Genomic DNA, 72,089 nt, shown 5'->3' on the forward strand with positions numbered 1-72,089 from the left:
AATGTACTGTGGGGGTAACAACTAAATCTTTTGCTTTTTTGGGTGGTAAAGTCGAAGATGGCGCTAACGGTAAACTATGCATTTAGGGGGCTTCTGTTTCATGGTATCTTATATTATCGAGAGAAAGAAATGTCATTTTATTATTTGGTTGACAGACATTCTTGATTTTCGGTAATAAGTTATTCTGAACAGTGGTATTTTGGAGGTATATTACCGAGAATGTGAATATCTCTTTCTTTTAGGGGCTGTTTGGATCGAGGAATGTAGGATTCCTATGAGAATAGAATCCACATTCTCATGTTTGGTTGGCCGGAAATCTCATTTCCGGTAATGTTTTATTACCAATAGTAGATTTTTTGAGGTATATTACTGAGAATGTCATTACATCCATTTATTTAGGTATTGTTGGATTACCGGCATTTTGGACTAAAATGCCCTTAAATTTTTTTCTCAAAAATATCATTCTTCTATCATTGAATAATAAAAATTCTACGAAGGTTAAATTACAAATTTATCCTTAAACTATTTTAGATTTACAAAAAAAAGTCTATAATTAAAATTTTATATGAAATTTAGGGGTTAAAATAAAATTTTACCTTTTCATTAAATCTTTTTATATTGTCAATTTTGAAAAAAATATATATATAAATTTTATGAATTTAAATTTTTTAAAGAAAATATATAAATATTTTTCAACTTGTTAAAAAACAAATATATAATAAGGACAATTTAGTCAAATATACATTCCAATAATCTTTTATTCCTTTAACCAAACACGGTAATCTTACATTCCTGCTAAATTAACCAAACACAAAATACAACATTCCCAGTAATCCTATTACTTGGTAATCTTACATTCTCACTGGTAATCTTACATTCCGTGAACCAAACGCACCCTTAGGTATTGTTACATTCCCGACATTTTGGACTAAAATGTATTTAATTTTTTTTCAAAATTTTTTTCTTCTGTCATTGAATAAAAAAGTATATGAAGATTAAATTATAAATTTATCTAACGTTTTCATTTAATACCCTACAATTTTAATGGCAGAGCTGACGTGATATTTTTCAATTATTTTTAAAATTTTTAAATTATTATTTATAATTTTATTTAATTAATTTTATTTAAAAATAGACGGTGACACGTAATTAAATAGAACAAACGAAAATATAGTTTAAGTGAGGCTCCTGGGATTCTTCGAAAACCAGTAGGCTAAGACACTCAACCATCTGAGATAGGCCAGCAATTGGTATGATTTTGCCAAAATAATATTTAACGTATATTACATTTTTGATATTATTTATAATAGAATATAAATTTTAAACAATTTACAATTTTAAAAATAATTATTATAAAAAATTATTATATCATAAATATTTTAAAATTATATTTATTTAATTATTTATTTTAAAAAATACAGTTTATATTTATTTAATTACTCAAATTTAAATATAAATTTCTAATATACAATTATTGATGAAATAAAAAAAAAATTATATTTCAAATAATTTAAATAATTTTAAGGATAGAATATCAATTTTAATTTAACATTTTAATTGATTATTTAAATAAGTAAATAATAAATTTAAATAGTTGTTTAACTATTTTCTTATTTCAAAATAAAATGAAAATTTATTTTATTTTAATATTTTTATAAGTTAAATAATAATTTTAGTATATATTAAATCAACTCTTAATCTAATTCAGTGGCTAAATATTTGACTATTTTTGTGAAATGTTCTATGTTTGATTCATAGATCTAATAATTTTTTTTTATTTTATAGTGGTAGTTAAATATAAATTAAATAGACACTTTGGTAATATAAGGCAAATGTTCCGTTTAGCTCAAAATGGTTGAGCGCTCTATCTCCCCTGCAGTTGTGCTAGGATTGAATCATCCCCTAAATTTCATTAATTTTCAATCGTTAAATTTAACGGCGGGTACTAAAATGAAACAAAAATTAAACATTAGGTATGATTTTGTAAAAATGAAAAGTTCAAATACTAAAACGTACAAAAAGTGAAACTAAATGAAACAAAAACTAAACATTAGGTATGATTTTGTAAAAATGAAAAGTTCAAATACTAAAACGTACAACAATTGAAACTTTAAGAACTAAATGTGTAGTTTATCGTAAATTTTATGCAAAGAGGGGTATTTGTGTACATAGGCCAATTTATATATTTATTTATTCTTTTCGTCGATCCAACTTGATTGATTGGTCAATTGTTCATCATAATTCTCTCATTTTCTCTTATATCATGAGTTTTAGACTCACTAGTATCACTTTCAGAGACAGTGCACGTTATAGGTGGGAGGAGCAAGGCAATTGTCCCTCCCAACTTTGATGGTTTAATTATATTTTAGGTCATTAATAATTTTAAATCATTACAAATATGATGTTCATCTTAATTCTCTCATATTCTCTTATATCATGAATTTTAGACTCACTAGCATCACCTTCAGAGACATATGCACGTTCTAGGTGGGAGGGGCAAGGCAATTGTCCCTCCCAACTTTAATGGTTTAATTATATTTTAGGTCATTAATAGTTTTAAACCATTACAAATAAGTTATTCATCTTAATTCTCTCATATTATCCTATATCATGAGTTTTAGACTCACTAGCATCGCCTTCATAGACAGATGCACGTTATAGGTGAGAGGGGCAAGGCAATTGTCCTTTCCAACTTTGATGGTTTAATTATATTTTAGGTCATTAATAGTTTTAAACCATTACAAATAAGCCATCATATCTCCTATTTTATTTTTTGTATAATTTTTTAAAGAAAGTATTTGTTTTAAAATTAATAAAATTAAGCATTTATCCAAATTTATATGGTTTTATTATTTTTTAAGATATTACCGGTTTTAAAAGCAACAACAACAACAACAAAACTCAATTCCCATATGCAATGGGGTAAGGGGGAGGTAGGGTAGTAGGCTGCCCCCAACGCCAGGTTGAGAGTAGCTTCCGTGGAAGACCTCCGGCAGTCAAAAAATTAAAAATATAGATAAAATGCAAAACATGTATAAATAAATACATAGTTGAACATATTCATATGCAGTCATAAATATCATTAATATCATATGAGCCTTTGAAATGGGAAGTAATCCCTGCAAATAAATCCCTGCGAAAAAATCTCTGCATATAGACAGAAACGTAAGACCCGACTAAATTTAAAAGTGAAGAGAATATTACACAGAAGTCCACGATAGCAAGCCCAGTTCTAAGCCCTCATAAATACCAATAACAGAAACGTATAAAAAGTAGAATTCATGGAAATTACTACAAAGGCATTAAAAGAAGACAGAGATGATACACCCTAGAGATGTGACCCACACTACTCGACTACCCTAGTCTTTAGTCTCCATACTTTCCTATCAGAGGTCATGTCCTCGGTAAGGGCTAAATCCATCAAATCAGATCTCAAGCAGTCTTCCCACTTCCGCCTTGGTCGTCCTCTCCTTCTAGCACCGTCGACTGTAATCGACTCTACCCTCCTGACCGCATCCGACGGTAGTCGCCTAAGGACATGCCCAAACCACCGTAGTCTTCCCTCCCTCAATTTTTCAGAAACAGGCACCACCCCCAAGGACATCCTAATAGTAGAGTTTGTTGTCATATCCCACAGAGTCCTACCGCATGTCCATCGAAGCATTCTCATTTCTGCAGCCTCTATCCTCCTTACATGATCCTTCTTGGTTGCCCAACATTCTGATCCATACAACAACGCTGGTCTTATTGCCATTCTATAAAATTTTCCCTTAAGTTTTAGAGGAACCTTCTTGTCACACAAAACTCCAGTAGCAGCCCTCCACATTAGCCATCCCGCCTTTATACGGTGTGTTATATCATCATCTACACCCCCATCTTTATGTATCATAGACCCTAGGTACTTGAAACAATCCTTTGAGGGGAGAACGTGTCCTTCTATGCATACTTCTACATCTTCACCGTTTTGGTCCCCACTGAAGTTTGAACATAAATACTCGGTTTTAAAAGCCTTTATCTCAAATTTTTGTGGTTTAATTATTTTTAAGACCTTTAAATTTTAAAATTGGTGAAGCTAAATACTTTATCTCTTAATATTTATTGTTTAATTACTTATTAGGATCTTATTTACTTTAAAGTTAAACAAATAATGTCCTCATGATTCAATCCTTGTCTCATTCTCGACTCTCCTCCCTTCTTCTAGAATTACGATTATATTTAGAATTTATCAAAAAAAATAACTGTTTGACGTGAAGAAAATGTTCCATAATTCTTTTCCACATAATTAAAGTGTGTTTTGGTTAATCTAGGATGATTACAAGGTAGCATCTATTTTAAAGATTTACAACCATTTGACAATGAAAGCTCAAACACCCTTGCAATCTCTTGTGTTAGAACTTGAGACCTCTAAAAAAAACCATCCTTTAAACCACTAAAATGACTTGGTTCAAACATAATTAATAATAAGTAATTTGATTTGGTATTTCTTTCATTTTTTTTGTAATATTTGATGTTGATTTAATGTATAAAGTAATTTGCACGTCTAGTCATATTCATATTGTATCTCGGTTATCTTAGTTTGTATAATTTGTTATAAATATTTAAGTACTTTTTTCACAATAATTTTTCATAGGTTTAAATAAACTTAAATAGTTTTTACTAGTTAATTTTTCTTATATGTATAGTTTGTTTAAGGCCTATCTTGATTTTTTTTATTAATATGGATTAGGTACAATGTAATATTTGTTTAAAGATAATTTATAATCACATGACATTAAACGTTCGTATCCCTAACATTCTTTGTATTCGAACTTAAGACCTCAAAGAATGACAACAATTCATTTGCTACTAAAATTATCGCCCCTATCTTGATATTTTTTTATTAATATGGATTAGATACAATATAATATTTGTTTAAAGATAACTTATAATCACTTGACATTAAACGTTCATACCCCTAACATTCTTTGTATTCGAACTTAAGACCTCAAAGAATGACAACAATTCATTTGCCACTAAAAATATCCGGGGCGATCTTAATATCTAATATCAACCAAGATTACTATGCATAATGATATTATATTTCATGTTTATATTTTAATTATTTTTATTTATAAAAATATAATTCAATTTTATAAAATTTAGTGAGTATATTTCTAGTTTCTAACAAATTATATTGTTAATTTGTAATATTAACTACAAATTAACTCAATTATACACTTATATGATATGACCAAAATTATTAAACACAAAGAAACCGCCAAAGTGGTCTATTTGTTCCGCGACTGAAGTTGCAAAGGAGGTAAATACAAGCCCATGTGTCGGCGACGAGGCCCTCTCTCGAAGAGCGTTGTTTCGACGCTGGCAGCAGCACCGGATACAAACATACGCCAGGGCCTAAGCCATGACCCACCCACCTGATTTAGCACATAATCTTTTCTTCAGACCCACCATAACCGCTTGGTCTCGGTCCCCATCTTCACACTTGACAAATTGGGTTCCCCCAGCTGTGTATGGTGATTGCTCATCAGTTCAATAACCAATTTGAAAAGAAAAGAATAAAAAGCTTAATTATTGAGAATTTTCAAGTTTTGGATGTAATCAAAAGGGCGATTAAGAGGAGATTGTATTACAAGCAGATTGGTTCCCACTGGTTTACATCAACCGATACAGAAGTAAAACAAGGTCTAAAGCTGAATATATCAGATCAAAGAACAAGCTTTTACATGTCACCGGTGAGTTTTGAAGCAACTTTTGATTTCAATACAAGAACATCTCTCCAGTTAAAAACTGAGGATGATAAGAGTTGTGCAAAATTACAATGGTACAGATTCACATTTTTTTTGGGTACATACAAATTCACATAGATGTTAAATGCAGACTTGGCCTTTTTCTTTCCCTTTACTTTCTTCTTTCAACTTTGATGATTCTGAGTAAATTATTCTTACACACAAACAAATGAATAACTTACGGGTCGGTAGGGTGATCTTCCACCTCCTTGTCTGAAGCAAAGCCGACTCCTTTAATACAAAAAAAAAAACACACACACACACACACACAAGGTGAGAAAATGAATATAATTTAAGGCAAAATGATACTCAGCTATCAACAGCATTTGCCACAGAGGGTGGTCGCATCTGCTGAGCCTGAGCCTGAGACTGAGACAGGGACTGCTGTGCTTGGGCCTCAGAGTGGGCATGTGCCTGCTTTTTCTGCTCAACATACCTACTCAACCGCTGAAGAAGTTGATCTGCCTTTCGCTTGGCCCTGTCCGTACCATTTTGTGCCAAGTCCACCAAATGATCCATCACTCCTAGTTCCACTGCCTCTCCTGGATGTTGGTCTCTGGCACAAAGGTGCACCAAAATCGCAGCTGCATTCTCCTTGTTCCTCGGGGATCCATTTCCAATAAAATCTAACAAAAGTGGCATAGCCTTGGCCGCTCCGATGGCTGACTTCCCTTCAGGATGGCTAGCAAGTATTGCAAGTATGGCCAACGACTCATCCACCATTCCGCCTCCAGGTTCTATCAGTAAACGCATTAATGTAGGTATAACTCCAGCTCTAACTGCTTTTCCCTTGTTCCCTTGGTAAATGCACAAGTTGAAGAGTGTCGTAGCTGCATCCTTCTTGCCCCTCGGTGTGCCTGTTGAAAGTCAAGGTTGGCACCGAATGGTGCTTAATTTCAATGGGTTGGCACCGAATGGTGCATAATTCAATGAATTGGTAATTTTTTTATTGAAATAAAAATAGGGTTAATTATAAGATTAGTCCCGAAGCTTCAACTATAAATACCCTAACTCATTTAGCTTCAAAATCATCCCAAATCATTTCTTTCTCCCAATATTAGAGAGATTTCTTGTGAGTAGTGAGTGTTTTGTAAACACCTGCAAATTTTCTCTCTTAGTAAAAGATCTGCAGCAGTCCGGAGACGTAGGCATAATTGGCTGAACTCCGTTATCAATTTCGGGTATTATATTTCTGCCTTTATTTCGCATTCTCACTAATCTGGTTATAGGGAAATTACTCGTTTATTTCCCAACAACTGGTAATCATAGCTTTTGGTTGTGAATTTTGTCAATTTTTTGCGAGGTTACGAATTGTCAGCGATACGAATTTGTCGACGGAGATGTTCTAATACACGGTGGTTTGCTAGAATTGTCAAAAATGATCCAAACGAAGCCATATTCGAGTGGGAGCGATGGCTGTAGACGAAGGGAATGTGAAAATTAAAAAGTTCGATGGTACGGACTTTGGCTTTTAGAAGATGCAGATTGAAGATTTTCTGTACCAGAAAAATCTATATCAACCTCTCTTAGGAAAATAACAAGAGGGCATGAAGAATGAAGACTGGGCTCTTCTCGACAGACAAGCCCTCGGAGTTATCCGACCGACGTTATCCCGCAATGTTGCTTTCAACATAGCAAAGGAAAAGACCACGACGGGTCTTATGACAGCTCTCTCCAGTATGTATGAGAAGCCATCGACCTCAAACAAAGTTCATTTGATGAGGCGATTATTTAATTTGCGGATGGCGGAAGGGGCATCAGTGGCTCAACACCTAAATGAACTCAACACAATCACAACCCAGTTGAGTTCCGTGGAAATCGAATTAGATGATGAAGTTCGAGCTTTAATTCTCTTATCATCTCTACCAGACAGTTGGAATGCTACTGTTACAGCAGCCAGTAGCTCGTCGAGAAATAGAAAATTAAAATTTGACAATGTTCGGGATCTGGTATTGAGTGAAGAAATTTGATGGAGAGAATCGGGTGAAGCATCAAGCTCCTCATCATTGCACACATAGTCTAGAGGGAGAACTTCAGAAAAAAATTCAAATTGTGGCAGATCGAAATCCAGAAGGGCAAAATCAAGAATGGGAAAGAAAGATTTTACCTGTTATAATTGTGGCAAGAAGGGTCACTTTAAAAGAGATTACCGAGCACTGAAGAAAGATATCGGTGCACAGGAATCTACCAACATGACAGAGGAGACAGGTGATGCCATGATTCTAAGCGTCAACAGTCCGATTGAATCATGGATCTTGGATTCAGGGGCATATTTCCACTCCACCCCATGCCAAAAAATATGAAGAACTATGTCAGTGGTGATTTTGGGAAGGTTCATCTAGCTGATGATGAAACCTTGAAGATTGTCAGAAAAGGAGACATCCAATTAAAGTTGCCAACCAGACCACCTGGAAGCTGAAAGGAGTGAGACATATTCCTGGCCTCAAAAGAAATTTGATTTCTATAGGACAGCTTGATGAAGAAGGTTATAGTACAATCTTTTCAGGCTGTGAATGGAAGATTACCAAAGGAGCACTCGTCATTTCTCGTGGTAAGAAGACTGGTACTCTCTATGTAACCTCAAACTTAGAGAATATCATTGCAGTAGCAGATGCTGATGGAAAATCAAACCTATGACACCAAAGGCTTGGCCATATGAACGAGAAAGGGATGAAGACACTTTTGTCAAAAGGAAAGTTGTCGGATCTAAAGAATGTAGATGTCGGATCTAAAGAATGTAGATGTCGGACTATGTGAGGATTGCATCTTTGGCAAACAAAAGAAAGTCAGCTTTGCAAAGATTGGCAAGACACCCAAGGCTGAAAAGTTAGAGTTAGTTCATACTGATGTATGGGGACCATCTCCAGTTCCATCTCTTGCAGGCTCATTATATTATGTCACCTTCATCGATGATTCTACGAGGAAGGTATGGGTTTATTTTCTGAAGAAGAAATCAGAAGTCTTTGATACCTTCAGAAAATGGAAGGTCATGGTGGAAAATGATACTGATTTGAAAGTCAAGTGGTTGAGGTCTGACAATGGAGGAGAGTACAAAAACAGTAGATTCAGAGATTTTTGCGCAAACAATGGGATCAAGATAGAGATAACAGTTCCCATGACACCGCAGCAGAATATCATAGCAGAGCGCATGAACAGAACTCTGAATGAACGTGCCAGAAACATGAGGATACATGCCGGATTGCCCAAATTTCTATGGGCTGAAGCTATCAACACTGCAACTTACCTGATCATCCGTGGGCTCTCAGTTCCTTTGGATGGCAGAATACCAGAGGAAGTTTGGAGCAAAAAAGAAATAAATCTTTCACACTGAAGAGTGTTTGGTTGTATTTCTTATGTACACAATATTCTGCTGAAAAAAGTGAACTTGATGCCAAGTCCAACAAATGTGTCTTTGTTGGTTATTGTGGTGATGAGTTCGGTTACCGGTTTTGGGACTATGAAAATGGAAAGATCATCAGAAACAAAGACGTCATTTTCAATGAGAATGTGATGTACAAAGACAGGTCAACCATAGAATCAAGTAGGTCCAATACCAAAGCTGAAACAAAGGAATTTGCTGAGTTCGAGGAGATTTCTAGAAATGATTTTCTGATCAATCCTGAAGCAGTTCAAGAAGAACCACGTACACCAGAACTGAGACGCTCCTCAAGAATTCCTAAACCAACCCATCGTTATTCGCCTTCTTTGCACTACTTGTTGCTGACTGACAATGGTGAACCAGAGTGTTATGATGAAGCAATGCAGGTGGAGGATTCAGTCAAATGGGAGTCTTCCATAAAAGATGAGATGGACTCGCTTATATCAAATCAGACGTGGGAATTAGCTGAATTACCACCAGACAAGAAAGCGCTTCATAAAAAGTGGATTTACATGATCAAAGAAGAGGACGAGATTGGTTGTCAATGGTTTTTAGCAAAAAGAAGGTATTGACTACAATGAAATTTTCTCTCCAGTCGTAAAACTGTTTACAATCAGACTGGTGTTGAAAATTGTAACTGTAGAAAATTTACATCTTGAGAAATTAGATGTAAAGACAACTTTTCTTCATGGTGATTTGGAGGAAGAAATCTATATGAGGCAGCCAGAAGGCTTCATAGAGGCAGGAAAGAAAAACTTGGTATGCAGGTTGAAGAAGAGTTTGTATGGTTTAAAACAAGCTCCTAGACAGTGGTACAAGAAGTTCGATAGCTTCATGAGTAGCAGTGGTTTTACCATATGCCAAGCAGATCATTGTTGCTACATCAAAAAGTTCGACAACAACTTCATTATTTTATTGTTGTATATTGATGACATGCTTGTTGCAGGTTCAGACATGCAAGCGATTATAAATTTGAAGAAAAATTTGTCGAAGCAGTTTGCAATGAAAGATTTGGGCGTTGTAAAAAGTAGATTCTTGGGATTAGGATCAAGAGAGACACAAAGTCGGAGACTTTGATGTCGTCACAGGCTGATTACATCAACAAAGTACTCTCCAGGTTCAACATGCAAGATGCTAAACCATTAAGTACACCTTTAGGTGTTCATTTTAGACTCTCCAAAAAACAGTCACAAAAGACGGAGGAATAACGTGCATACATGGTGAAGGTGGCGTATGCCTCAGCAATTGGAAGTCTGATGTATGCCATGATTTATACTAGACCAGATATTGCTCATGCAGTGGGTGCTGTTACTAGGAGCATGAATAATCCAGGCAAGGTACACTGAGAAGCAGTCAAATGGATCATCAGATATCTGCGGGGTACCATAAACAAAGCACTTTGTTTCAAAGGTGAAGATATGATACTGACAGGCTGTGTAGATACTGACTTAGCTAGAAATGTTGACATCAGAAGAAGCACTACAGGGTATATCTATACTCTAGGAGGAACCGCAGTGAGTTGGGTTTCTCAACTACAGAAGATAGTTACTCTCTCCACAACTGAAGCAGAATATGTCGTTGTTACGGAAGCCAACAAGGAGATGGTTTGGCTCCAAAGTTTCTTGGAAGAGTTAGGCAAGAAACAAGAAAACAATGTATTGTATTGCGACAGTCAAAGTGCTATCCATCTAGCAAAGAATATGTCTTTTCATTCCAGGACGAAGCACATACAATTGTGATATCATTTTATCCGATCTCTTCTGGAAGATAGGATTTTGAAACTTGAAAAGATTAGTGGAGCTCAAAATCTGGCAAACATGTTGACAAAGACGGTGACCACGGACAAACTGAAGTTGTGTTCAGCTTTAGTTGGCATGCTAGAATAACAAGACTAGAAATGCTGCTGCATTGATTGAGGTGTGAAGACAGATTAAAATCAGTCTTCAAGTGGGAGATTGTTGAAAGTCAAGGTTGGCACCGAATGGTGCATAATTCAATGGGTTGGTAATTTTTTATTGAAATAAAAATAGGGTTAATTACAAGATTAGTTCCTAAGCTTCAACTATAAATACCCTAACTCATTTATCTTCAAAATCATCCCAAATCATTTATTTCTCCCAATACTAGAGAGTTTTTCTTGTGAGTAGTGAGTGTTTTGTAAACACTTGTAAATTTTCTCTCTTAGTAAAAGATCTACAACAGTCCAGAGACGTAGGCATAATTGGCTGAACTCCGTTATCAATTTCGGGTATTATTTTTCCGCTTTTATTTCGCATTCTCACTAATCTGGTTATAGGTAAATTACCCGTTTATTTCCCAACAGTGCCTTCACTTAACATTGTCACTAGTGGAGGGATTGCTCCCGAGGCACCAATTGCCACCTTATTTTCATCCACTATCGAGAGGCTGAAGAGGGTGGCTGTTGCGTTCTCTCTAGCTTCCATGCTCCCCTTCTTAAGCACTTGGACAATACCAGGATTCGCTCCAGAGGTTACGATACATCCTTTGTTAACTTCACAAATGGAAAGATTAAGAAGTGCTGTTACAACATGTTCTTGGGTGTGTGGGTCAGTTGTTGAAAGGAGGCTCACAAGGAGAGGTATAGCCCCAGCTTCAGCAATTGATACACGGTTATCTGCATTGCGTTTAGTAAAAAGACGTATTTCACCTGCAGCCATTCTTTGGTCTTCAAGATTACTGGATGTGAGCTTACGGAGGAGAATTTCAATCATAGCACGTTCAGCGGGTGAGAAAGCAGATGTGGTTTCAATGGGTCGGGAACTACCGGGTCTTTTGGGTGGTTCAATGCCATTTGCCTCACACCATTGATCTATTAGACTACGCAAAGCATAATTGGGAGTAAGGGCAGTGTTACTAAGAGTCTGTTGCGCCTTCAGACATGTTCCATGCCTTTGCTCCAGCCATTTCTCAATGCAAGATCGTTCATAAGTATACAGAAGAGCAGTTTTACATAATCAAATGCAAATAAACATCTTGCATTTAGCACCCAAATCGAATAATGACTAGGACCATTTTAGAATGAGCTTTTGGTCAAATGGAATAATGACATAACAATGTGATTTGATGAAAAAAGCGAGGTCAATAACCAAGTAAAATTGAACACTCAAAGCAGTTTAACGACAGGACGGACATGTGGTTTTCAAGACTGAAGTTGGAATTAAAAACAGAAGAAATCTAAAATAAATATACCTGCCCTGTTGAAACAATGACAGGATCCTTCATCAGCTCAAGGTATATTGGACAGCGGAAATCATCTGGTATAACCGGGGTCTTGTGATTTCGGTCAGTGGTTGTTTGCCCACTGCTGCTACTATAGGAAGATTTTTTCTCTTGCCGAAGCTTCCAAGTTGGGATTTTCTGTCTTTACAAAATCCTTGATTTTCTTTAGTAAATTTGACATCTTCTCAAATATTGCCCCGGGGTCTCCACCACTCATAGAAACCATCTCATGCAGTGCTAGTGATTCTCGTGTGAGTTCAGCTATTCCCTAATTGTAACTTCTCAGCCAATCTCCTTAGTACATCTGGATCTGCTGCTGAATCATTGCTCTTGTTGAGAGTGACAACAGATCACCATATAGCTTAAAATCAGGTGTGTCAACTCTCCCTTTAGCTCTTCTGAACTGAGCTAGAACAAGCTCAACCTGAACATAAAAATGTTACACAGGTAAACTCTCACTAGATTATGTTGAGAAACGAATCAATATAGACTTCGCTTGCTTTGTTCAGTGTCTCTGTGCTTATTTATGTCAGTACCCGAGTACTGTCATTGGTATTTCAAATAATATGAAACTCAAAAAAAAATTAATTAAACATTTTCTGTGATTGACTAACGATACTATATTCAATCTTGAAGATACAACAACAACAAAACCCAATTCTCATATGCAATGGGGTAAGGGGGAGGTAGGGTAGTAGGCTGCCCCCAACGCTAGGTTGAGAGTAGCTTCCGTGGAAGACCTCCGGCAGTCAGAAAATTAAAAATATAGATAAAATGCAAAACATGTATAAATAAATACATAAATACATAGTTGAACAGTATTCATATGCAGTCATAAATATAATTAATTCTTCCAAACATATGTCCAGTGATAGATCTCAACCTGTTCCTTAACTTCATCTAACATGTCAAGATTCTCATATGAAATTGAACTCAATGCCTGCTCCAACCGAGCAGTCACTTCATGAAATTTGGGCATAATCTGCTCCCTTTCTAGAACCTTCAAGTAGAACAAAAATAGTTTATCAGTCAGCAGCAAAGAAACCATACCATAAATAATGACATTCATGGCTTAAAACCGCTAGGAGCCCTTCTTTACTGCCACGTTCAAAATGAGTGGCATAAGGCGAACTTTGTTTGTTAACCTCAACATTAGAACACCAAAGCTGATTTCTGTGGCAAACAAACACGGTTGTTGACACAGAAATGCACATGGATTATAAAGAAACAACCTTGAATAAGAAAGGCCATATATAGGGATCCCAAGCAAAATTGATCTTCCCTCACCTCAAGTTGTAATAAAGGAAACAAATCATTATTGTAAACACTAATTTTCATTTTACTTTAATTATTATTTTATTATTATTTATAATATCTATTATATCTATTATATATTATTATTATTAAATAAATAATAAAAGGCCCAAAATTAGGGCCCGATTACAGTTACAATCGGCCCAGTTTTGGCACAATAATAGAACCCTAAACCAGATTAGGGTTTGTGCCTCATTCCAGCAACCGCCTTCTCTATCAACCGTTGGAATCAGATCTAACGGTCCCAGGGGTTCCAGATGAAACCCTAGGGTATCATCACCCTAGGGACACTTCGCCACCTCCCTTGCTGCCACCACTCCGCCGCCTCAGAAAGCCGACCCACTTCAACACCCTACTGCCATAACGAAGCTTCCAGAAGACCCAACGGCCGTCCACGTTGCAGCTATGGGGTGAGTAGCCACATAGCTCGGTGACTCACCGACCCTTACTCTTGAGACCGGACCGAAGGGAGTTTCGATGAGGCCTATAAATGGCCACCCTTCCCTATAAAACAAAAAAAAAGGGGCGAAGCGACAGAGAGTAAGAGATCGAAGACAAAGACCAACAACCATACGACAACGAACAACAGCAACCCAGCGAACCCACAGCACCGCAACCAGAAACAAAAATAAAAGAGAAGAGAGAGGAAGAACTTACTGTCGTCGAAAAACCTCAAACGCCATCGAAGAACCGAAAAGCCGAAGGAGAAAATTGTAGATTTACGATGCATTATAGGGTTTTAGGTTAAAATAATCTTAGATTGGGTTTTAGGACTTATATATCTATGTTTTAGGGATAGGGTCGTAATTTCCAGCCACCATGAGCAGTGGCCGACGGTCGAGATCGGTGCCGGAGCACGGCGGCCGGTCAGTGCCGGGCTTTCTCCGAGCAGAGCCTTTTAGAGAGAAGGGAAAGGGTTCTCTCGTTAGAGAGAGAACCCAAAGAAAGAAATGAGAGAAAATAGCCCTCTTGGGCTGGTTAAAGGGTTTATATACCCTCTCCCAAACGACATTATTTTGGGGGGAGGGTATTTGTGTAATTTCCCTTTTGGGAAAATCATTTCCACAACACCCATAGATTTGTAACATTGCAATTTAGTCACTGGAATTAATTGCTAATCCTTTTAATTTGGTCTCGTAATTTTATTTTATTTCAATCCTTATCTGTGCATATATATATATATATATATATATATATATATTTAGGGTAAATAGCTAATTTAGTCCCTTACAGTTTAATAATTATTATTTTAACACGAATTAATTAAATAAGGCTAAATTACGTTATTAGCACTCAGACTTTTTATTATTCGAGTTAGAGCCTTTAATTTTAATAATTATTATTCTAATTATTGATTAATAAAGGGATAATTACACTATTATTAATTGTATTTTTATATATTTCGAGTTATGTTCATTAATTTAAATAAATTATTTTAACACTGTAAGTTTTAATTCATGTTATTTTGGTCATTTTATTGCAATTTTATTATATTTTTATCATTTATTTTTTAATATGTTTAAATTAGTAATTTACTTTATTTATTTATTATTTATGTTTTTCACTAAAATTTACGTGAAATACAATATTATAATTTTATAATTTGATTAGATAACAATATTTATTTATTTTTAAAATATTAAGAAAATGACAGTCTTAAAACAACTAGATGTCCTATTCTAGTATTTAAAAAATATTATGCTTAAAAAATTATATATATTTAATATAAATCATGTTTTAATATTTATTTTTCAATATTAAGAAAGGGCAATCTTAAAGCAACTGGATGTCCATTTTCTGATATTTTTAAATAAATAAATATCTTAATTTTTAAATAAATATTGTACTTTTATAAATATTATTTATGTTTTATTATTTATTTCTTAATATTAAGAAATGGGTTGTCTTAAAGCACCTAGAAGTCATTTTCTGATATTTCTAAGTAAATAAATATCTTATTTAAAATATATATATATATATATATATATATATATATATATATATATATTAATATATTTCTTAAAATTACATTAATAAATTTGAAATAGCAGGATTATGAATTAAATATGTTTTTGAATTTTTAAATTTCCAATAATAGAGACAATTGATAATTAATAAGTACCAATTTTGGGCGTTGTGGGGGTGCTAATCCTTCCCCAAACGTAATTGACCACGAATCCCTTTTTATTATTAAAAAGAACAAATTTTTGGTTAAAAACATACCAGTTATCTTTTAACTGATGTTTTCTTAAAAACTCTTTAAAAGATAATTTTTAGGTATTCGACCTAAGTGATCCAAAAGGTCGACTTATGTTTACTTGATGACATTGAAGAGGGAGGCTTGACTTATGTATATTACCCTTATTCCGTTGTTACTGGAGTTATCATTGTCAGACAAGATTAACTGAGTTTTAATCTATAGGGTTTTATCATGCGTTTCATCCACAACAATAAGAATTCCATGAACCTCTTTCTGTACATGGCTCCAATAGTTGATGTGTTTCTACTTCCTAAAACATTCATTATGGAAGAAAACGTGATCGATATCACACTTTCCCTTGCTCAAGATGATATCAAGATCAGTTGGTATCTCTTATTCAATTCGTCACTAGCGTATTTTATGAGTTTAACCAATATTTTGGTCATGAAACACACCAACATCTCACTTGTATTCCCCCTGAGTTTTATTCTCAAATGGTCTTGTGACATCATATAAAAGCTTTGAATACTGTGAAAAGAACTTCATTGATCAGAAATCTGTGTAGAAACCATAGAAAATGATGAATGTGTTATCAAATACTTTACGAACATCTAGGCAAGAGCCACAGTAAAGAATGAATGTATTGTCAAATGTTTTACGAACCAGTTATTCTGATGTTGAACCAATGTTGTGATCATATAGTTTCCATTTATTGTTGCAAGATAAAGTATGTTTTCTTCAACCCTAAGGTCAGAAGTAAGATATGATTGAATATTTCTTTCCACAGAAGGGAAGCTGAAATTTTTAACAACAAAAAACTAGTAGAGCCAACTAAAGTTGAATGACAGGTTGTTGTTAAACATCTCAACATGATATGGTTCAATTTTCCTTGTTCGAGATCTGATTAGATGTGGAGACATGAAAGGAATTAGGATACATCCTCCTTATAATGTGTTGCAAGAGTCAAATCAGAAAAGACGTTGTTATCCTAATTAATTTCTGCTGAGTATGACATATCTACATCTACACTCTTCAAAGATGATAGATTCTCTTCAAAGATGATAGATTCTCATTTTAAAGATGAAAGCTTTATTGGATTTCTACACAAGTCCAGATAAAGAAAGTCGGTTTTATTCAGACCGAATGGGGCATCAAGGTTATAGTTCTGACTACGACAAGAGTTCCATAAAAGAAACATTTCTTATGAGATTTTAATGAAGCAAAGAAGACAAAAAGATACAAGTTGATCAAATGGTTCTTCAGCTTTATGGCATAGGTTGTTACATTGATATCCAAAGAAAGACCAAGTTCACCACTTTGAAGTCAAATGAAGATTGCATCAACATTCATGCATTCATAAGAATATCATTTACACAATATGAAATGCATTACATTGATACATCTGAGTGCATTCAAACATGAAGTTTTACAGATCTTCGTATGAACAAAAAGATTCATGGTGAAAAATACCTTACAAGAAGAAGGTATTCAAAACCGTAAATGCAGGAATCACGCAAACATCTGAAGAATAGATGGACGCAATCCACAAGAATGAGCATTATCTTTATTTTAAGGAATGTTACCTAATCAACAAGTTATTTCAATGAGAAAACAATTTCCAAAATTTCTCATTTAATCTTTTCTAAAAATGAAATTGTTGAATAGTAAGAACGATTTTCATAGTTTCTTACTTAGTAAACTATTTCACACATATGTAAGACCTAAAGTGCATGATGTTTTCAAAAAGCCTTCGGGAGCTTTTTGGTTTTCAAAACCTTTGGGTCATCTGTAAGCCCTTTAGTGCATGATGTTTTCAAAAACCTCCGGGTCATTTGTAAGCCCTTTAGTGCATGCTGTTTTCAAAACCTTCGGGTTATCTGTAAGCCCTTCAGTGCATGATGTTCTCAAAAACTTTCAGGTCATCTGTAAGCCCTTCAGTGCATGATGTTTTCAAAACCTTCGGGTCATCTGTAAGCCCTTCAGTGCATGATGTTTTCAAAAACCTTCAGGTCATCTGTAAGCCCTTCAGTGCATGATGTTTTCAAAACCTTCGAATCATCTGTAAGCCCTTCAGTGCATGATGTTTTCAAAAACCTTCGGGTCATCTGTAAGCCCTTCAGTGCATGATGTTTTCAAAACCTTCGGGTCATCTGTAAGCCCTTCAGTTCATGATGTTCTTAAAAACCTTTGGGTCATCTGTAAGCCCTTCAGTGCATGATGTTTTCAAAACCTTCGGGTCATCTGTAAGCCCTTCAGTGCATGATGTTTTCAAAAACCTTCGGGTCATCTGTAAGCCCTTCAGTACATGATGTTTTCAAACCTTTGGGTCATCTGTAAGCCCTTCAGTGCATGATGTTCTCAAAACCTCCGGGTCATCCATAAGACCTTCAGTGCAGGATGTTTTCAAATGAGATTTTAAGAAACTGATTTTCAAAGGTTTCTTGATCTTAAATCCTCTGGGTCATCTGTAAGACCTACAGTGCAAGATGATAAGACCTCCGGGACATTCATAAGACTTCTAGGCAGAATGTTTCCAACATTTCCATCTTACTCAAAAGAAGTCAAATGAAAATTATTGTTTTTCGTCTTTTCTCTATTTGTTAACACAAGAATGAGCAAAGATGGGCAGTTGTAAATACTAATTTTTTATTTTTACTTTAATTATTTTTATTTTTATTATTATTATTAATAATATCTATTATATTATATATATATTATTATTAAATAAAGAATACAAGGCCCAAAATTGGGGCCTGATTATAGTTACAACGGCCTAGTTTTGGCCTAATAATAGAACCCTAAACCATATTAGGGTTTATGCCTCATTCCAGCAGCCGCCTTCTCTATCAACCATTGGATCTGATTAGATCCAATGGTCCTCAGAGGTTCCAGATGAAACCCTAGGGTATCATCACCCTAGGGACACGTCGACACCTCCCTTGCTGCCACTACTCCGCCGCCTCAGAAAGCCACCCCACGTCAACACCCTATTACCACAACGAAGCTTCTAGAAGACCCAAACGGCCATCCACGTCGCAGCTATGGGGTGAGTCACCACATAGCTCGATGGCTCACCGATCCTCACTCTTGAGACCTGACCGAAGGGAGTTCCGATGAGGCCTATAAATGGCCACCCTTCCCTGTAAAAAAAAGGGGTGGAGCGACAGAGAGTAAGAGACCAAAGAGAGAGACCAGCAACCATACGACAACGAACAACAGAAACCCAGAGAACCCATAACACTGCAACCATAAACAAAAATAAAAGAGAAGAGAGAGGAAGAACTTACTCTATCGTCAAAAAACCTCAAACGCCACCGGAGAATCGAAAAGTCAAAGGTGAAAACTGTAGATTTACGATGCATTATAGGGTTTTAGGTTAAAATAACCTCAGATTGGGTTTTAGGACTTCTAGATCTATGTTTTAGGAATAGGGTCATAATTTATGGCCACCGTGAGTGGTGGTCGACGGTCGTGAGCGACGTCGGAGCACGGCAGCCAGTCGGTGGCGGGCTTCCTCCGAGCAGATCCTTTTAGAGAGAAGTGAGAGGGTTATCTCGTTAGAGAGAGGAAGAGGGTTCTCTCGTTAGAGAGAGAAGGGAGAGGGTTCTCTCGTTAGAGAGAAGAGAGGGTTCTCTCGTTAGAAAGAGAACCCAAAGAAAGAAATGAGAGAAAATAGCCCTTTTGGGCCGATTAAAGGGTTTATATACCCTCTCCCAAACGACGCCATTTTGGGGAAGGGTATTTGTGTAATTTCCCTTTTGGGAAAATCATTTCCGCAAAACCCATAGATTTGTAACATTGCAATTTAGTCACTGGAATTAATTGTTAATCCTTTAATTTGGTATCGTAATTTTATTTTATTTTATTTTAGTCCTTTTCTGTATATATATATATATATATAGGGTAAATACCTAATTTAGTCCCTTACAGTTTAATAATTATTATTTAACACAAATTAATTAAATAAGGCTAAATTACGTTATTAGCACTCAAACTTTTATTGTTCGAGTTAGAGCCTTAATTTTAATAATTATTATTCTAATCATTGATTAATAAAGGGATAATTACACTATTATTAATTGTATTTTTATAATATTTCGAGTTATGTTCATTAATTTAAATAAATTATATTTTAATATTGTAAGTTTTAATTCATGTTATTTTGGTCATTTTATTGCAATTTTATTATATTTTTTATCATTTATTTTTTAATATGTTTAAATAGTAATTTACTTAATTAATTTTATTTATTTATTTATGTTATCACTAATATTTACGTGAAATATAATATTAATAATTTGATTAGATAACAATATTTATTTTATTTTTAAAATATTAAGAAAATGGCAGTCTTAAAACAACTAGATGTTCTATTCTGGTATTTTAAAAAAAAATATTATGCTTAAAAAATTATATATATATTTAATATAAATCATGTTTTAATATTTTTTTCAATATTAAGAAAAGACAATCTTAAAACAAATGGATGTCTATTTTCTGATATTTTTAAATAAATAAATATCTTACATTTATAAATAAATATTGTACTTTTATAAAATTATTTTATGTTTTATTTATTTATTTCTTAATATTAAGAAATGGGTTGTCTTAAAGTACATAGAAATCTTTTTCTAATATTTCTAAGTAAATAAATATCTTATTTATAAAAATAAAAAAATATATATTAATATATTTTCTTAAAATTACATTAATAAATTTGAAATAACAGGATTATGAATTAAATATATTTTTGAATTTTTAAATTTCCAATAATAAAGACAATTTATAATTAATAAGTACCAATTTGGGCGTTGTGGGGTCTAATCCTTCCTCAAACGTAATCGACCACGAATCCCTTCTTATTATTAAAAAGAACGATTTTTTGGTTAAAATGCGGACCAGTTTATCTTTTAACCGATGTTTTCTTAAAATCTCTTTTAAAAGATAATTTTTAGGTATTCGACCTACCTAATCCAAAAGGCCGATGGCGACTCCCAAAACATTTTAAAAACCATTTATTCACATCACTTTTCCCGCCAAGTAAAAATTTCTTGCCCGGACAAAAACTGGTTACGACAATTATCATCAAGAAAACCCACAACAAAACCAATGAACATGGGGACCGAATAAGTATAATAGCTCTAGAAACTACTCGGAAAAATATCATCAAGCCTAGAAGCCTAGGAACCATTCATAGATGATACTACTATGAACTATCCACCCCATCCCGTCCTCATCCCTTCATTCAACTCCTTTAATTCTTACAACAAAAAAGAACCTCCCAAGCCAAGACCATAAACAGAACAACCACAACTCTACGTGCCATGGACACAAAAAACAAAAATCTCCATTATTAGAATGAAAGAACCTATTATATCATCCGGTTATAAAGCGCTGACCTCAGATTTTAAAAGTTCCAATTGCAATTAGGATGACGGCACATTACTTTCAAAACCTTATGTAGAAGAAAATTAACGGATGCATAATGAGCTTGTAAAATATAACAACTGAAAAAGAATGAAAACTACAAAAGAAATTTCATAATATCAAGGTGCAAAATAATATGTCGGCATGCTTCTTTTTTTATTTTCCTAGTGTCGCGACCGTCTTTCGGGTGGCCCGGACTTGGGCTTCGACTTGAAATAAAAGTGTTAGAGCCTTCACCGATCATTTAAAAACAATATTTTGGTTGATCGAACACCATCTTACTTGATCTTCGTTTTACCAAAGATATGTCGGATTCGGGAGTCGGTTACAGTCAAGGAAGGATTAACACCCTTGAACTACCCTTTCGGTACCATTTAATTTTTCGGTTGTCTTAATTTCGAAAATTAAAGTTAAATTGAAATTTAAAAATTCAATTCAAAATAATTACCTTGATCGATTGAAATTACCCCTAAAAGGTCAAAAAATGTTAGATTAAAAATAAATATTAAATAAATCAAAGAGAGGAAAAAATAAATAAATAAATTGAGAAAATAACAATAAAAAATGTTAAGAAGAAAATATAAAAATAAAATGAAGAAAATGTTCAGTCTTTAAGAAAATAAAAGAGTGTATATATATATATATATATATATATAACAATGTAAAGAAATAAAAAAAATTAAATTAAAAGAAATAAAAAATATTAAAATTAAAAGAAAAGAAAAGAAAAGAAATAAATAAATAAATAAAGTGTAAAGGATCAAAATAGCAAAAATAAAAGGTTAAAGGACTAAAATATCAAAAATAGAAATTTAAGGGTCTAAACTGGTATTAACAAAAACTAAAATGACTAAACAGTAATTACAAAATCAGAGCCCAAATCGTAAATATTAATAAATGCACCATAAATGAAATAACCCATAAATAATATTTAGGACTAAGATAAATTAACAAGAAACATAAAGGACCAAACACTAATTAGACCAAATGCCAAACAGTGGCTAAAACAAATGTTTACAAATTTCGAGGACAAATTCAAACATCAATGAAAAATACATTATGCTAAAACATTGCCTTGAAAATTACAATATTACAACCAAAATTAAAATCAACAAAAGTAGAATAACATACAAGATGATGACTGAATATAAACATTGAAAACTAAGAGCCCAAAACAACATAATACAAGACTTATATTAATGACCAAAAAGATATATTACAAAATCAAAAGGACCATAATTGATATTATCCCATGCGTGAAATTACACAAAAGATCCCCACTAAAATGACGTCATTTTGCTTAATGTATATAAGCCCAAAATGAGCTTAGTTGTCTCTCATTGCTTCATTTTTCTTGCGTGAGAGAGGGAAAGAGAGAGAAGGGAGAGAGAGTTTCAGAGAACTCTCAAGAACCGTAAAGCCTCCGCCGTTCGCCGGCACCGGAGGAGTGAGAAAAACATACCACTAAAAGCGCTTTCTCACTCTGGTTATAGATCCGAGGTTAGTTTCGCCTGAAAATGAGTTTATCAACGTAGATCTACAAAGAAAGTTTCGACTTTCTTCGTCTCCGACGATCTTTATCTTCCGACTGGATTCAAACCTTTTAGGTGAGATTTTTCTCTTCTCTCTATTTTTCCTAAGAACCCGAATATTTTCCTTCTATTTTCTCCCTTTTTATCTTTTTGTTCGACTGTCTCGCTTAATTTTTTCTGTTCCAAGACCTCCTCCCCAATGGTTTCGTATATAAGATGGTGGGTTACTGATTTATGTTAGGTAAAAATCCTGAATTTTTCGGGATTTAGGTTTGATTTGTTTTGACTTTGGTGATGGGTGGTTTGTTGATGTAGGTGATGACTTCGAGAAGAATTCGCCACGTTCCGATCTGGAGGAGCTGCTGGTGATGGCGGTTGATGTTATCTATTAGGGTGAAACCCCATTTTCGGGACGATCTGGACCTGATTGGGTCCAGATCCAAAGGCTTGTTAGAGGCGGTTCTGGGAACTCACCAGAAACCCTAAGGGGTTCTGGGTTGGATACTATGCCTGGATCTCGGGTCGGTTCAGCTTTAATCGGGTCGGGCTCCAGTGGGCTTCATTGGGTTGGATCATTGTTGGACTAGACAGCTTGTAATAAATTGGGCTTCAAGGCCTGCAAAGTTTGAATTTAATTTTATTATTAATAATAATAATAAGTATAATATATTTTTCCGGGACAAAAAAAGTGTCTACACCTAGTATTAAATATTAATTAATCAAGAAGGGTAGCCTCTATTCCTTTTATTAAAAGAAAATGCAGCACTAAATATCATAATAAAGTTTTATATTCTATTCATCTTCCGTTAGATTAAACTCAATTCAGTATGATATTTATCAACTAATTTCAGGTAATTTTATTGCAAGAAATATTATGATGTGTCCACGCACTTAAGAAGCTAAGTTTCCAGAAGGGAAAGAGTGAAAAATACTCACATACCAGGTAAATCTTACTGCCTTCACTGCCGAATCTGAGCAACTCCTCAGCCGAAACCAGAGCTTCTTTCAACGATGCCAAAGCCTTAATCGTTTCTTCAGGGATTTTCTCTTTGGTTTCTCTAATCTCCTCGAACATTGGCGTCAACATCTTCAGTCTCCTAGCGAGATTGCAGTATTCCTTTTTCACGGCGCAACTATATTTGCCGATTGAAGCTATTTCATTCACAGCATCGATCAAGCTCCGCACAAGCGCTCCTTTCTCTTCTTCCATTCCGAAACCAGATCTCATTAACGCTGGCGTTTTCAAAAGCGAAAAAGGCTTTGATTTCAATGGAGGTTGAGCATGAGTTTCCGAAAGCTAAAATGATGAAAAAAATCGTCTCCATTAGAGAGGAGTGTATTCGCAGAAAGACTGCTTAGAATTTTTCTTCCACGGGTCGGCTAAGTGTGCGGACTGAACCGGACCGGATAAAAAGAGAAGACTTGTTGACTTCCATTTTGAGCAGGTTAAACCATCCTATGACCTATCAATCTAAATATCTAATACTCCTTGGACAATTTTTTCCAAATAAGGATAAATTACATAATGGTCACTGAATTATAAGTAGGTTTCTTCTTTCAACGTTGAAGTTTAAAAGTAACAAAATAACCATTAATATTATCGTAATAAATCGGTCATTCGGATGTTTAAGTATCGTTGCTTGTATGACAAGAAGGGGCACTAAGTTATCACTGTGAAACCACGTCAAACCATGGTAGCAATGTAGACAACAGTGTCAATGTAGTGACATGAGCATTAAATCCACCCAGAGCTCCGGCATGGCAGAACCAGTAAGGTTCGTAAGCTCCACAAGAGATTCCACACTTGTCTTCAAGACCTCACAACATCACCTTAATAACGGCCTCGCAGACGACAGACTTGCATCGTCCTTCAATCCAATGAAAAAAGATGAAGAACGTGGATAAAAATCCCTTCAAATGAAACTCACCGGAGATGCCAATGACATCCATATCAAGGAAATTAGATTGAAGGCAGGGATGGATCGAGAGGGGCAGGTGGGGCATTCGCTCCTAAAAATTAAAATTACTATAAATTTTAAATTTTTATATATATTTTATATTGAAAATCTGATTCGTCCCCCTTAGTATTTTAGTTTATCCTTGAAATTTTAGTTCTCCCCTTAAGTTTAGGTTCTCACTTAACATAAACTCCTCGTCCGTCCCGGAAATCAAAATCATTTTCAACTCCCTTGGAAACCATGTTCTCATAGCATCACAAGTAAAAGACGACAATCTTAAGAACAGATTATTCATCTCTAGTTCTCTACTCCCGCGATGTAGAACATTAACGCCATCCTCAGTCCGGACTTGATAACCGAATCAAAGTTTCCACCGCCGTAGACTCCATCACCCTCACGGTGCCCGAATCTCAAGAAATTCTCGGCCCAATCATTCGCTTCCTGGTGAACAACCAAGCTTCGTTGCTCGTCAACTTGTACCGGTATTTCAGTTACGATGACAACCCCGTACGTTATCAGTCTAGGCTCTAGATTATGCTCTCTTCAGATCGCAAAAGTCCTGTTGTCTCAGACCTCCGTTGCAGTACCCAGGGACCGATGTACGTTATAGGTGGGACTGGGAGGGCAATTGCCCCTCCCAACTTAATTTGTCTAATTACCATTTAGGTCGCTGATACTTATAAAACTATTATAAATAACCCTTGCCCTCCCAAAACTTTGGTTAATATTTTTTAGGATATTGTCAGATTTAAAGTTGATGAAATTAAGTATTGACCCCAAATTTATGTGATTTAATCATCTTTTAAGACCTTTGAATTTAAAATTTAGTGAAACTAAACCCTTCTTCTCTTAATTTATAGTGTAATTCAGTTTAAGGCCCCTATTTATTTTAAAGTTAAGTAATTTGCCCGCTCATTATTCAATCCCAGCTTTGTCCGTGACTGTGAGGTTCTTTAGAGATAGTTGTATGAGAAATAGGATAGTGAATAGAGATTTAAAGACGGAGTATGTCTCTTAGCTACAAAAGCCTCGTCATCACCAACCAATTAGCAGCTTTGTTGTTGCAACATTCAGGCAGCTGGTAGAGTTTTACATTTAATCTTTCCCTTCTCTAACCAAGAACATTTTCACAGTGCTTGTTTGCTTCCTCGAAAATTTTGAGATTTCCATGTTTCAACAATTTTGGTGTTGTTACCGATAGGCCAGAGAAAGGGTGAAGGTGGAAGAGAAAGAGTGAGTTTTTAGCATGATCAAATGATCTCAAAAAGGTTAACTAAATCGTTACTTTTGAAACATCGATGGGGAAAAAACAAATTACTGAAATATTTGTCCGTTAGTGTAGTTTACGCAAAATTAGTGAAGTTAACTTCCTTTTGTTTGATGTCAACCTATTATTTGCTTTGTTTTTGCAGCAATTTCATGTGTTAGGACATGCATTCAATGGACAGATGATCATGCTCATCATTGGTTTCTATTTGTCTCTTTCTATCTTTTGCAACATACATAACCTGCTTATCACATAAGAAATCTCGTTCTACTAATCTTTGTTGATCATTGATAAAACATGCTATATTATTTCCAATGGCAGGATCATGCTAAAGGATCCTGGTTTTGTGGCACAAGAGTCGTTCTGTATGGATGAACTTGATGAAAATTCTATGTGACTACTAGGTTGTCTGGTTTCATTTTTTGTTGTTCAATGTGATGCAAGTGTAGAAATAGAATAATATTAACATGCACATTGCTGGAAAAAGCTTGAAGTAACTGATTAGGGGTCTCTAATTTCTTGAAGTTTCAAAATGTATTTACCAAGTAAAGTTTGTTTGAAATGTGCTATTTTCCCTTCTATTGAACGCTACCAGTGAATTTAAGACTGAAAGTTTCCATCAACCTCGTTCAAATTTTTTTTTGGTCCCACCATGTCTTGTTTCCTTTCAATTTTTATTGATTTGATTGCTTATTCTCTTCCAGATTTCTCTTTTGCAAATGAGAGTAAGATAATGTAAGAGCTGCCAGACATATGTTCAAGGGTTTGACCACCACTGCCCTGCTTTTGGAAACTGTATTGGTACTAGAAATCAATTTGTTTGAGGCAATACATTTTTAACGATTTTTCTTTGATTTGTCGATACCTTCTTAATCTGTTCTTACCACGTAAATAATCCTTTGTTTATAAGATTGCTTAACTAAATATTATCCTCCTCAGTGGTTGATGATGTTTTTATGTCATCATGCAGGTCGGAAAAATTATGTACTCTTTATGGTTCTTCTGGTTGGATTTGTCAATACTGAAATTTCTTACGTTGTATGCTCATCCCAGTGTAAGTATAAGCTTGGGGAGCCTGAATTCTTATCTACTTGCTTTACCTTTGACTTGCAGAACACTGTGATTCATTTGGATTCGTAGCTTGTGTGCAATGCTTTCTGATATTGAAATTTCTTTTATGTACTTTACTAAAGTCATTTACTTCCTTAAACACATTTATTGGCAGTTGCCTCAGAATTTCGAAAGAAATTAGAGTGGAGGTAAGTCATTCCTTTAATGTTTGTTTCAACAACATCAAAAGGATAATATATTTCCTTCAATTGCCGGTGCTTGTATTGATGTTTCCCCCTTTTCTGGATGTTTTGGATAGACGGGTTCCATTTTAGTAATGGCTAGAAGCACATTGCTGTTTTGTGTTCTCCAAGTGCTATGGCAGGTTTGTATCATTTGACTTCTAAAATTGTTCTTGCTTCCATATCCTCTAGGTGTATCTGTCCATAGTTATTTCTATGTCAAAGTATTTTACTTATGAATTTTATGTCTATACTGGGGCTGTTTCTGATATGGCATGTATATTGCGTATGTTTTTCAATGTCAGAACTAGTGGGTAAGCTCCTTGCTAAACCAAGGAGAAACTGTTTTTTTTTTGTCAAGAAAAAATAGATATATTTTCGAGTGCACTTTGTTAGAAATAGTTTACTTAGTCTGCAATATATGTGATAAGAGAAAAAATGCAAAATGTTGTTCTTTTAACTTTTAATTTATCCTGGTAAACTGGAAGAAGTATCCAGAGTTCCAACTTAATGCTTCATCTTTACCAGGTGATTTATTTTTATAGAAAAAGTTTTATTCCAGGGTATCCATGATTTATAATGTTCTATCATTCTAACTTTTATTCATATGGCTACGTCTAGATCGAGCTGTCATGATTTGAGGTTTAAAAATCCGTATAATAAAGGAATCTAGCAAAATGTCAAGGAGTTCTTAACCATGAAATGATGGAAGTCTTACCGCCCATCTTGCTCCTGGTGCATTCCCTTATTGTTTTGTCTCTCAACTTTAGCTGCAGTTGTTGTTGGCGACAGTCTTCACTTCTCAAACACGGGGGAACAGTTTCGATATTTGGATTTTCAGGACATGCCTTTGGAAGGTCAATTAGAGGCTGCAGATTACGTTCTGTGGCACATTTGGTGCATGGAATGGAAGTACGTCTCTCGGATATTGCAGTTAGGTATTGTCTCTAACCTTGGCCATTGATAGGGAAAAAGTTGAACTGGCAAGTCTAACCACCAATTGAGAAAATATTTATAGTTAGCTGAGAGAAAATGAGTACAGTTAATTAGTCAGTCTTTTCCTCCATAGCTAAGATTAGCATCACAATATGTAATGACAGTAACTGAGTCGCATATATGAATATATGGACAGGAGAATTACATGCGCAGAGTACTGATCCAACTGAAGGAACGAGCTTGGTCAATGTTTATAGCTTCCCTTTTGATCACATAAAACAATGCAGAAACCGAAGTCTCGTTTGAAGTTCCAATGCCACCACGAGAGATCAAGAAAACAAAAGATGTTCCAATTTCACAAGCTGGATCTTAAGTTGACAAACTAAGAAATTAACTATGCATCCAACATCTTACTTAGGTAAGTTTCTAACCAAGTATCAGAAGTTTCAGCATCTTATTCTAATAATTAAATCAAATTGTACTGATGTGTTAGCATATCACTTTAGACAAAATTTTCCTTTTTAGCTACCCAAAATTTCCCATATTTGACTATGGAATAGAAGAATGGTGGCTATGATATTAAGTGATCGAAACTTATCAATTCAAAATTTTGTTTCGATCAATTCGAACACAAATCTCATTCGATATTGTCGTGACCATCCTTCGGTGGGCCAAAATCGGGTTCCGACTTGAATTAATGTGTTAGAGCCGCAATCAGTCATTTAAAATTAGGTTAACCGGACACCTTCACTTACCATTGTCTGATCTTCGTTTTACCATAAATTAATCAGATTCGGGAGTCGATTATAGACAAAGAAGGATTAGTACCCTTGTACTGCCATTTCGGTACCAATTTGATTTCTCGGTTGTCTTAATTGTGAAAATTAAAAATTAAATTAAAAATTAAAAGTTCGATCCAAATTACTTACCTTTGATCAATTAAAAATAAACCTAAAAAGAAATTATTGTTAGATAAGAAGAGATTAAATTTAAATAAGAAATAAATTAAAGTGGTTAAATATTAAAATTAATTGAAATTAAGAAATTCAAGGTCAAATATGTTAGAGTTGCAAAGGAAAATAGAGAGTTAGTGGGTTAAATTGCAAAAATATAAAAGATATAGATAGGGGTTAAATTGAAATAATTCAAAATTCAAGGATAAATTTACAATAGGTGACCAAAATGATTTCGCATCAAAATAACAGAGACTGAGAAAATAATTTAAAAACTTCATAATTGCACTCTGGTCCTTCCTATAAATACCCCCAAATTTTGGGGGAAAATCATTTCTCACATATTTCAACAAAAACAACTCTCCCTCACTCTCAAAATCCTCTCAACTCTTTCCCCCAACTGGCCATAGGCCGACCACACTCCGGCGAAGCCCCATTGTTTCGGCCACCGCCTCTGGTGGTCGAAAAACCTAAACACCCCCAAAAACGTTCCTCTCGCTACCCTGAAGCCAAAACCGAGCCCCAATTATTTTAAAACCCCCAATCAGCGTAGATCTACAAAAGAACTTTCGAGTTTTTTTACCTTTATGACGAGACTTTTCCACTTCTCGGCGTCGTCCTTCCTAGCTCTGGCGTCTATTCCTTTCTTCGAGCAAGACCGAAACTTTAATGTGTATTTTTGTGATTTTTAGTGGCCCAAATGATTTCTTTGTTTGGTTCTTTTGCTCGATGCTTCTTCTTTTTTCTTCTTGTGTATTTGATGGTGTTTTGCAAGGGCTTTTATAGCCATGTCCGGAGAGTTTTTCCGGGGTCATTTCCCTATATCCTAATTTGCTTAGGTTGTTGTAATCCTGTTTTCGACGGGATTTTATGTTCTTTGTGTTATTGCTGGAGAATATGGGCGTTCCCTTTCGATTTTTCCTGGATCTGTCGTGATTTCGCTATTTGGTACCGAAATGGCATGTTTAACATTGACGTGTGGTCCTCACGTGCCATTCGATTCCCCCCCGAGCGGCGCCAAAGTTTAGGGTAAAACCCTATTTGATTTGGGTCAGGCCCTTTCTTCCTAACCGGGCCTGCTTTGTTGGGTCAGGCTGGCATGGTTTGGTTGGGCTCCGTTTCTGGACCCGAACCTCTGGACTTTTACTGGACCATTGAACCTGAAAATGAAAAAGAAAAAGAAATAGAATAAATAATAATAATAATAATATAATAATAATAATAATAATAATATATATATATATATATATAAATATATATATATATTATATTTTCAAAATCATATAATATGTTTTCAAAAAAAAATATTACATATGTTTTTCAAAAACTATATATATTATATGTTTTCAAAACTATATAATAATATGTTTTTAGAAACTATACTATATATTTTTAAAAAACTATATATTATATGTTTTTTAAACTATATAATATGTTTTCAAAAACAAGTTTAAAACTATACTATATATTTCAAAAAAATATATATTATATGTTTTTTAAAACTATATAATATGTTTTCAAAAACTATACCATATGTTTTAAAAACTATATTATATATTTTCAAAAATAATATATTATTTTTTGACAAAACTATATATTAAATATTATCATATATTCTATATAATATAAAAAAAAAGTCTCTGACGAAAAATGAGTGTCTACAGTTGCCCCTCTTTGCCTCTTTATCGTGTAACAAGAAATTGGGAAAAGATAAAAGGACACTTTTCGTTCGGTAGGAATGGATTCCAGGAGCGAATTTGCTCCAGTGAATCTGATATCTTTTATTGCAATTAAAATCCAATTGAATGTTCTAGTCGACTCTCTTATCGAATATCCTCCGTCGCGGAGTTGAAATTCGAATCGAAAATTATGATAGGAAAATGATCCCTATTATTGAGCTGAATTACGGATGAATCTTTCATCGTGAAGTTGAGTCAATCTTGTATGACTTTGAACATGATATCTTTCGTCATGAAGTTGAAATCATGGTTAACCCCTTCGTTGTGAAGTCGAGTCAAGGGTGTTTCGAGCATGATATCTTTCGCTGCGAAGTTGAAATCTAACTCGATGCTTGGGTTAGGTGGTAATATCGTGGTTGATTTTGGGTCTTAGTCCAATATCCTTCATCGTGAAGTTGAAATTTGACTAGACGACCTTAATTGATAAATAGTTCTTCATCAGTGAGTTGAACTATGTTGTAGATAACTCATTCGCCTTAAGGTTGAGTCTATCTCGAGTATCTTGGGTACAATATTCTTCACCGTGAAGTTGAAATCGTGGGTGACTCATTCTTTGTGAAGTCAACTCCAGATTGAATGTTCTTCTGAGCTGGATATCCTTCGTTGTGAAGTTGAAATCCAACTTGAATGTTCTTCGAGTTCAATATCCTTCATTGCGAAGTTGAAATTGACTTTGACCAAAAATCTGCAAAATTACGTATGCGTGCGATGCTATGAATGTAATGTTCTTATGTATGCCTAAAATGCATATGCAAAATATGTTATTTTAGGACCTTAGAGAGAAATCTCAATCTCTTGCTGTCAGTCTTGATTTTTCTGACGTTCCTTGATTCTTGCCAATCTTGATATTCTGATCTTTGGTTCTTGATTTTCTGGTTTTCAACGGGCTTTGATCTGATATCTTCTTTGAGATTTTTGTTTCAAGAGGAAGCTTGATTTTCTTTTGTTGATTTTGATCTTTAATCAATGTCTTGTTCGCCTCTTAGTGTTTTTCAGACTAGCATTTGTGCCATTTCTCGAGCACTGTGCAAGAACCTCTATCAACTTCCAAACACCTGTACTTTTTAGGAAATCTTTGTGCAACAATACACAATGATTTTTTTTCAAAGCGAATAAATTGTTTTTATTTAAATTCAATGCAAGATGTTAAAGAATTTATTTCTTTCAGACAAATGGCCATATTTATTTATGTGGAAAAATAAAATACATGGTAAACATCATGAAAAATTCAATGACAAAACTAAATAAATGGAAAAGTGAAGGAACTAATTGAAAGATGTTGGTGTAGATTGATTAATAAGTGAATGAGAAATAAAAGGGTAAAAGGGTCATTGAGCAAATAAAGGAATAAACAATAAATTGTGGGTATTATATACCCATGTGAATGATTAAATAGATAAGTTTCCAGATTTCTTACTTCTTCACTCTTCTCTTTTCTAAACGTGAAGACCCAAGCTTAAGGTAAGAATCTAAACCTTGGTCGTTTCTTGATTTTTAGCTTGGAAATTGAAGTTTGGATGTTATAAGCTAAAGGAAAGCTTATATGACATTAAAATAACAAGATAAATGTTTTAGATAGATTTGGAAAATGGGTTTTTAGATGAAATTTGATATGTATGAGTTTTTGAGGTTTGAATAAGATTTTTGACTTGTCAAGAGTTAATTAAGGAATATAGAGTGTAGAATGATTAATAACATGTTTGAAATTGGGTATGATTCTTAGTTTTAAGAATTTGAATGAAATATTGGAAACAATAAAGTGTTGAAATGATAGAAGTTAGTTAAAATGGTTGTAGTTAAGTTTGGTAGTATGAAAGGAACTTTGTATGAGAAAATTTAGTGAAGGGTTGATGATTTCGGGCTTGAACAGTAAAATTTACAGATTTTGCAGAGGGAGCCGATACCCCTGGGGGAATCGATTCCCCTAAAGGAAAAGTTGAAATTGGTTCATTAAATTGTTTAAGTTGTTAGAGGTTAATTGCAAGGTTTAGGATTTTGATAATTGTCTCAAAAAATTATGTTCAGTAGATATCGAGCCTAAAGTTCCGGAACAAGGGACAAGTAAAATTGATCGAGGGAAAGGCAAAGAGATTTAGGTGAGTGCATATGCATAGCATGATTATAGAATACATTCAGGTCTAGACTTGTATAAGTCTAGATTTTATATCTTGATACATGAAAGAATATGACTTCTAAGTGTACATTACTATGATCATATGTTATGTGTGTTATATGCATTGTTTTACCTGATTTATGTATTACATGAAAAGTGAGACCAGTTTATGCAACATTGAGTTATATGATTACATGAAAAGATGATATGAGCTATGTGATAAAGGTAAGAAGTTACATGTCTACGCGATATAAACTACGTGAAATGTAAAAGCCCATGTTATGTAGATGAGAACTATAGGTATAGTTGGCATGCCAAGAGTAGAGGGTCTATGCTGTCTTTTGGGACAAAATTAAATGGTCCTTCGGGACGTATATGTATTCTTTAGAGCATGTATGATGTCTTTTGAGACATTTACTTGATCCTGGTATATGTATATGATTCTTAAGGAATTTCTATGTGGTCCTTAGGGACATATTATATGGCACTACGGTGCAACTCTACGTGGCACTTCGATGCATCTTACGCAGTCCTTCGGGACAAATTCTATACTCCGTCATGTACTTCCTCCAAGTTCATCTTTGCCTCTTCTGCATCTACATATCTTAAGAAGACTTGATCATGCAGTTTCTTGTGTAAGACTTCCCTATCAAAGACATATCCTGCTGCCATTCTTCTAATTGTTCTTTTGTCATATTCAGTAGCTTCTTCTGGATAGCTTTGATTTTGTATGTATTGCAGAATGTCATGGTACCACGTTTTTTTATCTTTCACTTCTTCGACGTGATAGCAGTGAGTCGGATAATCGTATGACTACATGTTGATTAACATTATATTAGACTCTCCACTAGCTTTGAATGTTGTTGCCAAGGTAGGTAAAGCACTGCCATCTGGTTCTCCTCTCTGGGCACGTAATGAAAAGCGACTTCATCAAACTTTTTAAGTAAATCAAATATGAGCTTTTGTACTTAATAAAATGATAATATAATTGACTAAAATTTAAGTTTTTAAAAATTTAACAAGTAAAAATGTATAAATATAAAAGTAAGTGACCATCTAGGTAGTTTATCCTTTGTTTTTTTTAACCCATTGACAATTAATTTTACACTTCCCAATCGTACAGACAGTTTTCAACAAACGAAGTAATCAACGGCTGAGATCTTCCTTTTAGATCTGTCTCCCAAAACAAATATTTGACAACTGCCCGTTACTTAGTTTCTGTAACTGACACGGGCAGCTACCACTTCTCTCTTCGGGCAGATACAAATTCCAATAAATTAAAAAAATAATACTGTTACATAAAATAATTGTTTATTTTCTCACTTCAGTCGCTTTTGAACAACTACTTAAATGTGAACTTTTGCCAAAATTAAAAGAGAGGCCAGGCTGCCACCGCACACAACCAGGCACCAACAGCCACCGGAGGGCCTCGCCGACGACCGGTGGTGAAAGCTAGAATTAGCTGTGAACCCTCGGTTTTTTCTCTTGAAATGGGTCAGGGCTGAGTTGGGGGGCGAATCAAGAGAATGGATTGTTTGGTGCAGTTAAAGTTGGAGATATTGAAACCGTGGAAGCTCTGTTAAAGAGAGAACCCAATCTTCTATATCATACAACAGTTTATGATCGCCTTTCCGCTCTTCATATAGCTGCTGCTAATGGCCAGATCGAGGTGGGTACTGGGTAGTTCATTTGCAGATGTCTGAAGATTATTTTTTGGAATTATGTTTGGCTCTTTTTAGCTTCCTATCCATATTTGGTTTCAATTCACTGATTTGAAAATGTGTGCTCTTTATTCGTTGTAGATTTTGGGTATGCTTTTGGAGGAATCCGCTAACCAGATGTGGTGAATCGTCACAAGCAGGTAATTTTCATTTTTGAAACTTTTAAGTTCTTTTTGGTTATATCTATATTTAGTTTGTGTTTCCTTTTCAATGTTTTCAGACTCCACTTATGTTGGCTGCAATGCATGGAAGATCTCCTGTGTGAAGAAGCTCATTGAAGTGGTGCCAATGTGAGGCATTTTCTTCCTTTTTTAAATTCCCAGGACTTGCAATTTAATCTTTTGTGTGAAATATAATTGATTTTGAATGATCTGATATATGCTTTTTCAGATCTTGATGTTTGACTCCCTCCATGGAAGAACTTGCTTGCACTATGCAGCCTATTATGGTTACTTTGACTGCCTTCAAGCTATCCTTTCTGCAACTCTATCGAGCCCTGTTGCCGTTTCATGGTTGGTATCATTTCTCCTAATCTATTTTTTGATAATTGGGTGATTGATCTTATATATGTTTTCTGGATTGGATATAATATCAGGGGATATGACGTTGTGAATATAAGAGGCTAGGGGAGCACTCCCTGCACTTAGCAGCCCGTCAAAGAAGGCCTGATTGCCTTCGTATCCTGTTAGACAATGGTGCCTTGTTTGTGCTTCAACTGGTGGATATGGGTAATAATTGGTTTTTTATTTTATTTTTGTGTGCTAATCTTTTACAAATGAATATAGTGATTGAAAATGTGTTGTTTTTCAGTTTTCCGGAAGCACTCCTCTTCATTTGGCTTCTAGAGGTGGATCTCTCGATTGTATCCGTAAGTTGTTGGCGTGGGGTGCCGATCGTTCAAAGAGATGCATCTGGGTATAGTTTATTTAACTATTGTTTAATGTTTATATGGATTTCTAAATCATTATCTTATTGCTGATCTATTGTTCTTCTGTTTTTATTTGATTGTTCGAGAGATTCCCGATTTAGTCTCACTTATATTCTAGTCAATCTTTTTGTCTTACATAATCTGATGTAAAGTGGTGGGAATCTATTCCTTGGCTTTGTTTTTTCCTCTCTTTTCTCTCACCATATTTGATAATGATGTGATGCATCATGCATGTGTAATTTCGACGAATGGGTGTGTCTATATATTTCATTTGATTATTTTTGGTTAAGACTTGCTGTTGTTATGTTTTTTTTACAGGAGAATACCGTTGTAGTTGCTCTTAAGTACAAACATGGAGCATGCCGCTCTGCTAAATCCTTCATCAGCCGAACCTCTCGTCTGGCCAGCACCTTTAAAGTTCATTAGTGAGCTCAACGATGAGGCAAAATCACTATTAGAACAGGCCTTAATGGAGGCAAACAGGGAAGGGAAAAGAACATCTGAAGGAACAGTTATGCGCTTCCATCACCTTCACCCTTGCACTCTGATTCCGGATTAGACGGCACTATTTCTGTGGTAGAACTCCGGAACCAAACCATGCATTTGGTTTCTATGTTTATTTAACTAATTTTTTGTTCAAGTTGGATTCTTTAACTCTTGAATGAAACCATTTTGCAGTCGTGTTTAAATGCATAGATTTGCCGCCCTTGGCTATCTTGGTTTCAGTTGTGTCCAGGATGAAATTGTTTATGACCTTGCAATTTACGGCATAATTTTTTAACTCTAGCGTACTATGAAACCATATTTAAGTCAGCATAATCTCCATTTTGCATATGATCCTACTATTGCTGTTGGTTGCTAGGGTTATATGAATAATTTGTGGACCATGTTTTCTTTTATTGCGTGAATTATTTACGACAGTTTGCAGTTGGCAATAATGAAACTAATATATTCACTGGGGACTTCTTTCGATGTAGGCTAGCAATGCCGAAGTATGCTGCATATGCTTTGAGCAGATCTGCACGATTGAAGTTCAGGACTGTGGCCACCAAATGTGTGCACAATGCACACTGGCCCTTTGCTGCCACACCAAGCCAAACCCCACGACCGCACGTATAACGCCCCCATTATGCCCCTTTTGCCGGAGGACCATTGTCCAGTTGGTGGTAGCAAAGATAAAAGATTGCGATGGTGCCGATCATGAGATGGACATCAGTTCCCCGAAGCTGAGAAAACCGAGGAAATCGAGGAATTTCAGCGAGGGAAGCAGCATTTCAAGGGCTTATCTGCAGTCGGTTCATTTAACAGATGGAGAAGATTGCTGCAGAAAATGAATGGATCGATAAGCAGCCTTGAAATTTGGCAGCTCTTTATCAGCTAAAGTTTTCAAGTTGGTCGATGTGGGATATCCCTTCTAAGACAAGGGACCCTAAGAGTTATATAGAAGGAGGTTGGGCCATTTGTTATTTGTAGGGGAAAATAAGCAAAGGAATGCGGTTTGGGTCATTAGATTAATATATTATTTGGAAAGAAAATCATTTTTCTTCTAAAATTGTAGTAAAAGTTTTGAAAAATTTTAAATGGCTGCTCCCATGAGGCCCTTGGAAAGGATCAGATCCAAGGACTCGTGTCCCCACCAAAGTCCCATAGTCCTAAAAATAGGAGAGGGTTGATCATTTGACTGTAATTATATATTGTTCGATTCCCAACTGTTTTATGTATCAAGTGTGGAATTTTCTTGAATAAGTGGAAAAGTTTTCATGTCTCCATTTCTTCTTTTTTAGTATTGTTTTTCTTTTACAAAATATTTTAACACAGTTTGATCGTGTTTAACATTATTCTTAAAAAGTATTTTTGAGATTAAAAAACATTTTTAGAGTCAAATAATGCTAATAATTTTTATAGAAAATAAAGTTTGAAAATAATTTTCAATCCAAATAAAAAAAATTGAAAATTTCAACTTTTATATTCAAAATACTTTAAAGTCAAACTAACTTTAATTTTTTGTTTATCTTATACCGAATTTATTCTCTAATTATAAATTATAATTTTTATCGAGACTATTATATGATTAATGATATATTGATAAATTGAAATTTTATATTTCATATTCTTATTTTTTTAGATAAAAATTATTCAAATTTTATACATCTTTATACAACATATAATCATTATAAATTTATTTATTTAAAAAAATATTTAATTATTTTTATCATAATTTAAATTGATACCATAATATTAAATATTAATTAACTATATTTTTAAGAAAACAATGATTTAAACTTTGTCAAGCTCTCATAATAAATGTGTTGTTGGGAGTTCAAAGTTGCAGGAAAGATGAGGCCATTACCATCTCACTCAATGGCTTCTTGAGAAAAAGAGTGTGTATTGTTTTCTAGTTTTGTTTGCTGCATGAAGACTTCAACTTTATTACACTTCCAAGTCTTCCATGGACCAAGTAGTTGGTAGTAGCAGTCAAATATGAACCCCACTAGATATTTTTATTTCCCATCAAAGCACAGGGTTTCGTTTTGGACAGGGAAAATACCTACCTGAAAGTCATTAAGTTTTAATTAAAAAAAAACTAATTACCGGGTGGAATACAGTTACAGCCAACAAAGCATGGTGAAAACACGCGTAAAAACATCTGAAAATAAAACCCAAATCTCCCTTGGTTTTAAGGGGAAGTTTTACAACCTCCTTAATATACAGTTTAAAAAATATTATCGGTTTTGTTATAATTTAAATAATAAAATTGGTAAAAAATTATTTAAAATATTATTATTCTTACTTAAAATATTAATATTTTTTTAATATTTTCGGTAAAATATCTAATAATAATAAAATCGGTAGAAATAATAATAAAACCGGTAGAAATAATAATATTTTCGATCATTTTTTACCGATTTTATTATTTAAATAATAATAAAACCAACAACACTTTTTTAACCGTACATTAAATCTGTCGCACGAGATTATTTTTCGGTTTTGAGAGATAAAAAAAGAATGAAAGAAATTCACCGACACGTTTTCCAGCAATTTTTTTTTACAATTTTGGGACGTCAACGTTCAATCTTTCATATTTGTGAATAGAAAAATGCTGAAGGTAATAACTAAAATTAACTACTATTTGATTCAAGGAACACCACAATGTAAAGAGAGGTTAGTCCCTATTTAAAGTAGGGCGAGAAAAACTCGACTCAAAAAATTAATTATTTTTAATTTTGAGTTATTCGAGTCAACTCGAATGATCAATTCAGTTTTCGAGTTCGAGTCGAGTTGAAATTTTGAAATTTCGAGTTACTCGAAAAATAGAAATTTGACTAAGTATTTGGACAGTTTTACGATTTAGTCCATGATTTCATTATTTCTTCAATTTCTCCTTCATTTTAAGTCTATTTATATCAAATTTGAACCACATGCTCCTAAACCATCGTAGAATAATATGTGCTTTCAATTTCTTTTTTTGATAACAATTTTTTTTAATTTTCAATTTAGTCTCTCATTTTTTTTCAAAACTTTCTTATTTCTTCAACTCATCCTTTATTTTAAGCCCTATTTTTTTTACCAAATTTGAACCACATGCTCATATAACACAATAGAATACCTATGTAACTTCAATTATTTTTTTTACTAAAAATGTACTCTTTTTTGGTCACTTAACTTTGCATTTTACTAAATTTGGTCTTTTGACTACAATTGTTTGCAAATCTTTTTCCCATCAATTCCTTGACTCCTTTATACTCTCATAAATATTTTACTCTCAAATACTTTCTTTAAAATATAATATTATAAATATATTTTATAATTTTAGATTGTATTTGATGTATTAAATAATATTATTACATATATATATATTATATGGTTAAAGAAAGTAAAAAAAAAAATTGGAACAAATCCTTACCATAATACTATAAATAATTATAATAAAATTAGTATAGAAACTCGAATAACACAACTCGAAAAATTTCAAGTCAAATTCAATTTGAAAAAAACGATTCATCAACTTAAATAACTTGAAATATTTTGACTCGACTCGATCGAATGCTCGCCCCTACTTGAAACACCAAAAAATATGAGACCAAAACCTTAGTTGTAAGGGCATACTTAGTAATGGACGGTTCCAAGATGCTGGAAACACCGATTAAGCTCCCAAATGTAATGCTATTGTAATGGACACAAGACCCATTTGACTGCAATCAAATAAAAATGGTGGGTTCAACAATCTTTGCTTAAATCTTAACACTGTTATTATGTGACATCAAGTGCAGACAATAAGGGACGTTTGGTTCACGGAATATAAGATTATTTTTTAGAATAACATTACTGAAATGAAACATTACTATGTGAATATTGTATTACCTTGTTTGGATTGTTTAGCAAGAATGTAAGATTACAGTGTTTGGTTGGAGGAATATAAGATTATTTGGATGCATATTTTACCAAATTATCCTTGTGATATATTATTTTAAAATTAAATTTTAATATTAATTTATAAATATTTGAATGAGAATTCATAAAAATTTTAATTTATATTATCTAATTTTTGAGGAGAAATTACATTTAATATATAATTAGTATATTAAATTTATATTTTAAATAATACTCATAAGTATATTTATTATTAAAAATAATATAATATAAAAATAATATAATGGTAGCAAAATATTATTTTAAATAATTACATTTTTACATAATAATTTTTTTTTCTCCTATAAATTATAAATAGTAAAATATTGAATATTAAAAATAAATATTTTAAATTTTCAAAATTAATAATTTTAGTAAATCAAACTATTTATATTATTATTATTTTTATAATTTTGAGAAAAGTATAAAAAATAAGAATTTAGAAGGATTATTATAAAAAGAATTTATTACTCCAAATGTATTACCGTCTAAAGTGGTCGGAATATAAGATTACCTAAGAATTTAGAGATAATGACATTACCATTATTTTAACCAAAAAATATTCCTATTAAAAAAAGAATATTCTCAATAATATAAAATTCTGTGAACCAAAATTATAATTTTAAAAAAAATACTCCTCTTAATAATGTAAAATTCCGTGAACTAATCGCACCTGAGAGGAATAGCAGCAGTTAGCTCTAAGATCCAGGGGCACCCATCGGTCAGAACATTAAGATAATATCAATGTCATCCTGGAATTTGAAATCTACAGAGATTTTTTCAGAAAAGGATTCTATTGACATTATTAATCAAATGTGTCCGTCATCTGATCCAGGAACAATACTGCTCAGTGTGTACTGACATCACAAAAAGTCATGCTGGCATCAATTGTTTTGTTGCAATTATTGAGTGCTGCCTGGCCTGCTGCTGTTTCAACACTCGAAGACCTCACTGGGTGTGAAGGAAAAAAGCACCATGCAGCACACTACCGTCTCCATTATTGAATACGTCTAGCGGAAAAAAGAATCAAATCAGGCTCAAGATCATAACCCCAATCCCCAAAGAGCAGAGCTGTAAAAGGAGTATTTACTTTTAACTAACTACTCTAGAGACTAGCAACTTGCTAGTGACCTAGGTAAAAAATAAAGGCATAATAACAAAAGTATCCCTAATATTTGCAGAAATTGTTATTTTGCCTCTTCTTCTTTCTATTTTTAGTATTTTAATCCTCAACGTTTTAATTTTTGTTGTAACAGACCCTGTTCAATGAAAACCTTTGGTTGACTAATGGTTTTTATCCAATGAGGGTTATTTTGACCAAAATTGAAACATTGGTTGTAATGCTCCCAAAAAATATAGTAGGGGCCAAAGTAACAATTTGTACAAATGTTGAGGGTACTTCTGTCATTATGCATAAAGAAAACTCATTATATTCTATGGTATATGAGAATCAAGAGATTCAATGTTGCATTAAGTCATTTTGTGGTAAATTTCATAGAGAAACAACCGAAAGAAAACAAAAAGCTATACACTCAAGGGTCAGAGTCATGCATGTGGGATATGAAAGAAACCCAGGAAACAACAGCCAAGACATGAAACATCTAAGAAAAATTTTTAACCAAAATCCAAGTAGTTTTTTGCCATTGAATCAGTCACTGACCTCTGTGTCTGAATCTGAAGAGGAAGATGAAGAGGCAGTGAGCATAGTATTGAATGAAACTGACCCTGAGTGATAATGGTTGCTGCTAGCTACCCTTAACTCTCACCCCAGGGGCCAACATCTTCCTACAATCAAATCAATTCAGAAATATGGTTTCAGTGTACCCTCCAAACAATCAATATCATGGACCATAAATTGAAAAATGGAAGAGAAAAAATTATCATAACTATACTGTCATGAGAACAAAGGCAATATGACAAACAGGAAATAGACACTTCATCAGAGAAATTATGAGATAAAAACATAGACTCGCAATTATAATTCGGGAAAAGGATTCCGGGAAACAACCCACGAGGGAATCATTCAAAAGAACAAGAAAAAGGACAAGCTTATGCTGTTGAGCCAAGTATTATGATGTACTTCTGGAGTTGTATATTTGTGATGATTAATCTTGCTGAAAACTACTCGATACTAAAACTAAAAGCCATATAAGATTGCTGATAACTTGAACAGAGAAAACTGATTAGCTTCAATGTATATCATGAATCTTAGTCGGATATGTTACCTTTACATATGGTCCACAGAACACCATTGCTAGCCCAAGCTTTTAAGTTCTGAGGACCCCGAAGATACGGGTGTCGAGGAATCCAATGAACTGCTGTTTTTCACTGTATCTTCAGTCTCATGGCTCAAATGGAAAAACCCAGATCTCAATGTTTAATTCTCGTCATCTGATGATCTAATTGAAAAAAAAAACAGAAATTGTGGTCTTCAACAGACAATTCAAGCTCCTTTACAACTGTTATGGATTTATTGTTATCTCTTACATTCCGGGTTTAAACATCACGAGATGCCAGAAGTATGAACTTTTATTATCAAATAGTTGAAGAAAATCTCATAATCTCCCAATCAATAACAAGAACAACTAATTAGAGAAAATTCATATGTTAGAATAACTTTCCATACTGAATTACTTGAATCCACCACTATTCAAATATGATAGATTTATACGTTATTACATGTATCGATCATTATTCAAATTAATTTGTTCATAAAATTTAACAATTAAACCTAAAAGTGATCTTAAATTGAAAATAAGTTCTAGCTAAAATAATCAAAATTTAAAATGACTTAAACTCAAAATAAATCAAAAAGTAACTAAGATGACATAAATCTTTATTGTTTATGAACAAAAAAAAATTGAAATTTTGAATGATCTAAATTTAAAATGATAGAATTCAAAATATTCTAAATTCTGTAGTCTATAGTTAAAATCGGTTGAAAAGATTACTGAAACATAAATTGTTAGCACTGATATTATAAACAAAATAACAAGGATGAATTAAAGAATATTTTCAAAAATATTTAAGTACATAATTTTATATATAGTATAGATAATGTTTTATATTAATTCGATTTGACATATTTTATCGGCTTCAAACTAGAATGGCTCTTGTCTTTCTTAGCAATATTTTGTTATGATTATGACACGGTATATATATATTAATAATGTGATATAAAAATGCATGAGTGATAATTTATACGAAAAATTATATAAAATTCGTTCATTTTTATTTATTTATTTATTTTATGATAGATTTTTATGAGATTTATCTTCGTGGATTCAAACAAAATGATTTTAGATAAAGAGTAAACAAAACAACATAGGAGAAGGGTTATCAGCCGACTTCTTAGGTGCAGGGACGGAGTCAGAACTAGATCTTAACATATGCCAAATCTTTTTAACAGCTTTAAGTTATATATATAATTTTACTTTTATTATTTATTTATTTTAAAAATATAAATGATAACATCAAATATTAGGGGTGTGTAAAATTACCCGACCCGGTTGACCCGACCCGTCGACCCGTCGACCCGGATCTAAAAAAACCGGGTAATTCTTTAAAAAAAAATTACCCGGCCGGGTCGGGTACCCGGCCCGAAATTTCCCGGGTCGGGCCCGGGTCACAAAATCTAGTTTTTCCAACCGGGTACCCGGTTAGTTTTTTTTATTTTTTTATTTTTTTATATATAATTATATAAAATATAATGGATTATTTATATTATGGATTATTATATTTTGTATTTTGAACTTTTAAATTTTATGTTCGGATATTAGAGTATGTAATTCGAAGTTTTGAACATTTAAATTTGTGTATATTTTTTTTAAATTATAATTTGAAAATAAAAATTAAAAACCGGGTATCGGGTACCCGATTACCGGGTACCCGCAAAATCCGGGTACCCGATTACTGGGTACCCGTAACATCCGGGTCGGGACACGGGCCGAGAAATCGTCGACCCGGAAGTTCCGGGTACCCGAAAATCGGGTACCCGGATTTGCACACCCTATCAAATATGCATAGTTCTATTTTTATATGAAATAACAAATTAAAAATTAAATTAAAGTAAATAATAAAAAATACGATTTTAAAAAGTGCAAAAGACATAACTATCACATAATCACAATAAAACGAGTCGTTCCTTCAAATCTCGAAATGCATCCACGAGCGATGTTGTACTAGAGATCCTTGCAATATCTCTTTCAATGTTGATAAGCATGAAACTCTAAAATAATTCATCATCTATTTTGCTGTGAAGTGTTGTCTTGATGATATTCATTGTAGAAAAAACTCTTTCAGCACTTGTTGTAGAAACAGGGAGAGTCAATAGAAGTTTTACCGTTCGGAATATATATGGATATGTGTTCACTTTCCTAGTATCAAACAACCACTGACTTAGGTCAGAGATTGTCAACAATTTTCTTAGAACTGAATTCCAAGATAAATCCACCTCATAATGACACAATTATGTTCGTAAATCATTATTTTCAACTTTCGTGAAATCCTCCAAATAAAATTTATTCACAAGATTGCAAACGTCTTCAGCCTTGAAAAATTTGTCACCATCTCTTGGCTTCAAAGCACAACCAAGAGTTAATAACTCTATCGACTTCTCATTAAATCTATTGTTTAACTCTTGTAGTTGAACATCAACTGTAGCATAAAAAATTTCTACTCGATAATGATTTTCAACTGTAAAATGATCTTGTTGGCGATGAGCACGACCTTCTCTTTCTCTATAAATAGAACTCATATCTAGGATATCTATGTTACGACTTTCACAAAATGAGGTAACCTCCATAAAAAGATTATTCCATCCATCATCTTTAAATTTCTGCAAAAGTATCTTTGAACTCTCAACAAGATGTAATGAATTCAAAATATCCTGAGATTTTCGTTGTAATGATTGATAAAGTGAATCAAAGATTTCTAATATTTTCTTCATAAGATGTAAAATGAAGACAAAATCAAAGGAAGTCAAAGTCTCTAAAGATGTTGCCGCTTCTCCACGTTTAGAAGATGTACTTCCTTCATCAATGAGTTTATATAGAACAATACAAGTGACACTAAACATTTTTATCAAGCTTGAAATTGATCTCAAGTAAGAACCCCATCGAGTATCACCTGCCCTTTTCAAATTACTTGTTTGATTCAATCCAGTTTCAGTTTCAAGTTGTTATTCTTCAATTAAATGATTTATCTCATCAGAATAAGCATTTTTTAGTTCATCAATACGCTTATATGAGGCAAGAACAACATTGATAATAAAGGATAAGTTGGAAAAAATTATAAACATGTGTGACCTCTTTTGCTGCAACTACTAGTGCAACTATAAATGATGGGCAAAACAATGCACATTGTAAGCAAAAAGACACTCATTGCTAACTAATTCTTGTAGCCCATTCCACTTTCTTCGCATGTTACTTACACAGTCATAACCTTGGCCTCAAATATTCTTTATGTCAAAGCAATAACGAGAAAGAAAGAAATATATCTCATCTTTTAAAGTCACTGTTGAAGTATTAGGAACATGAATAATGCTAAAAAAACATTCCTTTACTAGACCGAAATTATCAACATACCGTAAAATAATAGTCATTTGTTGTTTTCTTGATACATCCCCTGCTTCATCAATAATAACATAAAAATTTTCTTCATCAATTTCTTCAAGAATTGCTCTCTTAATTTTCTACGTCAGAATATGTAAAATCTCCTTTTGTATCTCAGGTGAAGTGTAAGAAGCATTTTCTAATACAAATTTTTTAACATCTTTATTATAAGAGGCTAATTGTTTCACGAGTTCAAGAAAATTTCCTCGGTTAGATAAAGATTCACTCTCGTCACGACCTCTTATTGGTAGCCCTTGTAAAGCTAGCCAACGCAATGCATCTATAGAGGTTTCAACTCTAAGCCTATTATTAGCAATTTGTAATGATGTTTGCTTACGCAACACTTGTGGCCAGTGTCTAGGCTGGTTAAGAAAATCCTCCAATTCTTGGTCATCAATTTTATGAGGTGAATTGGGTTCTGAACCTACATGCATCTTAAAATAACAACTTTTTCCATTTACTTTCTTCCAATTTCAAAACTCATTCATAGTGAAAGTCTTGTGTGATGGATGACTATTTGATTTGTTAAAAAGAAAGCAAATAAAACAGAAGGCAACATCATTTTCAGGAGAATATTCTAACCATGAACGAAAGTTTTTGTACTAGGAAGCTTGAAATCGGCGAGGGTGAGAAACATGTCCAGATTTTTTGATTTCAAAGAGTACTGGTTGATATGGACCCTCGGTAATATAAGATCTTCGAATTGCATTTCTTTCTTGTTCAGAAGGATATTTCCATATTTACTTGCGCTTACCAGGATCTCGCTCTAAGTAATTAGAGTTGGTACTTGGTTTCTGATTTCTAGCTATCTTTAAAGGTCTATCTTCCGAAGGTGAAACGTCAATAGGTGTACCAGTTGAAGTTTCAATTGTTGTACTTGTATTTTTTGAAGTTTCCCCGTTTTTTCTCTTAAAAAACTCAACAATTGTTGGATTTTTCCCATTACAAGTTGCATTTATATAAAATTAATTCAAGAACATAAAAAAATCAAATTTAGTAATCACCATTCACCTTAACAATTATTAGATTAACTAAAGGAATACTAAAATTAAATATAAGATCAAATAATTCTAATTAAAAAATTAATAAATATAATATTATCTAATTACGTACCTTTAAAAATCGAGTGTCGAACAATGGTGAATCAGATTAAAGCAATATTATAAGAGCTTTAGTCGATGATAGGGTGATTAACTCAAGGTTTTTCTATGAAATATTTTAATATTTTACTCTATTTATAAGCCTTTTGTCAGCTCCTACAATTATATTAGTATTAGGGTAAAAAAACATAAAATTGACTCCAAGGGCCCTCCATCTTGCTTTGCTTAGGTGGTTAGGATTAAATTAAAGATGATTAGGTAACAAACTTGGGCTTTTTTACCCCACTGACACCGTTTATTTTTATTTTTACTTTTCTAACACCGTTCGACCAATATTTCCAAAACTAGCACCCTTTCTGCTGAGTTGGCAAAGGCGCGTCCCCGGGGGCGCGCTTTACCCGTGTTTTCGCTGATTTGGATGCCACGTGTGAAAGGCGCGTCCCCGGGGACGCGCCTTTGCCATATCAGCAGACACGTGTGGAAGGCGCATCCCCGGGGACGCGCCTTCCATTAAATGTCATTAATGCCCCATCCGTTTTTCCTAACTACCCCTCCTCCTCCCCTATATAAACCCCCTCAACCCTCACTCATTCTTCACACCAAAATCATCTTCTCCTCTTATATAACTCAAATTCTCCAACTATTTGAGTTTTAAATTTGTTATTAGTGGTAAGAAATTTATTTTTATGTTAGTATTTTTTAAATAGTTATTATTTTTATATTAATATATTTATGTAAATATTATTTTATTATTAAAATAATATTTATATAATTATTATTTATTTAGAATTATTAATTTTTTTGCTAATTATTGTTTTGTCTACAGTTATAATGGAAAACGAAATGCTGTTGCGATTGGATAATGATCATATCTCCAGACATTTTAGCGATATGGTAATTTTTTATAATTAATGTTAATATTTAAATTTATTTTTATTTTAAAGTTATTATGAATTTATATTAATTTTTACTTTTTATAATATATATATTTAGGATGCTGATCGTATTTTAGAAACTTTTATTAAAAATCCACGTATACCGACACCGGAACGTATTTTGCCATATTTGGCTTCTGCTGGGTTCGGGTATATTGCAACAATTATAGGCGGTTGCAAACTCGAACTGTCCTAATTTCTGCACTGATTGAGAGGTGGAGGCCCGAGACACACACTTTTCACCTTCCATGTGGAGAGGCAACAATTACGTTGGAGGATGTCTCTATGCATCTGGGGCTTCCCGTCGACGGAAATATGATGTGTGGTATGGCGGATGGTGATTGGCAATCAATGTGCATTGATTATCTTGGAGCTGCTCCGCCAGAGTTTAATGGAGGTAGAATAGCTTTATCTTGGTTGAAAGCTAATTTTGAGGTTTTAAATGAAAATGCTTCAGAGGATCAAGCAAAGGCATGTGCTCGGGCATATATTCTACGAATAATTGGAGGAATATTGATGCCCGACAAATCTCGCAACCAGGTGCATTGTATGTGGTTGCGGCATCTGATCGATTTTGATGAAGCTGGAAGATATAGTTGGGGTGCTGCAGTTTTGGCATTTCTCTTTAGAGAAATGTGTCGGGCGACGAATACGTGGATAACATAGATAGACGGGGAAAGAAAGATGTTAACTGGGTGGTGAGACACAGAGATTGGATTGCGCTTTGGGAGAACCGATATACACTGTTGGCCCCTCGACAATATTACGCTGAAACTGGTCATATGGTTACGGATAACTATATGGACTGGTTTAATGAAATGGGAAGCCGTTTCTACTTTCGGCGGAAGCACGAGGGGTTAACATTCCTAGGCGTCGAGAAAGACGTCAACCGTCTCAATATCATCGTCCCCCGACGCGTGGACGGAGAGAAGGCGCTACCGGTTCTGCATCAGTCCCACCACAACATCCTTATTCGTCGATGCCGCAGGGGTACATGCCCAGCCCTCCACTTCATATGCCAAGCCCACCAGTTTATATGCCATCTCCGCAGGGTTACATTCCGAGCCCGCAGGGTTACATTCCTAGCCCGCCAGGTTACATGCCTAGCCCGCCATCATTACGTGAATGATCGAATGGTTCGCGATCGCTGCCAATTTTACCGAGTCTTTTGGACTTACCCTCAGTGTATTAATGCAGTCAAGTACTGTAAACCAATTGTCCAAATTGATGGTACTTTCTTGTATGGGAAATACAAGCAAGTTTTATTATTGGCTGTGGTCCAAGATGGAAACCGCAATATTCTTCCTGTTGCGTTTGCCCTCGTTCAAGGAGAAGACACTGAGTCTTGGGCTTTTTTCCTTAAAAATTTACGTTTACATGTTGTCACCAGGGAACGAGTATGCATTATTTCAGACCGAGGAGCCGGGATAAAAGCAGCAATGGACTCTTTGGGTACAATGTATAGACCTCCACATGTTCAACATCGTTATTGTGTCCGTCATATTGCTGCAAACTATTACGGAAAATACAAGAAGAACGATGAACGTCAGTTAGTCGTGCGGATGGGTATGTTACTTTTTCCCAATTTTTCTATCAATTTCTTATTACTTATTTATACTTCATATTAACTATTACATATTCCTAATGACTTAGGTTACGAACTCTTACCTCAAAGGTTTGAGTCGATGCTACAAGAGCTGTTTGGCAAAAATAAGAAGGGGTGCGAGTACATTATGGACATCAGCAAAGAAATGTGGACAAATGCATATGACGGGGGGTATCGCTATGGTCATATGACAACAAACTTGGCTGAAGCAATAATTCAACCTTAAAGGGGCGCGTCATTTACCAGTCACGGCGTTGGTCAAAACGACTTATTTTCGTTTGGGTCAACTCTTTGCAAAACTCGGTGGACAAGCTCTTACTTGGATGCAAAACGGACATATTTACCACCCAAGACTAGTAGCGATTTACAGAAAAAAATGGCTACATCAAATGGGATGTTAGTTACAAATTTTTCTCGCACCCGTGAATTGTTTCGTGTAACCGAAATGCCACGTCCGCTGCAAGGGATTGAAGCTAACTCTTTCAGAGTTAATCTGCAAGAGAGGTGGTGCGATTGTGGTTTCTTTCAAGCACTCAAATATCCATGCTCTCATGTCATTGCTGCTTGCTCACATTCGCATTTGGACTACAAAAATTATGTTGATCCCGTATACCAACTTTCACAAGTTTTCAAGGTATATGAATTTGAGTTTCCGCCCATAGGAAACGAAAGAGACCCAAATGAGATTCAAACTTGGCTTACAATTGTCCCAGATCCATTGCTATTGAGGGACTCAGGTCGTCCAAAATCTACTAGAATACATTGTGATATGGATATTCGGGAGAAGTCAACAGAACAAAAACGATGTGGGCATTGTAGAAACATCGGGCACAATAGAAAAAAATGTCCAGCTCTGTTATCATCATATAACCGTTAACTCTTATGTAATTAAAGTTTTTAAATGAATGTTTTTATTTCTAATAATTAATGTTATTGCATTTATATAATTTGTCAATGTATGTACACCTAAATAATTTTTTTTAACTTTTAAATACATAAATATATTTAATATATTTATTTAATAATATTTAATATTATTAGTTATAATTTTACATTATAATCGAAACATTTTACATAATATAATCGAAACATTTTACATAATATATTATTAATTTATAATAATAATAAAATAAACTATTTATTATAAAATAAATACGTGTCTGCTGAGTTGGCAAAGGCGCGTCCCCGGGGACGCGCCTTTCACACGTGGCATCCAACTCAGCGAAAAACCGGGTAAAGCGCGCCCCGGGGACGCGCCTTTGCCAACTCAGCATAAAGGGTGCTAGTTTTGGAAATATTGGTCGAACGGTGTTAGAAAAGTAAAAATAAAAACAAACGGTGTCAGTGGGGTAAAATCACCACAAACTTGGATCCTTTACTAATAATAAAGATTCTTTTCAAAACTATTTAAGCAAGTTTTAACAGCCCTCATTAGAAGAACAGTTTGCTTTACTCTTTTGAGAATTTTGTTTCTGTTTTTATGATGATTTTTTCTGTTCATGCGCATCTGATTCTTATAGGTTCATGATATTTGAAGAAGGAAAATAGGAGTTGAGATGAACAGAGCATTTTATTGCATATGTTGCAGTGAGAGTAGTGAAAAATATACAAGGTAGTATTTGTTCAAAGACTCTTTTAACATGTTAACAATGAATACTCATACTCCTGCCGGTACTCAAACCTAGGACCTCTTAACCACTGAGTTGTTTGGTTCATGTTACCCTAAAAATTTTAAATTATTATATTTAATTGTTTGTATTTTCTATTAAAATTTTCTATCTATTTTAAAATTTTATAAGTTTATCTCTCTTAAAATTTAAGTTTATCTTCTATGATATACAATCTTACGTCCATTCACAATAGAACCACGCACTCCAACTTGTATTTGCAAGCTTGTGGGAGATGCCTGGCAAATTATGCCTAACCAGTTCCCTGGAGTCCGCCGCCTCCACAGATTAGGCCCAACATCATTCGGCTCACTGTTTCACGCTCTGGATTGGCCTGACCCAACCTGTGGCATCTTTCAAAATTGACCATCATTACTTAAGTTTTCTTCATCATTGATGTCAACCACAATATCATGCATTCAATTTGTTAGCACTATAAATATATGAATTCATTAAAAATACTTAATGTCGTGTGATTAAGGGTTAGAATTGTTTACTATTATAGTTTTGGAGAAATTATTAAGCTTTGCCTTTGATTTACTATGAATATTAGATTAAAAGGATTAAAAAACATAAATCCAAAATATTTATTATAATATATCGAGGACATCAATCAATTTAATCTTAATTTTATTGGTTAGTGTAGGATGATTACAAAGATAAAATATATTTAGAAGTTTTTTAATCCGTTGATAATGAACCTATACACACCTTGTAGACATAACTATTTGAATCAAATATCTCTATGAATAATAATACTCTTTTACTAATAAGGTCACTTAATAATTTTTGAAACATATATTCAATAAAAATATTACAGTACTTTGGTTTTAAAAATATTTAAAAATTTTAAAAATACCTAATTGTACGTTTATGCACAATTAAAAATACCTTATAGATACCAACAATCAATTAGTCCTGTGGAATAAAGCACTAAATTCTTTAAATTAGATCAAGAGTTCAAGTTTTGGTGATTGTGAATGGAATATATTGAATTGGGAGGGTTACTCCATAATATGAGAAATTATTAGATGATCTCGGCTAATCACATCATCCGTGGTCCCAACCAATAACATTTCTCCATATCATTTTTTTTCCAAAGTGAATATTCACCTCTTTCCTACATGTAATTAAGAGGTGGGTGGTTATTTGGAAATTAATTTGAAATTTGTGGCTGTCGTTAATTAGGATCATGGATGATGTGGTGAGTCGGGTTCATGAAATAATTTCTCTCATAATTGGTCTCTACAAAACTCGATCAATAAATTAGTTAATTGTTAAATTTTTTAAAAAAAATACCTCGTAGAATCTAAAATATATACTTCAAACCGAATATCTCTTTGTATTTCCAGCTTGAATTTTAATCTTTCTTCTCATTTCGTTCAACTTGACAACAATCTTTAGCATGATGTTCATAAGACCATTTATAGAAATACAAGACCTACTTCATTTGCCATGATTGATAAATAATATTGGACTTGGTTAATAAATAGGCTGCTCATATTGTAAATTGACCTTATAAAGTACTAAATACACAAAGAACAATACTAACATATTCAAGAGTTTTTTTTAACAATGTACATCCAACGGGAGAAAAAAAATACTACTCGCTCTATCCAATAAAATATGTCCATTATTAACTTTTTTGGTATTTTTTTTAAACTTGATTAATTACTATTTAAAATTTATTGTTAATAAAAATATGTAAAATATATTTTAAAAACCTTCAATCAAGTAATATTCAAATATATATTTTATAAATTTTAAATATTTAAAATAATCATGATTAAAGTTAAAAAAAATCTAACTTTTGAAAAGTCAATAAGGGACATTTTTTATTGGACGGTGAAGTAATTACTACAATGATACTAAGAATAATATACCATATACTGACCGTAATTACAAAACATTGCCAAAAAATACACGTTATAATAAAGAGTAATTGATTTTTTAAATAAATAAATTGAAATTAGTTTGATTGGTACTGTTATAACTATTATAAAAAGATAAAAAAAAGAAGAAGGGAAAAAGACATCCCATTAGCATAGCTGCTGAACAGAATCTGGGGCGTTATTATACAAGACCCTAAAAAATCATTTATTAGAATAATAACCTCAAACACCATTAATTGAAAAAAATACTCTTCAAACTGTACATAAATTGCACACTTAGGACTACCTCGCGTCTTATAAAGCGCGTGTCAATGGCTCACATGCTATAAGACACGAGACTCCTCCAACGTGAAAACGCTTTTCAAAGAATACAATTTAATATTTCAAAAAAAGACCTTGCGTTTTGCATAACACAAGGTCCTCGAGATATTGAAATATCTCAGCAATTTATCGTGTGTGGTATTTAAGAGTCCTTGCGTTATGTAGAATGCGAGATATATAGATTTCCAGTCCAAATCGTAAGTGTTTATAAGCACGTTCGAGGGGTATTTTTGGGTAGTTAATCTAAAAATATTCGTAATTTATAAGATTAGAGGTGTAGCATTAAAATTTATCTTTCAATTTGATCCAGTATTGACACATATGATATATTGTAAGCGGGTTAAAAATCATGTTGAAAATGATTCCAAAGCTTGTTTTGCGCATGAAAAAAAAAACTAAAATGGTTTGATAGACATATTTGAGGGGGTATTTTCAGGTAGTTAATTTGAAAAGTTTTGTAATTTATAAGATTAGAGGTGTAATATTGTAACTTATCTTTCAATTGAGGGTAATATCAGCACATACAAGACATTCTAAGCGGGGTAAAAATCGCGTTCAAAATGGTTCCAAAGCTTGGTTTTGTGCATGAAGAAAAACTAAAATGGCTTGATAGGCATGTTCAGGGAGTATTGTTGGGAAGTTAATATGAAAATTTTAATAATTTATAAGATTAGAAGCAGTGTAAAAGTCACATTGAAAATAGTTCGAAACAAAAAGAAATTAAAAACTAACGAATATATTTTGTTAATTACAAGAGTAGTACAATGAAATAATACAATTAATCGATACGAGTTAGGAATTTTTTTTTCATTTGTTCGAGATTCCTAAAGATAATGCATAGTTTCATCTCTCCGGTTCATGAGATAGGTGGGTTTAATGGAGAGAGAAGTTTCCCCAAAAGACTAGGTTTTGATGGAACGAGAAATCTCCTGAAAAGTTTTATTGTAATATCCTCAATATTGGGTGAGTGACTAAATTAAAATATTTTAGAATTTGTTGGTCAAAGTAGATAAATTGAATAGTTTGGAGACTTATATTATAAATTTTGTATAGGATTAAATAGCAAAGAATGAAGAATTGAAGGGTAAAATAGTCATTTGGTAGATAAGATAATTAATTTGAAAGAGGATATATATATATGGTTCTATGTGGATTGGGGAAGGAAAAATATCAAAGTCTCCAGAGTTTTCTTCTTCTTCCTCCTCCCAGCCATGAACTCCAACTTGCAAAGGTAAGATTTCTTAGTAGTTGGGTATTAGCTGAAATTTAAGTTGGGTTTTCATCATTGGGTGATACTTAAGCTTAAGGAAAGCTTAAGTTGTCTTAAAATCATAAGATGGAGTTAGGAGAAATTAAAGTTAAGGAACTTTTAAATGAAATCTTGAATAAGAGTTGATAAGTTAAATTGGAAGTGAAATTTGACTTGTCATCAATCTAATTAAGACATATGAAGTGTTAAAATTGGATTTAGAACCTGTGAAAAATTTAGTTTAATTATTGAATTCCATGTGGTGGATAGGATTTTGAGGTTTAAGATGTGATTAATGAGTAGAAATGGGTTTAAGCATGTGTATATGAGTTATGAATATGTAAATGGTTGAAACATGAAGTATTTGTGAGAAATTGAGTGAATTTTTGGGCTCAAAACATAATTTCTGGGCAAGGGGTATCGATGCCCATTCAACAGGTACCGATACCTAAAGAGTAAAATTCAGGAAATATTCAAGGGGTACCGATACCTTAAGGAGTGTATCGATACCCCTTGAAACAAATTTTTTTAATGTAATTTGTGTACCGATACATAGGCAGTGTACTGATACACTAGTAAAGGGATATACCGATACCCTATAGTGGGTACCGATACACTACAAAGGGAAAATTGAAATAGATCTTTCCTTTAGTCTAAGAAATGAAAGATTAGAGTATATCAATTAGAATACTGATATGGATCCATGTATGATTATATAGATACCAAGCTCAATCAAGCTTTGGAACGACCACCGAGTTAGGATTTGATCGAAAGAAAGGAATTCATAGGAATAATTAATAGTCAGTGAGGCCAAGGTGAGTGCATACTATAGATGTAGTTCAAAGGAATTATGACTTGTGATAAGTCTATTCCTATGATTAATATTTATAGCATAGTCATTATGAACATGGATACATGATGGTTATTATAAATATATACATAAGTTATATATGTTATATATGTTTATAGTAATTGTTAAATGTTATATGATTCATATATAGATGAAACTACACATGTTATATGATACGAGATAGATAATTATATCTACATGTGCTATGTGATAAAAGAAAAGACATATGTGAATACATGAGAAATGATATGAATACATGAACATATGAATAATAACAATAATGCCCATGTTATGTGATATGAGAGATCTGGGTATAATTGACATCCCAAGAATCGAGGGTTTCATAGGTCCTTCGGGACATATACAGAGGTCCTTCGGGACAAATTTCACATACCCCTAGTGGGACCCCATACGAGCTGTAGTAACAACATAAGTGCCAACCTCAATGTACTCACATACCTTAAGTTCTCTATAATGTACATGGGCCTATAAGAGATATCAAATGTGTTTACATGAGTATAGGCTACTATATTATTATTGTTTATGATGTATCATATGTGTGACATGATTAATTTATTATATGATTATTACATGAGTAATTATTTGCATGTCCATATTCATAGGAAATGCATTATTATATTTTATGCCTCACTAAGTCTATGGATTAGCGTGTAAGTGTTTTACACGTAGGTATTGAGAAGCAAGAGGATCAGGCTTAAGTTCGGTAGAGAAACATATCTTCACTTGCAGATCAAATCAGAAGTGAATTTATCATATGTATTTTATTGTATTATAGATGTTAGCATATAGGAAAATGTAATTCACACATGCTCTAATCAATTTTGTAATGATGAACTCAATTATGTATATAGGGCTTTTGTGTTTTAATAAATGTTTAAAGTTTCGTACAGTTTTTCTAATGCATATGCTTTGAAAAGTTAATGTGACACCTCGAACTCGTATTCGGGTTGGGTACGGGTTGGGGGTGTTACATTTAATAATATCGGAGCTAAGGTTTAATCGATTTTAGGCGTAAACCTGAGTCTAGAATGTCTTTAGATGTGTACATGCCAATATAGTAGTGATAACTTCTGATCTGATGTGAGTAATAAGTATGTTGTTATGCTAATAGAGTTATTGGTTATATATTATTAGATGTTCGGACAAGATAGCTCCCGAAGGGAAGTGAGATATGATAGATTAACTGAGAGTAGTAATTCACCTGCCCTGGCTAGGCAAGGTGAAGATCGGGCACCTTCTGGAGTGCATGCGCAAGACCAAGATGACTTTTCAGGATGTTGGACGCAACCTTGATGCGTTTCCAACCTCCTGCCTCCTCAATTCAGAGGATGAATGTAGCAAAAGAATTGAAGGGGTTATGAGCTCCTGAGTTTAAGGGGGAAGCCAAAGAAGGTCATGTTGCTGCGGACCTTTGGCATAACGATGTAAAGATCACGCTAGATGGATTTCATTGTTCTGATATGGAAAAGTTAGATGGGGTAGTCTCATTGCTTCGTGGGCAAGCGAGAATCTGGTGGACGAATATCACTATAAGAATGTCAAGTGATCAGATAACCTGGTATTTGTTTTTAGAAGAGTTTACGCATAAGTATATATGATATCAGTTCATCAGGCAAATGAAGCAAGAATTCTTGAATTTAAAGTAAATAAATCACACCGTGTATGAGTACGAGTGTGAGTTTAACAAGTTGAGTCGTTTTTTGGCTGAGCTGATTTCAACCGAGGAAGATACGTGTGAATGGTTTGTGGAGGGCTTGCGCCCGAGATTGAAGGATATTAATTGTGTTAAACCTGTCTTCGTTCCAAGAGGTAGTGAATCGTGCAAAATCTCTTGAAAGAGCACAAAATGAATGGTTTGTGGAGCAGAGAGTTCAATCTTCTAAAAGAACTGGGACTTCGTCGAGTTCTACACCACATAAGAGAGGCAGAGATTCTGATTTTTGATCTCAAGCACAGTCAGAGTCGATGGTATCTTTTGCTAGAGAACCGAATCAGATGAGAACTAGACATACTTCATCCGTATGGTCTAGTGATGAGCGAGAACAGCAGAGTCAGATGAGACAATGTTAGATTTGTGGAAGAAGCCATAGCGGAATGTGTAGAGTGGTCACTGGAGCTTGTTTTCGATGTGGAGAAACATGGCATTATATGAAGGATTGTCCGTTGAGGGATAGAGAGTCTACACAGTCAGAGCGATCTGCTTCGATGTCTCAGAGAGGACGGGGAAGAGGTAGAGGAAGAAATCAGATAGAATCTTCTATTCAACAGGAAATACGCTCCACTACTAGAGTATATAACCTCAAAACCAATGAAGACTGTGATGATCCATAGATTATAGAAGATATCTTTCTATGTATAGTAAATGTGTTATGATATTAGTGAACTGAGCTTGCATTTTCATATGAGTAGTAAATTGGTGAGAAATTTAAGAGTTCAGTTAGAAGATATTTATAGTAATATTGTTGATACAAATTCATTGATGCACAATGCTCATATAAATAAGATATGTTGAGGGTGTTCCATTTGGATTCAGGGAATTAAATTCCCTACTAATCTGATAAAGTTACCCTTTGAAAGATTTGAAGTAATACTGGAAATGGACTAGTTATATAGCTAGTATGCAAATGTTGATTATAGATTGAAAAGGGTAAAACTAATTAGTTCAGACCAATTTGAAATTATAATGTTAAAGGATCTCTATCGTTCTTAAGTGATGGGGATATAGCTTTTAAAGAGTTTAAGAATATGTGCATTCGTGATCAGTTTATAAGACAAAAGTAAATGGAATGTTTGAATTTGAACCAAGGAAAGTGCATTATGGATGAGTAAGAACGAAAGTTTGATAAGTTAAGGAAATGGAGGATGAGTTATTTGATTGGGAAGAATATATGGATGGTTGGACGAAGGTTTACATTTTGATTGAAAGAACTGAGTTGAATAATAAGGTCATGTGATAGTGAATGTATTAAAGTTAAAGGATTTGTATGTTTGACCGAAGTGAAGGATTAACAGAAAATTTTAAAATGATAAAAAGAATGAGTATGTTGTGATTTAAATGAAGATTTCACATAGAATAAGGTTGTACAAATAGTGTTAAATATTAGAGTTATGAAAATACAAAGAAGAGTGTTGTTAAGGATAAGTATAAGTGATATGAAAGGAGTATGAGAGCATAAGGAAAAAGATATGATCTATTATATAGGGAGATATTAATTTCGGAAGGAATAAATAAATAAGGGAATTTAAAAGAACAAATATGACAATGGTTATATGGAAATGTAGATTATAAGTTTGATATAGAAATAAGGAAAAGAGCGTATAGTGTGGTAGAAAGATTGTTGATATTGAAAAGTATATGTTTTAATCATTTATGACGAAGATTTAAGGTTGTAGTCAGAATGATAAGGATCTAGTTATATGTATTAAGGAAGTTTAAAATATAATTGAAGGATTACATTCTCTTTGATTAGATGATGAAAGTCAAGTTTATGATAACACGAGAGTTTAACTGAAGAGGTAATATGTGAATAGGAATAGGAGAGGTGTAGACAGTAATTTCATCTATTAGTGTAGTGAAAATTAGAGGACGAATTTTCTTAAAGGAGGGGAGATTTGTAACATCCTCAATATCGGGTGAGTGACTAAATTGAAATATTTTAGAATTTGTTGGTCAAATTAGATAAATTGAATAGTTTGGGGACTTATATTATAAATTTCGTATAGGATTAAATAAAAAAGAATGAAGAATTGATGGGTAAAATAGTCATTTGGTAGATAAGGTAATTAATTTGAAAGAGGATATAAATATATGGTTTCACGTGGATTGGGAAGGAAAAATATCAAAGTCTCCAGAGTTTTCTTCTTTTTTCCTTCTCCCAGCCGTGAACTCCAACTTGCAAAGGTAAGATTTCTTAGTAGTTAAGTATTAGCTGAAATTTAAGTTGGGTTTTGATCATTGGGTGATACTTAAGCTTAAGGAAAGCTTAAGTTATCTTAAAATCATAAGATGAAGGAGTTAGGAGAAATTAAAGTTAAAGAACTTTTAAATGAAATATTGAATAAGAGTTGATAAGTTATATTGGAAGTTAAATTTGAGTAGTCATCAATCTAATTAAGACATATGAAGTGTTAGAATTGGATTTAGAACCTATTGAAATTTTAGTTTAATTCTTGAATTCCATGTGGTGGATAGGATTTGAGGTTTAAGATATGATTAATGAGTAGAAAAGGGTTTAAGCATATGTATATGAGTTATGAATATGTAAAGGGTTGAAACATGAAGTATTTGTGAGAAATTGAGTGAATTTTCGGGCTCAAAACATAATTTCTGGGCAAGGGGTATCGATACCCATTCAACAGGTACTAATACCTTAAGAGTAAAATTCAGGAAATATTCAAATGGTATCGATACCTTAAGGAGTGTATCGATACCCCCTTGAAACAAAATTTTTTGAATGTAATTTGTGTACCGATACATAGGCAGTGTACCGATACACCAGTGAAGGGATGTACTGATACCCTATAGTGGGTACCGATACACTACAAAAGGAAATTGAAAATAGATCTTTCCTTTAGTCTAAGAAATGAAAGATTAGAGTATATCAATTAGAATACTGATATGGATCCATGTATTATTATGTAGATACTGAGCTCAAGCAAGCTTTGAAACGACCACCGAGTTAGGATTTGATCAAAAGAAATGAAGTCATAGGAATAATTAATAGTCAGTGATGCCAAGATGAGTGCATACTAGAGATGTAGTTCAAAGGAATTATGACTTGTGATAAGTCTATTCTTATGATTAATATTTATAGCATAGTCATTATGAACATGCATACATGATGGTTATTATAAATAAATGCATAAGTTATATATGCTATATATGTTTATAGTAATTGTTAAATGCTATATGATTCATATGAATAAATGAACATACACATGGTATATGATATGAGATAGATAATTATATGTACATGTGTTATGTGATAAAAGAAAATACATATGTGAATACAGGAGAAATTATATGAATACATGAACATATGAATAATAACAATAATGCCCATGTTATGTGATATGAGAGCTCGGAGTATAGTTGGCATGCCAAGAGTCGAGGGTTTCATAGGTCATTCGGGAAAAATTTCACATGCCCCTAGTGGGACCCCATATGAGCTGTGGTGACAGCATAAATGCACAACCTCAATGTACTCACATACCTTAAGTTCTCAGTAATGTACATGGGCCTATAAGAGATATCAAATGTATTTACATGAGTATATGTGACTATATTATTATTGTTTATGATGTATCATATGTGTGACATGATTAATGTATTATATGATTATTACATGAGTAATTATTTGCATGTTCATATTAATAGGAAATGCATTATTATATTTTATGCCTCACTAAGTCTATGAGTTAGCATGTAAGTGTTTTATTGGGAAACAAGAGGATCAGACTTAAGTTCGGCAGAGCAGCATATCTTCACTTATAGATCAGATCATAATTGAATTCATCGTATGTATTTTGTTGTATTATAGATGTTGGCATATAGGAAAGTGTAATTCACACATGCTCTGATCAATTTTGTAATGATGAACTCAATTACGTATATAGAGTTTTTGTGTTTTAATAAAAGTTTAAAGTTTCGTACAGTTTTTCTAATGTATATGCTTTGAAAAGTCAATGTGACACCTCAGACTCGTATTCAGGTCGGGTACGGGTTGGGGGTGTTATATTTCTAAATTCTATGTATGACAGAAGCTCTGGGTTCTCAAGTGAAGGTGTGTCATTTGTCATATAAGTGTCACAAGCGGTAAGTAGAGGATGCTAGCATAAGATGATGACTTTTTAGAAACGATAAGTTTCTGGAAGAAGGCTAGGTTACTCATGTTGAAAAATGTTCATTACAAAGACAGGTTGATGGAACAATAATCGGGCATAAAAACAAAATTCAAAACCAAGTCCACAACTGCAAAAACATCAAACACCCTCCAATACCATGTTTATTCGAATTAACGACCATGATTAATTCCATTAGAAGAGGGTGCCTTTTTAGAAATGATAAGTTTCTCGAGAATGCCAGATTGCTCATGTTTAAGAAGGTTAATGAGAAAAGTGGTTTGATGAAACAAGAAGTTTCTCAAGAAGGCAATTTTAACAGAAGAAACTCAACGTCCTTATAAAAGCCATCCTTTTCTGGTAGCATAACTTATAGCACCAATATTAACATAAAGATCTCTAAGTTTCATGCCAAGTCGTGCCACTAGAAGAGGAGCCTCTTATAAGTAGAGACCCCACATTAAAATTTAAAATGCCATCAATGCTTTATATGGTAACGACCTCATGTTATGCAAAATGTGTTTTCCAATGAGATTCTTGACCTGACAGGAACCTCGCGTTATGTAGAACACAAGGTCCGTAGAGATTTCTGATGTGACAGAACCACTAGCGTACACATTTGATTTGACATGACAAGGGCCTCGCTATCTGGAAGGATCAAGATTTAAAAAAAATATCTATAAATATGAACGATAACCATGTTGGATGGATACCTTCGTACAACAAATATTTAATGGAAATATTTTTTGGAACTGTGTTCCATTCCAGAACTTATTTCTACACTTCCTTCAATGCCAAGATTAAAAAAGATGAGTAATATGATTTGATTTCAACAGAGCTTAAAAAATCCCACAATACGACATATGTATTTATTGCAAGTGAAAGTTCTTATTGATTAGCTCGGCCTTGAAGCACATTATATGTTGACCTTATCAAATGCAAAAGACCTTCAAAGATGTTTAGGGCTTACACACGTGTTGGTGGTATAAACATCGACTTGACTATAAAATCTAAGGAAGAAGCATTTTCATCAAGTAATGCAAAAACAACTTGGTTGTCAAAAGAATAAGAGGACGAAGAGGCAGTTATGCTACATTATGCATGTAAACTTCGAAAGAAAGAACAAACAATTAAGGAACTGAACTTAAAATTAAACATTTCTACATACTACAAAGATACAAGAACATACTCATCTTCTATTCATTTCAACTAATCGGAACTTTGTCTAGTTATTTTTTTATCATGTTTATAAATTAGTATTAAAATAGATTTTATAAAATATTATGATTCCCAAAGTATTTATACATCGAACCAAACAACTAATTATCATATTTTTTAAGGATAACTTAAACAAATTATCAATTTAAACTTAATTCATAATTTAAACAAATTTTAACATTATATTCGATTAGATTCGATGATATATTTAAAACATAAAAAGCTACATCTTTTCAAATACTATTTTATATTTTTTACTACAATTGCAAACTACACAGTTTTTACATTTTTCATTTTTATGTTTTATTTTTTTCATTCTTCTCTCGAATTCGTTCGCTACATCGGATTGATAGATCTTCATACTTCTTCTTATTCTTTGTCATTCCCTAATTTTGTCTGGGTAGTTCAATTCAAATTGGGTCACGCATGACTGAAGAACAATTTTGGGCATTTGTGCATTAATTACTTTAGGAGGCATGCAATTGGATTTATTTCGGGATGTATTAGATTGAAGGCTACCAAATACCATTTTAAAGTCTATTTCCATAACCCATTTTCAGACACCATTCACACATTTACAAATACTCAAATACCAAATTAAGCCGAATTCAAGTAAAAAATGATTGCAATTCATTTAGGCCACTATATTAGTTAGTTACTATTTAACCCCTAAACATTTTTTTCTAAATTTTAATTTAGTCTATAATTTAATTGATTGAAATTCAGTTCCTGTTTTTTTATTTTATTTCAATGTAGTCTTTATTTTATATTATTTTACTAATTTCTCAATTTTGCTTTCTTTTTAGGTCATTCAAATCAAACTTTCGATGTTATTTATTTACTTTAATAAGCTTTATTTATTTAATTCTCTACTCTTGTTTATTTTATTTTTTATTCTTTTCCTTTAAATTATTTATTTTAATCATTTTAATAACATTCTAATTTCCCTTTTTATTTCTTTTTCAGGTATTTTCATTAAGGTATTTTCTTGTTAATTTTAATTTAATTTATTTTATCTAGCATGTTAATAATTAGATTTTAAGTTTAATCATTTAGGTTTAGATTCTTCACGTTTTAGTCCTTTAAAATAGGGGAATTCTAATTTGGTCTTTGCTTTCATGCTCAAGGGTTCAAATTGACTTTTCGATTAATAATTAGAGCCTTAGTTACGCTTTAGTCCCTAGACTTTAGACTTTTCACATTTAGCCCTTGAACTTTTAATTAGATGATCCATTTGACATAATTGATTAGGTTAACAATTAGAGCCTTGACACTAGGTTCAATTTCATTTTAGTCCATTAATTAGGGGGTGATTCGATTTGGGCTTTCGCATGAAATTTTCTAATTACTCAAATCAATTATCCGATGTCATAATTTGTAAATAAAAATAATAGAATTAATATTAGAGACTTCATTAGTCCATTACGTTCTTTAATTTCATAATCTACACCTTAAGTTAGAAAAACCTTTAATATATATGAGATTGGGGCAAAGCAAGTGAGAGGGCTTTCAGATACAGAGGAGCATATCAATTGATTGAAAGGACCAACACATGCATATTGGGGCAAATCAGTTGAAAAAGTTCTCAGATTTGTTGGTGTAGATCATTCGGTTAAGAGAAGAAGGGATAAGTCAATAGAAGACCAAAGATGTCGATAGCAAGATGAAGTTGCAATCGAACCAAACCAAAATTAGGTCATTATCCATCTTTGCTTCATTTGTGCTTCATTTTTTACTCCACAACAACAAACAAAGAGGGGCAGCTGTCATACCCTAGTTTTCTACGGGTAGTTCAATTTAAATTGGGTCACGCATGATTGAAGAATAGTTTTGGGCATTCGTGCAATAGTTACTTCAGGAGGCATACAATTGGATTTATTTGGGGATGAATTAGATTGAAGGCTATCGAAGACCATTTTAAAGCCCATTTCCATAACCCATTTTCAGACACCATTCACACATTTACAAATACTCAAATGCTAAATTAAGCCGAATCCAAGTCAAAAATGAATACCCGTTTACAACTATTTACCCATTACCCACAACCAATTTACATTACACCCAATACTTACATATCATCTATGACCAAATGACCCAAACCATATTAAAAAGCCAAACCCGTAGCCCATTTTTAACCTAATTAAACCCATCATCCAAATTAACCCGGGCCCAAGTTCATTTAACCCAACATGTGTAGGGCAAACCCTAATGTTATTCCTATCCAGCCACACCTAATGCTTCAACCACCCTCAGCAGCACGCCTCTGCCCAGCTCACGTGTTGGCCACCCCATGCAACACCACCAGCTAGTCTCCTCCAAAGATGCTCGTGCACCAACGGTCTCATCGTATATTCCCTCTGCAAATCTTCCTTGTGCCCCTAGTGGTCATCGTTTGCTGCCACGATAACAGTTCCAAAAGGGGTCACCGTCATACAACCAGGCATCCCCTCGATAATAGACAAAAAGAACAAAAATGGTTATACAGAGTACACGACCTCCCCACTCATCAGAAAATATCATATGTAAGATAAAAATAGAAGGAAAATTGTATAATTTTTCATTTTTTCTAATTTCTAATTTGGGGTTATATAAACCCACAATAGAAACATGTAAATGGACCTTCATTTCGGAAAAAAAGAAGTTTGTAAAAGGGGATCCTTTCCCCTTCATTCGAAAGCAATACAACAATAGGAGTCTCTCGGCTCCCTTTTCATTTTTTACATAAGTAATGTAATCAGGACCCTCCATTCGAAAAATTAGAGAAATTAACCAAGCATCTCTTCCCCCATATTCGAAACAATCAATAGCACAATCACCCTTCTTTTATTTTATATTATTTTCAAAGCATGAAGAGAAAAAAATGAAAATAAAAAAGAGAATGTTTTTTTACCTCTCGGCTGGTGTGTTTGCCGACGTTCAAGGTATCCGGTGGTTAATCCGTACGGTAAGGAGGAGCATATGGAGGAGGGGAGCAACATCCTTCGAAGATAACATGATCCAAAGGTGGACAACAGAGATCGGACCATTGGATTTCAAGAGATTCTCGGCCTATTTCGCGGCATTGGAAGCCATTTCCAAAAAATCGAGACTGGATCCGTGACTACCGTTTCGAAGAGAGCCAACCCTGAAGTTTTAGGCCCGATTGACCACCGAAGATGGTGGCGATACGACGATAGGGGACCGACGCAGCGGTCATCGAATGAAATATATCATCATATTCTTCCAATAGGCATAGTTAGCTCCATTGAAGAAAGGAGGCTTGTTGACGGGCATCGAATCGAGACCGAAGTCGATATTTGAAGTAGAGGCCATTGATGACTTGATAATCGATGTAACTCTTCCCGAATCGACTCAAGAGGCGGTTAAACCTTTAAATGAATGAGGCTCTGATACCAATTGTTGAGTTAATCGATCGATGGAATTGGCCAAGAAGGGGTGAATTGGCAATAAAAATTTTGGTGGAAGCTTTTGCAGAAAATTGAAAAGATTTGCACAACAATTTAGAGTGGTTCGACTTTCTCAACCAAAGTCTACGTCCACTACCTTAGCTATCCACATTAAGGATTTTCCAACAAATTCACTAATTTGTTTTTTTCTTTTTGAGGCCAAAGAGATAACCTTACAACTCCATCAAGAATATACCCCAATTCTTGAGAACACTCTTTCTCAAAGAGAAGATTACAAATTTGCAAACTTACAAGGAAATCCTCACAAGGTAGATTGTTTGCACAATTTTAGAACAAAGAAAAAAACACTAAAAAATGAATACAATTGAGTACAAGTAGTGTTCTTGAAAGCAAAATGAATATTGAATGAAAAATAGGCTTGAAATACTCAAACTTGAGGTTTGATGCTTTCTCTTTGATTCTCTTTTGATTCTTGTTTCTTATGTTTTCTTGTTGTTAATCAATGGCTTCTAAGCTTGTTTAAATACTCCTTCAAATGATTCTAAACGTTGGGGATGATTAGTGGAGTTAATAGAGTCGTTTAAGTGTGAAAACAATTAATTAAATCAGTTGGGAGTGTCAATGCATCGATGCATACACAAGGTGCATCGGTGCATCAAGTGTAAAATTCAAATATTTTGACCGTTAGACCCTTAGTGCATCGGTGCACTAAGAGTGCATCGATGCATAAAATGCATTCGATGTTTCAAAATAGCCTGAGTGCATCGATGTATGGCTGGTGCATCGATGCATCAAATGCATTCGATGTTTTCATAAAACTCTGAGTGCATCGATGCATAGTATGTGCATCGGTGCATGAAATGCATTCGATGTTCAATTTATTCCATGGTGCATCGATGCATGGATTAGTGTATCGGTGCATCACTCTGAAAAATTGATTTTAGGCTTGATTTTGGTTCAAAATACTTTGTGAAAATTGTTTCAAAAATATATTAAGTATAAAACACAATTTTACACATTTAGTAAGGTTTGAAATTGATCTTGAAGAATTGGAGTAATAATTTGATATTTGAGTTATTAAATCGAATATACTTAGAAAATCATTTGTAAAATCTTAAAATTCATTTATACTTAATTTGTTATATTGAAACATCAAAATGTTTTCAACATGTTGCATGATGAATCTTCCAATTAACATATGTAATCCTCTATCACGTTACATCATGCAAGTCATCCAAGTCTGGTAGTGGTATCATAATTGTTTGTAAATAGTTAAATTATAGTAACACACGATCGTTAGGATGTCACTCGACTATCTTATAGATTATAAATGGGACTATGCATATCCAAACGCCCAAACTGAGACCTATTTTAGCCGGAGTACACGATTAAATAACATCATCATTGCATGGCATCCATATGAACTACAAAATTTAAAAAAATACTAAGTTATATAAACTTAAATTTAAAAAATGAAATCAATTATAATTATTACCTCGTCTATCATCTTATCGATTAATAATATAAAATCACACAAAGTTTTTAGTAGATGGGTGTGAGTTAGTGTGCCAGTTCATCTATCATTCATATAAAAAATATAATTATTTGTAAAACCTTAAAAACGTATAATAATCAAAATATATAAACATAGTTTATTTTTAATTACCTCTGAAGTAGTGGAAATTGAGATGGGGTCGGCTGTATAGGAATCAAGCGTAAAAACGACATTCGCAACTAAGCCCACGATTGCAACAACATCAGACACCCTCCAATAACTTATTTTTCCAGATCGACAACTTTACAAAGCTCTTGGAATAGAAAGGCCAACACTATCGATCCCTAACTTTTATATTTAGAGTCCTACAAAACACGTAGATGATATAACCACATCATATGTACTTTTTTCTAAGATTTATCTAGCATCAAGACCCTCCAATAACTCGTAAAATATGAGCATGAGCAAATCGTTGCAAAATAAAAAAAATCATAAATTAAAAAAGTCAATGTAAAAAATTTACAATAACATAAAATAAAACTTCAATATTATAAATAAAAAATCAAAATAAATAAACATATATTTTAAAAATTACCTCATTAATTATTGGAGCAACATTTGAGGGTAGCTGCGTAAATTTGTCTTCCAAAAATTTAATCTTGATCTTTCCTCCATCCAAATTGAGATCATTCAGAGAAATTTCAAGCAATTCCCTCATACAAGTTGTAGCAGTAGCTATCGGTAATACCGATAATAGTCGTTCTGTCAACAGGCAGCCCAAGATGGAATACAACATCTTCAAGGGTAATAGTCGCCCCCCACATGGAAAATGAAATGTGTCTTTGGCCTCCACCGTTCTAACAATGTGTTTATCAGTGGAGAATACAACTTTATGTAACACTTATAACTTGTATATGTCTCGAAATACGAATTAAAGATGTCACACTTATTTTTTATAACATTACATACTAGGAAACTTGTAAATTTTTTTGTTTCATTTTAAAATTTCAATTTATCTATTTCAACCAAATTAATTAATCACGTAAAAACATAAAATGATATTTTATCATTCGATTTTAGGTAGCAACTAGGCAGTTGAATGATGTTTCTCAACATATATAAAACTTCCATAATACTGCTTAATTTAAAAATCATTTAGATACCCTTTAAATTTTATCTACTATTAATCATTTTAAGTTAATCTATCAGTGCAACTCAAAACATTTTTAATATACATGCCACTAATGAGTAAAAGATGTCTTATTGATAATGTAGTCTGGTTTGATTTCCCAAGAAAAGATGCTTTCAGTGCTCCTTACTTCACGTCATTTTCTTTATTCGAACCTACGCATGAAAATCATCATGTGCTAAGTATAACTTAGTGAGGCAGTAACACAACTAAGGTGAGATATAACATAAAATGTTACAATATACTTTAAAACGTAAACTGTAATTTAAAGAAAATTATTGAAACTTTCAAACCGAGTTGTTCAAGATGATTTCCTCTTCAGAAAACTTGAAAATCATTATCTCATGATTTTATCAAATCATGTAAATCAACATCAGATATAACAAATATTCATATTCTTTTGATTCGTACATAATTCAGAACTTTCATTTTTTTACTTTCATATTCTTTCCTTTCAAATAATTTTTCTAATTTACTTTCATAGCCCAATGTATATGTAAGAGAATGCAAGGTACGTGAGTCAAACATAATATGCGAACTAGGCACTTCACGGTGCCTAATCATCATCATCATCATTATAAGATGAACTCCAAGTGCTATCTTATCATTTGCACTAACGGTGTCATTCATAATGTACATTAATGTACCATAACTTTACTTTACTTTAACTTTACTCATCTTCCTGGCATGCCAAGTGTACCTACAACTCTCAATGCAACATACAATGGGCTTCCATATCATATTGTATTCATTTATTAATCATGCAATTCAAATCATAATCATTTCCAAATCAAAATTATTTTCCATTCATCATCATAAAATTATAACTTGGGCAGTTCATACCCTAAAATAATTCAAATAACATTTCTAAAATCATCGAGAAAATGTTTTATTCATAAAAATATTCAAATCATTCTTTAGAATCACTTTAGAAAATTCATTTGAATATCTTTTCAAAAGATATCATATAAAACATATTGGTAATTTCATAGCAAAAATAATCATAATTCATTTATATAAAATTATGCATAATTAAAATAAAATCATACTTTAAATATAATATGAGGTTGACTTATTGCAAGTCTTCATCGATCATTAAAAATAAATAAATAAATTGCACTCACCTTTGCCTGACTACTGAACCTTTAATACGATATTCTTTTATTCAATCATTTTTTCGTAGTATGCACGACATCACATTCATAACAAAATATTCAAACTATATGTTAGTATTCTACTAACATAATCTTATTCCGATAAAATAAATTCTATAAGGCATAATCGATACTAAATCGATATAAACCTAAATCACAATTCCATCATAACTTCAAACTTTCCAAAATAGCTATTCGATTCCATAAATTTTCATTTCCATCATCAACCCTTAAACTTTCACAAACTTTGCATTTGAGTCACTATTTATGAATTCTTTTTAGAATTCAAGTCAGCTTTTCCAATTAATTCATATTGATCCTTCACCATTATGCTCACTTCAAATTAATTACTACAATTTCCATCATATAATTAATACACTCAATCCAATACTTAATATTTGAAAACTTGTAATTTCATCCTATATTTTCCTACCCTTTTCAAATTCAAACCTTAACTTTAGCAAACTTGAAAATTTGACCCGAAATAAATACTTATACTTTAAATTCAGCTCTTAAATAATAATTTCCAGCATTGTAGTTTCATACTCAACTAGTACTTTCACAATTTCAAACATACACTTAAGTCCTTGAATCTTAAGAACTTTCAAATTCCACTACCCAACTTGTCAAATTTACACTTTGATCCTCAAATCAAATTCAAACTTAACACTCAACATTCCATAATTAAATTTCAGCATCGAATATTCCAAATTACACATTTATTCATCAATGCCTCAAAATTCTCAAAACTTGCAAAATGGTCCTTTTATATCTCAAGGTTCCAAATTGATCTAAATCAACTTCTAAAACTTGTAGAATCAATCAAGTATCAAATATAGATCATAGGAATTTTTTGAATATTTTCCCTATTTTCTATCCTTGGCCGAATATAATTTGTATACTAGGACTTGATTTTCATTCAATTTAGTATGAATTCAACCTCCTATGATCAAATTCATGCAAATTTCAAATATCATAACATCAAATTCAATCAAAATTCAACCAATTTCCATAAAATGTAACTTGTCCAAATTGATTATAAGCATTTCTACTTGATTTTAATCATCACAAAGGCTTGGAAATTAATCTACAACACTAATAACATAAAAATCATCCTTTAATTCTTCAAAATCAAACATGTTCTTCATAAACCTTAATCACCAATCTAATTATCCAAGCATGATTTCCATGTAATTTTTATACCAAATGATAGAGAATTTCAAATAGATTAATTCTCTATCTAATAGCTTAATCCAAAAATCAATCATATAGGCTTAAAAATGAAATATAAACTTTCCCTTTACCTTTAATGGATGCTACGGCTTGGAGGTTGAAGAAGAAAGTAATTTATTGATTTTTTCCACATTTAATTATCATAACACATGGCTTTATAAAAGATTAAATGAATTTAAAATTCATTTAATTCTAGTTTACCATTTTATCATTAATGAATCTTGATAGTTATCATATGCCATTGCAATATATTCTATTAAAATATTCCATATTCAAATATGAACCAACTTGAAGTTAACTTTCTACTTTAGCCATGTAATTTTCAAAAATTGCAATTTAGTCACTAAATATTTCCCAATTTAGGCTAAATAGGGAAAAATAACTTCAATCCCACTAATCCATGCTAAATTTCACTTTTCTAAATTATGGAAATAATATTTCCAACCTTGATCTAGCATCCTTCAAACTTTTGTGAAATTCCAGTTCGATTCGATTATCCGATTTCTTATCGGACTTTACTGTTTTATAACTTTTAATACAAATCCCGAATCAAAATTCTGATTCACATGAAACATTTATTTCGAGACAAACTATTCATTTATGGACCAAAATATATAACTTTTAAAATTACATTTTTAGTCCATAAACTTTTCCAAATTTATACTTTGGTCACAAAATTCAAAACTTGCATTTTGGTCACTACCCAAAATTTGCGGTATTACACTTTGTACCACCAATTATAGTGCTTATGTAACCAAAATTGGCTTCGTGCAAATACAGAAGAATATTATCACGAGAGCTCGTGAAACAGTTGATATAACACGTCAATGAACGTTCAAACCCCTTTAAATAAATAAAAGTAACCTATGTCCATTAATAATCGAATGCATGCCTTCTGTTGAGTTAATCAAGAGGATGAAATAGCCATGAGGGGGTGAATTGGCAATTAAAATTTTTGGTGGAAGCTTAAAAAGAAAATAGGAAATTAAACACAAGAATTTTAGAGTGATTCAACTTTCTAAACCAAACTCTACGTCCACTACCTTAGATATCCACACTAAGGATTTTCATAAATTTTAGAGTATCGACCTTTAAGGACAAAGT

At 33.3% G+C, this 72,089-nt stretch overlaps 2 pseudogenes; one reads left to right on the forward strand and one right to left on the reverse strand.

Moving 5' to 3' along the window:
• Nucleotides 1-6,060: 6,060 nt before the first annotated feature.
• LOC120148142 lies at nucleotides 6,061-24,252 on the reverse strand (annotated as a pseudogene).
• Nucleotides 24,253-25,332: 1,080 nt separating this feature from the next.
• On the forward strand, nucleotides 25,333-37,141 carry LOC120148167 (annotated as a pseudogene).
• Nucleotides 37,142-72,089: the final 34,948 nt, after the last annotated feature.

The sequence above is a fragment of the Hibiscus syriacus genome, unplaced genomic scaffold (assembly GCF_006381635.1).
Source record: "Hibiscus syriacus cultivar Baekdansim isolate YM2019G1 unplaced genomic scaffold, ASM638163v2 tig00110954_pilon, whole genome shotgun sequence".
NCBI lineage: Eukaryota > Viridiplantae > Streptophyta > Magnoliopsida > Malvales > Malvaceae > Hibiscus > Hibiscus syriacus.